A 72,089-nucleotide genomic window follows, 5' to 3' on the forward strand; every position below is an offset into this window, starting at 1 on the left:
TAAAATCCTGGGGCTGCAGTTTTACGGGGACTCCCATACTTTTGTGGATTTTACCTGCTGGAAATCCACCAGGTTCTCACAAGTGAAAGGCCAAATAAAAATGTTTTTATTTCTGGCAAAGAGAGTGGGAAAATAACCATTTTCAAATATAACCAGAGCACTCTCTATAGCAAAAGAGCAAGGGAAAAGACTTTTTTAGCAGCTTATTCAGCATTGGAGAAAGGAAATTACCTGATTCCAGTACCTCAAGCCTTCCTTTCTCACCTGAGCAGGGACAAGAGCTGGGAAACAGCTGTGAAGGACACAGGTGCCCACTAAGGAACTGAGACTTAATAACATAGGATTATAGAACACTTCTCTACCCACACCTTAACCACATCAACAGTGCTTCAGTTTAATAACAGTGGGCTACAGCTAAAGGAGCTGCAAGGCACATATTCTATTTAAGAAATGTTAAGGGAAACCCTAAGACAACATAGGAGGAAAAAACAAGAACACGAAGAGGAAACTGAAACCTCAGACAAGTACAGACAGCACCCATTTAAAAACAGCCCAACTCCTACCCACGTTAGCATAAAACCTCGCACTATTTACCTCAATTCCTATTATGCAGTACAACATGCCCAGCTGTCAACAAAAATTGCAAAAAATATCAAAGACAAGAAAAAACACAGTCTTAAGAGACTAAACAAACATTCAAACTGTCCTAGATATAGCACAGTGGTGTAATTATCAGACAGGGAATTTCAAATAAGTATGGTTAATATATTGAGGGCTCTAATTAAAAAGTAGACAACATGCAAGAACAGGATAGAAAAATACAAGCAGAAAGATGGAAACCCCAGGAAAGTATTTAAAAAAATACTAGACATCCAAAATACTGTAAGAGAAACGAAGAATGCTTTTGAGGGCCTCATTGGCAACCTAGACAAAGCCAAGGAAAGAATCAGAGAACTTCAAGAAATGTCAGTAGAAATTGTCTAAAATTTGAATGTTGAAATAGCCTTATATACCTAGAATAAATGTCATCACTGGCTGTGAAAATTCTTGTTTTATTTGATTTTCTAATATTGTGTTGACACTTTTGCATCTATATTCATGAGAGATATTGGTGTGTAATTTTCCTTTCCTGTAATGTCATTGCCTGGTTTTGGTTTTAAATTAATGTCGGCCTCATAGAATGAATTAGGAAGGATTCTTTCTGCTTCCATTTTCTGGAAGGAATTATAAAGAATTGCAATCATTTTTTTCTTAAAAGTTTTGTAAAATTGACCAACGAATCTATTCAGGCTTGCTGTTTTCTTTTTTGGAAATTTGTTAATTACTGACTCAATTTCTTTAATATAGACACATTTATTCTTTTTATTGATTTCTCCTTATGTGTGTTTGTTAGTTTGTGTCTTTCAAAGAGATGGTCCATTTCATTTAAGTAATTAAATTCGTGGACATAGAATTGTTTATAACATGCATTTAAAATCTCTTTGGTATCCATGGGGTTGGTACTACTGGATCTGCCTTCATTTCTGATATTGGTAATTTGTCTCCTCTCTCCTTTTTTCTTAATTAGTCTGGCTGTAGGTTTATCAGTGTTTTCTTTTCAAAGAACCAGCTTTTAGGTTAGTTGATTTTCTCTATTTTTTTGTCTCTAATTTTTATTATATCTTCTCTTCTCTTTGCTTTAGGCTTTAGGATCTTCTTTCTCTTGTTTCCTAATGTGGAAGCTCAGGTTTTTAAGTTTTGACTTTCCTTCTTTTCTAATATATGCATTTCATGTTATAAGTGTTCTTCTAAGCACTGCTTTCAGTGCTTTCCACAATTTTTGATGTTGTCTTTTCATTTCAATTTAGTTCAACATATTTTAAATTTTTCTTTAGACTTCCTCTTTGACCCACTTGTTTATAGCATATTGTTCAGTCTCCAAATATTTCAGGATTTCCAACTATCTTTTTATTATTGATTTACAGTTTAATTCCATTGTGGTCTGAGAACAACCTTTGTATGATTTATATACCTTAAACTTGTTCAAGTGTGTTTCATGGTCCAGAATGTAGTCAATGTTGGGGAATGTTCTCTGTGAACTTGAGAATAATGTGTATTCTATTGTTGTTGAGTGAAGTATTCTATACACGTCAAGCAAATCAAGTTGATTAAGGGTACTGTTCAGGTCAACTATGTTCTTACTGATTTTCTGCCTGCTTGATCTATCAATTACTAAAAGAAGAGTGTTGATGTCTATAACTATAATAGTGAGTTTGTCTTTTTCTCCGTAGAGTTTTATCAGTTTTTGCCTCACATATTTTGATGCACTGTTAGAAGGTACAAACATGCATGTGGTAGTTCATTATTCCATCACTATTTGTTGAAAAGTTGATGGAGAGATGTGTCAGTGACATTACCTCATGGCTGTCTGTTTTAATCACATCTTCTTCTGGTTACTGATTATGATTCTCTCTCTCTCTCTCTCTCTTTCTCCCTCCCTCTCATCCTCTCTCTGTCTCTTTTTCTTCCTTTCTCTCTCTCTCTCTCTCTCTCTCTCACACACACACACACACACACATTTATGTTGTCTGAGAGAAGGTTTGGATAGATATAGATATTGAACCTAGAAAGAATTAAGAGGAAAGATAGTGGATTGGTGAGAATTGCGACTGGTAATCACTTATGAACTGGAAAACGTGAAAAGTAGGTTTCAAGGGCACAAATTACCTCAAAATTTGAATTCCATAGCAGGTAAACATGGAACATCTAAACATATAAATCTGCTTATTTTCATTCAGGTAATAATGCGAGCAATGTCCATATGTTTCCACACATAAATATATATTCTTTTATCTATACACTGCTGGTAAAATGAATGTGCAGGCAACACATATGACTAGTCATCCACATACTGTGACCTTGTTTGAGGTCTATTAGAACACACACATACACACACACACACATATACATATCCTGGAACTTATTCTTAAAATATATCTGTAAATTGATACAGTATACTTCCATATGCTTTTATTACTGTTCCTAATAAGAAGGTATTTCTTTAAAGAGATACATGTGTAAAATCTTAAAGTTCAACGAGGGAGCATTATAAATAAACATGATGATAATGTGGCATGAAAGGTCCTTTAAGCCTATGATGACTCCATGGTATGGAAATTGGGGGGGATCATTATACACGTTTTGGCAAAGACATGGATATTGTATGTGAATGAACAAAGCAAAACCTGTTGGTTGAAAGCAGTCCAAGGAGACCAAGAATGTGATGGTATCCTCCCTTTTCCCATAATTGCAGTGTAAATTTGGTTACAGTTTATTTCTGCAGCCTCAGTGCAAGAGAAAGTTTTGGTCTCACTGTGGCTGCTGGCATAACTACTTCAAGCCTGACCTCCTCCACTGATTTACTGGGTTTGGTTTGTTATCATGGATTCAGGCTTCTGTGAAAGACTTTAAATCTGAGAAGTAAAAGGGATCATGACATTTGTAGCTCTTCACATATTAATCTTAACACATTAGAGCAGTCTGAGTTTCAACACGGACCTGAGAATTTTTTGAATGCCCTAGATCTACGTCTGACGAGTAAAGACACAGAGAAGAACTTCATTCATCTTCACATTGCTAACATTAGAAGCTAAAATACTGTAGTCATAGAGAGTTGCTGCTACTTGTAATAGTCTTTTTATAATGACCTAGCTACACATGTAAATGGTTATAAGCTTAGACTCTGGAGGCTGATTTAGCTGAAATTATTCCTTTTTCCTGGAAGTCTTCTGTGGAAGCCTTTGTCCCAGGGCATCCTGGATTTCCCACAACTCTTTCTACCTTATAGTACAAATGCACATCTACCTAACTGCATCTCTTCCTTGATGGAAGGGAAGACTCAAGGACAGGGATGTTATGTCTTATTTACCTTTGTATTCAACTCAACTAGTAGAGTGTCTGAATTATGGTGGCTAGTGAATAAATGTTGTTAAGTTAATGAATGGAAGGGTAAGTGGATGAATAAATAAGTGATGTGACGTTAATGTAGTTACAAAATTTTCAGAAATTTCATGCTATGGCAGGGAATAAAGATTTTATTAGTGGTGCACAAGATAACTTGCACCTTGTTCTCATTTTCATTTGCAAGAGACTTGTGCAACTATAAAAACTTGCATTCTGAAGAATGTTATTTGATTTCCCAAAACATTTTTGTGAATATCATTGCTGTTTGCTGCTGTATAACCAATCATGCCAAGACAGGATGACCTAAAACAGCTGCCATTTCACAATCACATGGGTCAGCATCTTGTGCTGGACTCAGCTGGCCTGCTCTGCTGCTCTCATCTGAGGTCATTCAAGCAGCCAAGTCACCCAGGACTTCACATAAGGCTGGATGTTCTAACATGGACTCATACACATGGGTAGCAGTTGGGGCTGGCTAGTGGCTGTACTACATGTTTATACTAAGCTAGCCAAGGCTTATTCATTTGGCAGGAGATGGATTTCAGCAGAAAGAGAGGACAATCCACAGTGTGTGAGTGCCTGTCAAATTTCTACTTGTGTCATGTTCATGAATGTCCTATTGGCCTAAGTCCTAGGACCAAGCCCAGAGTCAGTGTCAGAGGGGTATGAGCACAGGGAGATGTGATTCACTGTGGGGGCTTTGCTGCACATACCAGCACATGAAGTACCCTATATACATACCTTGATTTATTGTGCTTTGCAGACGGTACAATTTTTGCAAATTGAAGGTTTGTGGCAATCCTGCAAGGAGCAAGACTATTGGCGCCATTTTTCCAACAGCATTTGGAAATTTGGAAACTTCATATCTCTGTGTCACATTTTGGTAATTGTCACAATATTTCAAATGTTTTTATTATTTTTATATTTCTTATAATGATCTGTGATCAGTGATCTTTGACGTTACTACTATAATTGTTTGGGGGCACCACAAATTGCACCCATATAAGACGGTGAACTTTATTGATAAGTCCTGTGTGTGCTCTGATTGCTCCACTGACGGACCATTGCCCCATCTCTTTCCCTCTCCTTGTGCCTCCCTATTCTCTGAGACACAACAATATTGAAATTAGGTCAGTTAATAACCATAAAATGGGCTCTAAGTGTTCATGTGAGAGAAAGAGTCTCATGTCTCTCACTTTAAATCAAAAGTCAGAAGTCATTAAGCTTATTGAGGAAGGCACATCAAAAGCAGAGACAGGCTGAAAGCTAGGCCTCTTGCACCAAACAAGTTGCCAAGTTATGAATGCAAGGAAAATTTCATGAAGGAAGTTAAAAGTGTTACTCCAGTGAACTCGTGAATGATAAGAAAGCAAAACGGCCTTGTTGCTAAGATAAAGCAAATTTTAGTGGTCTGGATAGAAGACTGAACAAGCCACAACATTTCCTTAAGCCAAAACTTAATCCAGACCAAGGTCCTAACTCTCCTCAATTCTGTAAATGCTGAGAGAAGTGAAGTGGCTGCAGAAGACAAGTTGGAAGCTAGCAGAGGTTGGTTCATGAGGTTTAAGAAAAGAAGCTGTCTCCATAACATAAAAGTGCAAGGTGAAGCAGCCAGTTCTGATGTAGAAGCTACAGCAAGTTATCTAGAAGACCTAGCTAAGATAATTAATTAAGGGGCCTACACTAAACAACAGATTTTCAATGTAGATGAAATAACCTTATATTGGAATAAGGTGTCATCTAGGACTTCCATAGCTAGAGAAGAGAAGTTAATGTCTGACTTCAAAGCTTCAAAGGACAGGCTGACTCTCTTGTTAGGGGCTAATGCATCTAGTGACTTGAAGTTGAATCCAGTGCTTATTTTCATTCTGAAAATCCTAGGACCCTCAAGAATTATGCTATGTCTACTCTGCCTGTGCTCTCAAAATGGAACAACAAAGTCTGGATGACAGTACATCTGTTTAACATGGTTTACTGAATGTTTTAAGACCACTGTTGAAACCTGCTGCTCAGAAAAAAGATTCCTTTCAAAATAGTACTGCTCATTGACAATGCACCTGGTCACCCAAGAGCTCAGATGGAGATGTACAATGAGATTAATGTTTTCATGCCTGCTAACACAACATCTATTTGAAGCCCATAGATCAAGGAGTAATTTAAACTTTCAGGGCATATCATTTAAGAAATGTATTTAATAAGGATATAGCTGCCATTGTGATTCCTCTGACGAATCTGGGCAAAGGAAGCTGATAACCTTCTGGAAAAGATTCACTATTCTAGGTATCATTAAGCACATTCACAATTCATAGGAAGAGGTCAAAATATCAACATTAAAAGGACTTTGGAAGAAGTTGATGCCAACCTTCATGGATGATTTTGAGGGAGGAGTTCAAGACTTCAGTGGAGGATGTAACTTCAGACATGGTAAAAATAGCAAGACAAGTGGAATTATAAGTGAAGCCTGAAGATGTGACTAAATTGCTGCAATCTCATTATAAAACTTTCACAGATAGGAGTTGTTTCTTATGGATGAGAGCAAAAACTGGTTTCTTGAGATTAAATGTACTCCTGGTGAAGATGCTGTGAAGATCGTTGAAAAGACAACAAAGGATTTAGAATGTGACATAACCTTAGTTGATAAGGCAATGGCAGGGTTTGAGAGAATTGACTCCAATTTTAAAAGAAATTCTACTGTAGGTAAAATTCCATCAAACAGAGAGATCGTTCATGAAAGGAAACGTTAACAGATGCAGCAAACTTCATTCTTGTCTTATTTTATGAAATTGCCACAGCCACCCTAATCTTTAGCAACCACCACCGTGATCAGTCAGCAGCCATCAACAGTGAGGCAAGACCCTCCACCAGCAAAAAGATTATGACTTACTGAAGGCTCAGATGATGGTTGGCATTTCTTAGTAATAAACTATTTTTAATTAAGGTATGCACATTATTTTTTTAGACATAATGCTATTGCATACTTAATAGACTACAGTATATTGTAAACATAAGTTTTATATGCACTGGAATACCAAAAGGCTTGTCTGACTCACTTTATTGCAATATTCACTCTACTGTGGTGATCAGACCTGAACCCCCAGTATCTTTGCAGTATGCCTGTATTGCCAAATTGATTATCATATAACATAGCATAGTACGTAGCCTAGACCATATCTGACCATGAAATCACAGCTCATTCACAACAGGTTTAAGTCAGGAATAATAGCACCAGGAAACAAAGTGAAAATCACCTTTCAATTAGTCCCGTATACGTGTACTGGATTGGGACTTCTGGCAAACCATTATGAATCATATTTTCTACTGGGAATATAATTTGATGCCTAATTGGAATACTTTTCAATTCAGCTAGATTTTTTAAAGTACTTATGCAACATAACCTAATTGCCAGGCAATCCCTGGCTTATGTATATTTCATCAATTTGTTCATTTCTTATGTGTAGGCAACCCAAGATGCATAACTGCTGGACCTCCTCTAAATGTCTTCTCTCCCCTAAGGACTTCTATTCACGCCAGGAAGTCTTTCTCTTCCCACTCTTCCCACAGTTTGGTTTAGGTAAACCCCAGAAATTCTTCACATGTCAACTTTCCTTGGGAAATCACCCACCAAACAAGGGCAGTGTCTCCTCTTACTAACACTTACAGCATCCAGAGCCTTTCTTATAACACCACCATTTTAGCAATACTCAGCTTAATCAAGTGAGTATCCATTCCCCCTCTACTTCAAAGCATCCTGCTTGAACGTGAACCCATATTTTGCTCATATTGTATCCCCAGCATCTAAGTTACTTGCTAAATAAGTATTTATATATTGCATACATAAACTAATAATTCAGCTATATCATGGCTCTTTGAGTGCAAGTCTGTGAATCTTGGTATCCTCAGAGCCTAGCACAAGCAGTGCCTACCACAGGTGTTCAATAAACATTTATCAAACTAAATTTAACTAATTATGGATCTGACAGGCTTTTTGGTCTTCTGTAATAACCTAAATACCACATCCAACATTGTTCCTAGAGGGAAAATATGTTCTGAGTTTTAAAAGTCTCCTAGCAAATGAACTTTGGGAACTCAATCTGTTTGTAAATTAGTGAACTGCCTGCTATGCAAAAATACATATGATAATTGCTTGTCAAGTCAGTTTTTCAGATGTTCCATTTTATGACTGAATAATCTAGATTACTATGAATTGCTTCCTCTATAACCATGGAGGGAATATCAAACACATTTTAAGGCATAACCTGACAGTTGAAGAGAGTATTGAGTATAGGTTATTTTAGGAGAAAAATACCTTTATAATAGAATGACATTATTTAACAATATCTTGATTCTACACATGAAAGGTCATGATTTACAAACTGCCATATGGATATGAAAAAAAATTTAGTTTTGTAAAACTTAGTTTATCTTTACTCTTGCAGCCATAATCTGTCTAGAGAAGACCATTTATTTCATCCTATTGTGGTGCTTTTAGTCTAATACAGTGATTTCTCATCTAAATTCGCTTATTATTCTTAGTGATCTTGAATCACAGTTTAGTCTCTTTTGGAGTTAATCACAGTCTTTCAGAAATTCTTTGCCTTCTTTCTTCTCTTGTTCTTTATCCTTGGTAGGAGTTAAACTCCTGAGATGGAATATAGGGGATTATGTATTGTTCTAGTATCAGAGAAGCAGCATTGTTGAAGAGCGTTGACTTTCAGACTCCATCTTTGCTGGGTGTCATTGGCTATCATGGTCACTGGCTCTCCTCTGAGATGTGACAGCCTCATCTGGTTTCTATGCTGATGATCTTGGATCTTTTCTTTGTTTACTGAAAAACGTTCTTGTATTCCATAGCCTCCTCAGCCCAAACTTAGGTTTTGCCCTGTCCACTTGTCTTCTCAGGATTGCCACTACCCGATGTAGACCAGTAAATTTGTGACAGATTATTCACCATGCCGAAGTATGCAAAATCTATATGCAAAATACCAACTACTGCCCTTCTACAGATCTCAAGGCAAGAACGGAGCACCTTGTTTCATTGTCCTTCTTGGAGTTCAGAACAGGAAGCAGAATTAAAGTTTCATTGCTAAATTTTCCCTGACTTTTAAAATATCTGAGGTTTATGCTATCTTGTCCATATATGCTCATATACACAAACGTTTGCACTGCAGAGCCTGAAAATTTGGGTTTTGTGCCCCAAGAGTACTCACCCTACTCTTGTTGACTTCCAGTTTCTCTAAGTCCACACTACAAAAATAAATAAGTTAATTAAACAAAAGAGTAACTAATAAACCAATGTTTAAGATAACATGAAATGCTTAAACATCCTCATTTTATCAAAAAGTCTTGATATCAAAACTAGACAAAGACATTATAAGAAAATAAGTCTACAGACCAATATCCATCATGAACAAGGGTAGAGAAAGTAAAAATTTCAGTTTGCTAAAGTTCTCGTTCTCTAAGTTTTCTAATGAAATTCATTTATATATGATTCCAGCTATATATGAAATCAATAATATACCATAAATAAGTATGGTTTATGTAAGAAATGCAAGGATATCATTGTATTTGAAAATTAATCAATGTAATTCACCAAATGTACAGAATCACCTCAACAATGCTGAGAAACACATTGAACTATTCCACATCTATTCATGATAAAAAATTTCAGAAACTAGAACTGCAAGAGAATTCCTCAATCTAATAAACGCTAGCTATGAAAAGAAAATCTCCAGCTAATATCACTGAATATATTCTTCTTAAGATCTGGAACAAGGCAAGGATACTCACTCATCACTACTATTCTACAATTGAGTGGATAGCCTGCCAATTTCAAGTTGTCACAAAAAGGACATAAATGGCATGCAGTTCAGGAAATAAGAAATAAAATATTCTTTTTGTTTTTTTGAGGAAGATTAGCCCTGAGCTAACATCTGCTGCCAATCCTCCTCTTTTTGCTGAGGAAGACTGGCCCCGAGCTAACATCCATGCCCATCTTCCTCTACTTTATATGTGAGATGCCTACCACAGCAGGGCTTGCCAAGCAGTGCCATGTCCGCACCCGGGATGTGAACTGGCGAACCCCAGGCTGCTGAAGAGGAATGTGCGCACTTAACTGCTGTGCCACCGGGCCGGCCCTAAAATAATCTTTATTTGCAGACAACATGAGCAGATACATAGAAAATCCTAAGAAATCTACAAAAAGCTACTAAAGAATGCACATAACTACTGGAACTAATCAAATTTTTTAGAGTAACAAGATAAAAGGTCAAAAATAATAATCTATTGCCTTTCAAGCTACGAGTACCTAACAAATGGAAATTAAATTATTAAAACTATATAAAAATAACATTAAAATTGAAACATTTAATGATAAACTTGATCTTTGCCATAGACATATACAGTTGGTACTGTTTTGATGACTGGATACAAAGAAGGAAACTGAGATGTAAAACAGAAAGCCTTGTGCGATATTCCTACGTGTTAGGGATTTTTATTCACTCAATTTCCCACAGATAGTACATGAAGCGACTAGAAGTAAAAGCATGTAAAAGAAGATTTATTAATTAAATATAATGTTTAACATAAGCTTCCTTTTTTCTTAATTATAGACTCTGAAATTCTACCAATTAAAATGAAATAAACCTTAAGCAACCTGTGGTATATTTCACACTGAGTTTTAGCTTAATGTAGGATTTCCTTTGACTATGTACGTCAATACCAGCCTAATAAGACTAATTTTAAATTTCTGAGGAAGCTATCTCAACTTGGTTATTCTTGTTAGTATTTCTGGCAATAATGAGTGTGTGTGTTTTGTGTAAAATCTTGAAATATACATAGCTTCAGTTCTGTTATATGTACTCAGTGAATTCACTGCTTTAAGTATGTTTTAAAAAGTTATGAACACATCTTAATTTAATTTTTGAATTATAATAAAATTTTATTTTATATTTTGCCTTACAAAAGGCAGATTTTGTAATTATCATATTCTAAATTCGACCATTTGTTAAATTTTAGCCCCAAAATGATACAGCAAGAGATTACCAATACATTTTTTTGTGCATGTGAGCAAGATTGTCCCTAAGCTAACATCTGTACCAATCTTCCTCTATTTTGTATGTGGGATGCCTCCACAACATAGCTTGATGAGCAGTGTGTAGGTCTACACCCGGGATCTGAACCCACAAACACCACATGCCAAAGCAGAGTACACACTTAACCACTACACCACCAGGTTGGCCCCAACCAATATATTTTGCAGAAATTTTACATATTAACTGCACAGACTTGATATAAGATTGCTGGTAATGTAAAAGCACATCTGATAAGTAATAAAATTAAGTCATTATTAATAGGTACACTTGATTTGAGATGGAAAATGTTTTAATAGCTGTTAAATAGGTATAGTGTATAAAGATTTATATTATGAAAGGTGTTTAAATGATTTCAGGGATAAATATTACAACTAACATAATCAGGGACCTCCGATCTGTAATGCTTTTATTTTCTAAGATAACTTTATATAGTAGTAGAACTCTTAAAGGAATTTTCCTTTGTGGGTGAAAAAAATAGCTTGTAAGTAGATAAACAATAGAGGATATTCAATAAGAGATTGGAGTTGTCATCTTCCAAGTGAAAATCTGTTTTATACTTCAAAATATATCACTGTATACTGAGAGTCTATCACTTAATTCCTACATTGAGTTCATGCACTTTGGATATTTTAGGAAATGCACTTAAAAATACTTTCCAATTTTGATATGTTCTAGTAATGACAGAGATGTTTATGTAGATTTATAATAGTACTATAATTATATATTTGTATTTCTAAAATTATTTTAATGTTAGAGTTTAAAATCAGAGCATGCTATTTATCACGAGTTGAAGCAAAACAATTTAAGACTATTTATCAACATCTTCAGCTAGATATTTCCTACATTTCCCCTGCTTGTGCTCTGCCCTTTGCATTGTCTTGTTATTAGAGGATTGGAGACACGCACCTGGTTGTGTTGTTTTACACTTGCATTGTACAGTGGGAAAAAATGTGGGGTCCAAATCCCCTCTTACCAGCCTTTTGCCTCTTACTGGCTTTTTGTTTCAAGGCAATTTATTTAATTTCTAATCCAGAAATGTGTATGTTAACACCACTGGGAGGACAACTTTATTCAAATTTCTTCTGTTAAAATCTCTTGCAGTCTTGTCAGGCCTTATGCTCTCTCCTGAAAAATCTCTCTCTCTTCCATGGGCGCTGCATTACATTTGAGCCTTTGAGATTCATCTGAGTGCAGACTAATGTGGATGCACTGTTCCCAGTTCTCAGCTTCCTTACCTTCCCAGAAATATAGAATTTTACCAAAAAAAGAGGGAACAAAGATATTCCATTGCAGATAAAGATGACTGTAAAAATTGAAAACATACTTATTTTTAAAACACTGATGTTCACCTTTTTTTTTTCAGTACTGGGAGCTAGGCATAGGAATTCTTTGATAATCTGTGGAAACCTTTTTGGAAAAATTACACATACATACATAATGTTGCGTATAACGTCATGGACCTCCCACAGTCCTTGTCATAAATGTTGCAGAATCTTCAAATTGTCTTATAACCATAATCCATGACGTGGTTCCTGTTTTATTATGAAGGAGCAACTGAAGCTTCATTGGTCATCTGCTATCTACTTTTAGTTCTAAATTTACTAAATTTCCCCACTCTTTATGACCTCTTCTCATTCTCTGTGAGAAATGCAGAAACCAGTCACTTAGATAATTTACCTTTACAAGATAGATATGATATTTCCTGGGAATTTGTTCACATTTATTTCATAATTGATTTATTTTTTATTGAGGTCATAATAGTTTATAGCATTGTGAAATTTCAGTCGTACATTATTATTTGTGGATCACCATATATGTGTGCCCCTTTACTCCTTATGCCAATGCCCCAATCTGCTTCCCCTCTGGTAACCACTAATCTGTTGGCTTTATCCATGTATTTGTTTATCTTCCACATATGAGTAAAATCATATAGTGTTTGTCTTTCTCTGTCTGGCTTATTTCACTTAACGTAACACCCTTAAGATCCATCCCTGTTGTTGCAAATGGGACAATTTTGTCTTTTTTTAATGGCTGAGCAGTATTCCATTGTGTATATAACCACATATTCTTTATCCACTCATCAGCAGATGGGCACTTGGGTTGCTTCCACATCTTGGCTATTGTGAATAATACTCCAATGAGCATAGGGGTGCATAAGTCTCTTTGAATTGTTGATTTCAAGTTCTTTGGATAAATACCCAGTGGTGGGATAGCTGGGTTGTATGGTATTTCTATTTTAAATTTTTTCAGAAATCTCCATACTGTTTTCCATAGTGGCTGCACCAGTTGGCATTCCCACCAGCAGTGTATGAGGATTTCCTTTTCTCCACATCCTGTCCAATATTTGTTGTTTTTTATGTTAGTAATTATAGCCATTCTAATAGGTGTAAGTTGATATGTCATTGTAGTTTTGATTTGCATTTCCCTGATGATTAGTGATGTTGAACATCTTTTCATGTGCCTATTGGCCATCTGCATATCTTCTCTGGAAAAATGTCTGCTCATATCCGCTGCCAATTTTTTGATTGGATTGTTTGTTTTTTTGTTGCTGAGTTGTACAAATTCTTAATATATTTTGGAGATTAACCCCTTGTCAGATGTATGATTTGCAAATAATTTCTCCCAGTTGGTGGGTCATCTTTTCGTTTTGTTCCTGGTTTCCTTGGCCTTGTAGAAGCTCTGATGAATTCTCATTTGCTTATTTTTTCTTGTTTCCCTTGCCTGAGTAGACATGGTATTCAAAAAGATCCTTCTAAGACCAGTGTCAAAGAGTGTACTGTCTATATTTATTTTCTTCTAGTTTTATGGTTTCATATCTTACCTTCAAGTCTTTAATCCATTTTGAGTGAACTTTTGTGTATGGAGAAAGATGGTGGTCTACTTTCATTCATTTGCATGTGGCTGTCCAGTTTTCCCAACTCCATTTATTGAACAGATTTGCCTTTCTCTGTTGTATGTTCTGAGCTCCTTTGTTGAAGATTAACTCTCCATAGGTGTGTGGTTTCAGTTCTGGGATTTCAATTTTGTTCCATTGATCTGTGTGTCTGTTTTTGTACCAGTACTATGCTGCTTTGATTACTATAGCTTTGTAGCACATTTGAAGTCAGGGATTGTGATGCCTCCAGCTTTATTATTTTTTCTCAGGATTGCTTTAGCTATTTGGAGTCGTTTTTTGCACCATATGAATTTTAGAATTCTTTGTTCTACTTCCATGAAGAATGTCATTGGGATTCTAGTTGGAATTGCATTGAATCTGTAGATCGCTTTAGGTAGTATGGACATTTTAACTATGTTTATTCTTCCAATCCATGTGCATGGAATATCTTTCCATTTCTTTATGTCATCATCGATTTCTTTCAATAATGTCTTATAGTTTTCATTGTGTAGGTCTTTCACCTCCTTGGATAAATTTTTTCCTAGATATTTAATTCTCTTGTTGCAATTGTAAATGGGATTGTATTCTTGAGTTCTCTGTTAGTTCATCATTAGAGTATAGAAATGCAACTGAGTTTTGTAAGTTGATTTTGCACCCTGTAACTTTGCTGTAGTTGTTATTTCTAATGGTTTTCCAATGGATTCTTTAGGGTTTTCTATATATAAAATCATGTCATCTGCAAACAGTAAGTGAGAGTTTCACTTCTTCCTTGCCAATTTGGATACTCTTTATTTCTTTTTCTTGCCTAATTGCTCTGGCCAAAACCTACAGTATGATGTTGAATGGGAGTGGTGATAGTGGGCACCTTTGTGGTGTTTCTGTTCTCAAAGGGATGGCTTTCAGTTTTTCCCCATTGAGTAGGATGTGGGTTGTGGGTTTGTCATATATGGGCTTTATTATGCTGAAGTACTTTCCTTCTATATCCATTATATTGAGAGTTTTTATCATAAATGGATGTTGGATCTTGTCAAATGCTTTCTCTGCGTCTATTGAGATGGTCATTTGGTTTTTATTCCTCATTTTGTTAATGTGGTGTATCACATTGACTGATTTGTAGATGTTAAACTATCCCTGCCTCCCTGGTATAAATCTCACTTGATCATACATGGTATAAATCATATATGAATCTTTTGATGTATTGCTGTATTTAGTTTGCCAGTATTTTGTTGAGGATGTTTGTATCTATGTTCACCAGCAATGTTGTGGCCTGTAATTTTCCTTCTTTGTGTTGCCTTGTCTGACTTTGGGATCGGGGTGATGTTGGCCTCATAAAATGTATTAGGAAGTGTCTGTCTTCTTCGATTTTTTGGGATAGTTTCAGAAGGATAAGTACCAAATCTTCTTTGCATGTTTGGTATAATTCTCCAGAGAAGCCCTCTGGTCCTGGACTTTCACTTTGTGGGAGGTTTTTGGTTACTGTTTCAATCTCTATACTTGTGATTGGTCTATTCAGATTCTCTATTTCTTCTTGGTTCAGTTTCAGGAAGTTGTATAAGTCTAAGAATTTATCCATTTCTTCTAGATTGTGCAATTGTTGGCATATAGTTTTTCATAGTATCCTCTTATAATCCTTTGTATTTCTGTGGTAACCATTGTAATTTCTCCTCTTTCATTTTTCATTTTATTTATTTGAGCCTTCTCCATTTTTTTTTAGTGAGTCTGGCTGAGGGTTTGTCAATTTTGTTTATCTTCTCAAGGAAACAGCTCTTGCTTTCATTGATCCTTTCTACTGTTTTTTGGCTTCAAATTCATTTATTTCTGCTCTAATTTTGGATGTTTCCCTCCTTCTGCTGACCTTGGGATTTGTTTGTTCTTCATTTTCTAGTTCTGTTAGATGTAGTTTAAAATTGCTTATTCAAGATTTTTCTTGTTTTTTAAGATGGGGCCTGTATTGCTACGAATTTCCCTAGTAGGACTGCTTTTGCTACATCCCATATGAGTTGGTATGGTATATTTTCATTTGCATTTGTCTCCAGGTATTTTTTGATTTCTCCTATAATTTCTTCAATGATAAATTTTTTGTTCAGTTGCATGTTGTTTAGTCTCCACATGTTTGTTAGTTTCCCAGCTTTTTTATTGTAGTGGATTTCTAGTTTCATAGCATTATTCTTGGAAAACAACCTTGATATGATTTCAATCTTCTTAAATTTATTGAGGTTTGCCTTGTTTCCCAACATATGGGCTATCCTTGAGAATGTTACATGTGCACTGGAGAAGAATTTGTATTCGGCTAATGTTGGATGGAGTGTTCTATAGATATCTATTAAGTCCATCTGGTCTAGTTTTTCATTTAGTTCCACTATTTCCTTGTTGCTTTTCTGTCTGGATGATCTATCCATTGATGTAAGTGGGGTTTTAAGGTCCCCTACTATTATTGTTTTGCTATTAATACCTCCTTTTAGGTCAATTAATAGTTGCTTATGTACTATGGTGCTCCTGTGTTGGGTGCATAGATATTTATAATTGTTACGTCCTCCTGGTGGAGTGTCCATTTTATCATTATATACTGCTTCTCTTTCTCTCTCATTGCCTTTTTTATCTTGAAGTCTACTCTGTCTAAGTATGGCAACACTTGCTTTCTTTTGTTTGCCATTGGCTTGGAGTATCATCTTCCATCCCTTCATTCTGAGCCTGTGTTTGTCTTTCCAGCTGAGATGTGTTTCCTGGAGGTAGCATATTGTTGGTTCTTGTTTTTTTAATCCATCCAGCCACTCTGCATCTTTTGATTGGAGAATTCAATCGATTTACATTTAGAGTGATTGTTCATATATGAGGGTTTAATGCTGCCATTTTATCACTTGTTTTCCAGTTTTTCTGTATTTCTCTTGTTTCTCATCCCATATATTTCAGTCTGCCAATTCAGCTTGGTGTCTCTCTGTGATGGTTTTCTCATTTTTCATTTGTGTCTCTCTTCTGATTTTTTGTTTAGTGGTTACCACAAGGTTTGTATAAAAGATCTAATAGATGAGATAGTCCATTTTCTGATAGCCTCTTAGTTTCTTAGTCTAAGCAGTTTCCATCATTTTCCTCTTCCCCTTCTAAGTTATTGTTGTCACAACTTATTCTGTTTCGTGGTTAAAATGAAGTGATTTTACTTATTCTTGATGTTTTACTTCCCTTTATTTTCAATGTTATAATTAATTCTTTGCTAATCTGTTCTTATGGAGAGTTGCAAATTTCTGATTTTGCCTGCCTATTTATCTCCTTGCTCAAGGCTTCATTGACCCTTTCTTTTTTTTTTTTTCAGGTATTCAGGACTTCTTGATCATATTTCATGTGTATGGGGTTGGGGGTGTGTTATGGTATGAACTCTCTCGACATTTGTTTATCTGGAAAAGTTTTATTTCTCCATCATATCTGAAGGATATTTTCTCTGGATAGAGTATTCTTGGCTGAAGGGTTTGTCTTTCAGAATTTTGAATATATCAGTCTACTCTCTTCTTGCCTGTAAGTTTCCTGCTGAGAAATCTGCTGAAAGCCTGATAGAAATTCCTTTGGGGGTTATTTTATTCTGCCTTACTGTCTTTAATATTTTTTCTTTTTCATTGTTGTTTGCCAGTTTTACGAATATATGCCTTGGAGGAGGTCTTTTTACATTGATGTAATTAGGAGTTCTATTAACTTCTTTTACTTGTAATTCCAGTTTCTTCCCCAGGTATGGGAAGTTCTCAGCTATTATTTCTTTGAACAAGCTCTCTGCTCCTTTCTCCCCCTCTTCTTCTTCTGGAATACCTATAATCCTTATATTGCATTTCCTAATTGAGTTGGATATTTCCCTGAGAATTTCTTCATTTCTTTTTAATCTTAGTTCTCTATTCTCCTTGATCTGAAGTATTTCTGTATTTCTATCCTCTAAATTGCTAATTCTATCCTCCATAATATCAGCTCTGTTCTTTAAGGACTCCAGATTTTTCTTTATCTCATCCCTTGTTTTTCATCTCCAACATTTCTGATTGGTTTTTCTTTATAGTTTCAATCTCATTTGTGAAGCATTTCCTCTGTTCATTAATTCTATTCCTGATTTTGTTGAACTGTGTTTCTGAGTTCTCTTGAAACTCATTGAGGTTTTTTGTTTGTTTGTTTGTTTTTGGTGTTTTTTTGGTGAGGAAGATTCTCCCTGAGCTAACATCCATTGCCAAGCCTTCTCATTTTTGCTTGAGGAAGATTAGCCCTGAACTAACATCTTTGCCAATCTTCCCATATTTTTTGTATGTGAGATGCCTCCACAGCATGGCTGATGAGTGGAGTAGGTTTGCACCTATGATCTGGATCCATGAACCCAGGCTGCCAAATTGGAGCATGCAGAACTTTAACCACTCAGCCATGAGGCTGTCCCCTCACTGAATTTTTTTATGATAGCTATTTTGAATTCTCTGTCATTTACAAATTTCTGTGCCTTCAGGATTGATTTCTGGTTGTTTGTCTTTTTACTCCTAGTCTGGAGTATTAATATACCTCTTCATTCTATTTGATGGGGTGGATTTATGCCTTTGCATAATAATAGTATCTGGTCACAAATTCTACCTGCCACTATCGGGGAGGGGCAAGAACTGTGTATTCTGAGCCTTCTGCAATCCTTGTCAGCTTTGCCTGTCTAAGCCTGGGCCACTCCTTGAGACCAGAGTGGCCCTGTGGTCTCTCCTACCAAATGGGAAAGTGATCACACATAGGCTCATGGCTGCTGCCACCTGCTCCCACAGTCCTGCTGAGACACGTTCCCGCCTTAAGGGCTTCAGAGGCACTATGGGCATTTGTGGCAGCCAGGAACTCATTTGCCTGGGGACACAGATCTGATGCTGTTTCCTCCTAGGTTGCATCAGCTGTTTTGCTTGGTTGATGGGGCCTCCCCACTGGGTCTGAGCCTGGGCTACTCACTGTGGATCATGGTGGCACTGTGGGCTCTCCCACTAGACAGAAAACTGATCACACTGGGCTGAGAGCTGCCATCACCTATACCTGCAGTCACACCAAGGCATGCTCCCATCCATAAGGCCACAGCAGTGCTATGGGTGCTCTAGCCAGAACAGTTGCATGCATGCACAGGGCTGCTAGGGGGCCAGAGAGTGCTTACCTTTTTCCATCACCTCTCCACACATAGTCCATCCACCTTCAGAGGTATAGCTGTGCAGGTCTCTCAGGCATCCTGTTGTGCTGTGTGGGTTTCCTCCATTGATCAATGAATGTCCATTTAGTTGTAGTTCAAAAGGGGAGAGACAAAGGGAACAGCTCACTCTGCCATGTTGCTGACTTCACTCTCCATAAATTTTTTAAATAATTTAATAAAATTATGGTAAAAGTGCCTTTTCTATTGTCTGCTAGATCATAGGTCTTCAATCAATGTTAGTCACTATAGTCTTCATTGTGCTGTTTCTTCCTTATTATTGCTATTATTATTATTTGGATTGTTATGCTCAGCCAACAAAAGTCCTTAGACTTTTTCTAATTTTATTACATATTTACTTGAAAAGGTTACTATCAGTCTTTACTGTGACAGTTAAAATACATATGCCTTCATGATGCGTATTCTTACTTAAATATTTACGTTGCAAAAGATCCTGGAAATACAAGCCCATAGAGCTGGAAAAGAAAAGACTCAGCTTTCTCATCTCATCATCTGTACCATTTCTTTAGAAGCAAATTTCCTTAATTTAAGAACACCCTTGAGCCAGCCTTGGTGGCCTAGGGGTTAAATTTTGGCACACTCTGCTTTGGCAGCTGGGTTTGGTTTCCAGGCACAGAACCACACCAGTGGCTATCTGTCAGTAGTCATGCTGTGGCAGTGGCTCAAAGAGAAGAACTAGAGGGACCTACAACTAGAATATACAACTATGTACTGGGGCTTTGGGGAGGAAAAAAAAGAGGAAGAATGGTAACAGATGTTAGCTCAGGGCACATCTTTTTAAAAAAAAAAAATGCTTTAAGCTAAATGAGAAAATGTTTTGTATTTTTTTCTAACCCAAATAAACCATACTCTCTTTACTGTATATGTTCCTTTCTGATTTAATCATACAGCTATTTATACTCCTTGGAAAATATATATTGAATCTTCATGTATATTGAAGCTATTCTGAAAGCAAGCAAGATCATTTCAATGAACAAACTAAGCTGATAATAAAACATATCATCTTATCAAAATCACGCTGAATTTAAGATGCTGCTTTTCTTAATGTTTTATCCAGGAGAAATCAATTCTAGATTTCCAAGTAAAAAATAACTCACAGAAAATATGTGTATTTTGGAGGGAACAATACAAAGACAGTGGAGCAAACTTTTGGAAACACAAATTGTAAAAAAAACTAATGTAAATATGTTGAGGTAAATGCAAATTGTCAGATTTAGGGTGGGAAATACTTTAAATCTACAGACGTAGAAAAGCAGGGAGACATTTATAGCATGCTTATAAAAAATAATATATCTACCATTTCTGTGTAAAGATGCAAGTGTAATCAAGGACAACTACTTCGTGTAAATGGACACAAAATGTACTAGGGTTGTGATTCCTCCAGCATGGCTGCTCCTAATCCAGCTTGCTTATGGCTTGGAAGGCAACAGTTTTGATCACAATTTTCTCTAAATAACAACCTATCATTCTAATGCATCTGGATAGCTATCTCAGTTTAATACAAAATCACTTGAAAATATATGTTGGGCCTTATGGTTTTTACAGTAGCAAAATGCCAAGTACTTTCAAACAAGGCAAAGAAACACAGCTATTTATTTCTAACTATTGTTTTAACTGCTAGTAACTGCAGCATCAGGGTTCATTAAACAATAGCTGGTTTTCCATGAATTCAGAGAAAATAATTTGAAATATCTGTAATACTTTGTTTTGTTATATTGCATATTGGCTTCTACAAATAACTAAAAGAGACAAGGTAAAAATAAAGTCTAGGATAATGGTAAATAAAGCACTTTGTTTCACAGTTCACTTAGATGGTAGAAATTTATACTGGAATGCATTCCAGAAACTCATCAAAAATAAACGTATCCGAGCTTGGTAATTTCAATGTGGCATATTTTCATTTTAATAGATTTTTATTAAATTCATAAAAGTTAATGGAGTAGGGATTAAGTCATTATGAACTCTGTCCCAATAGTCTATTATTAATAACATCACAATAGTGATGCCATTGTTAAATATTTTCATTCTAAATGCCCTGTTTTAGTCAATTGTGGTTTTTTTATCTCAGATATCCTACTCCAACAATTCTTCCAGATGATAGAATTTCTTGTATTTAGTCCCCAAGTTTTCAGAAATTTAAAAACTTTGATGTTCATATTATGTATTATATGTTTAAAGTATGTAGTGTAAATAAAACAAAACACAAAATGTATGAGGCTTCGTTTTGTCCTTATAGGTTAGAAAGACATTACTCATCATTCCAGTAAGACTCTACTGTTACACAGAATTAGGAGATGGCAAAAATGATCTTTTCTTTAAAATGAGAACCTAAATTAATCTTTACAAATCTGTTTTGTCTAGTCTCTCTTCTTTAGAAGTCAGTAAAATAAAAATTTAATTTTAATTTAAGATAAAATTAAAAATTGTTTGTATTCAAGTGGTCCTCCAGTTTTCAGAACTACATCTTTTACTTATCAGCAACACATAGTCACTATTATTCCATCATGTTCTAGGATACACATGGATTGCTGATAGAGTTTTTCTTTCAATGAAGCATACCTGTTTGGTAGCTCATCTGTTCGGGTCCAATTTGCTGATGATGTAATCTGGTAAATTAATTTAAACTCTTTTATGACTCCTAGATTTTTTAGATTGAACTGTACCCTTGTGGAGATGATGCTTTCTGCTTAGGAAGCTTTAATTGAAAAGATAGGTCAAGGAGGGAAGTTTATTATTTGAAAGTAATTTGTGGTTGAGTTATGCACACCATCACTGCTACTTAAACCTAAACTATTGCATTTATTCGTTGATGAATGGAAGTTTTTGCTGAGTTTGATAGGAATAGCTACTTAAATGGTTAGAGACATGTAACTATATATATTTTTTAAAGTGAAATTTGACATAAGTGATATAACATCTAGAAGACACACTTTTGGAAGCCTAATGCAGTGGGGAGACCTGATTTGGATGACCACATATATTTTTTTCCACTCTAAGAACTCAAAGAACAAGCCCTGAGACAACTTACTTCACTCTAGAATTTGAGAGTTCAAGTCCTCTTGGAAAGATTCACTTTGTCCTTCTGGGCAGAGGCATTATAATAGCATCTTTTATTGTGGAATCACATAACACTTTGTGACATACCATTCATCAAATAATAAAATAGGAACTATATTTGCAGTATAATCTTAACAGTGCATATAGAGCTTTTGTGTTAGTCTACAGCATGTCCTGAAGCTAAATTTGATTACTGTTCCTCTAGCAAGATGTTTAAACTAAGTTGAATTATGCAGAGTTGTACTTATGGCTTAAATGGCACTCTCTTGTGTAATGTAAATAAAGTAGCCACTGTAGTGTACAACTATATGCATGTAAGAAGAGTAACATCAGATTATTTGATACCAAAGCTTTAATGTATCTTTTTCTGGGAAATCCCTGATGCACTTAAAAACATTTTCATTGTCATATCAATAATAAGTATTATCTAAACCAAGCTTGCAAATTTTAAACTAAGAATAAGGCCATGCCTTTTTAGTCCTTATACAGCTCAGATTTCTTCATCCCTTGACCCTTCAAGAAAGCATTTTTGATGAGAGAACAAATTAAAACTTGAATAAATGTATGCTGTAAATAAAATGCAGAAAGGACTCATTATGCTGAAAAGGTAGCGGATTAAAACATAAATAGGTTTAAAAAGAATGTATGTAAATCTACGACTAACAGATATATAACGAGTTCTTAATGGAAAGTAAGGAACAGTATGGGTGATCAGATAAAATGTAGAGACTGTCCTATGATCTATCCCTAGGATCTTATTCTGTACCAATCAGTTCTAACATTTCATACAACTTTTTTTCATAAGAAGGGTCATTAAAAAGGAATTGATCACTACACCATTAAGACAGAATTGAAATTGAAATCGTGGAAATCAGAACAAAATTCTTCAGCTTTCTACCCTCTTTTACCTCAATTAGGAAAAAAGGAAGCTGTCTAAATAATTAAGGTTAAAAACTGACAGATTATGTAAGGAATGTTGGAAAACATCCACAATCACAGTAAGAGATTTTAATAAATGTGAATGTCGGTTTAGATGAAATGGAAAAACAATTGAAAGAAATCCATTTTTTTATACATAGAAAATATATTCTACAATGTAGAAATTTAACTAACAATTAATCCGTAACTAAAATGTGTCTGTTGCAAAAATTCTAAATATTTGATGTAAAACTTCCCCAAGATCAGTAGCATTAGAGGCAATAAATCAGACCCAAAATGTTAAATCTATTTAGAAACTTTAAATATTTGTCAAAATAATTCACAAGTTGAAGAGACAAGCGTGGTGGCAATATGAGAGAATGATTTATGATCTTAATCACATTTATTTATAAAATAAAGTTTGTATATACATGGCTTTTCAAGAATTCAGGAAAAAAGCTAACAAATCACACCAAAAGTAAGCAGAATACAGAAAGTAAATATTACATTTAATATTAATTTTAAGATAAAAAGGAATTAAATATAACTTTTTTGGAAAAGACTAATAAAACAGAATTGAAAGTATCAGGCAAGATACATATAATTTTTTTCAGTTTAAAGCAGAATATGTTTTTAAAATTAATAAAACAAAGATCATTAAGTTTAAAAACATATTTAATTAGAGATAGGACATAATTTATTAAAAAATATATGTATATATACATAGAGAATTTTGGAGGGATCCAATAGCCACCTTTTATTTTGTATTTTCTCTCTACATTTTAGTTCAAGCTGGCGTTATTTTTGCTAAAATAATTTTCTCAAGAACTTTATGGTCTCTTGTATTTCATTAAAGTCCACTCCATTAGACCAAAGTCACACTCACAGATCCTTTCCCGATAATCCTCTCCCTATCTTTGGCTCCTGCTGAGATGGCTGAAGGACGATGCCCTTAATCTTTGTAGAGGTCCTGTGGGTGGTTTGAGAGGATCTGTGATGTGCAACCTTAATCTCTTGTAAGTGCCCTCTACATGACTGAGTACTCTAACTTTTTGATCTTTATGAGATTTGGGTAGAAGGTTGTAGAGTCACCCTCCCAGCTTTCTCTAAAGCAAATTTCCTTACAGTAAGTCTCTTAATTTTTGCATTCTTTGCCATTATATGGCAAAGCTGAGAATGTTCAAAAGCATCCAGTCCTTATTGCTTTTTACTTGACTCTCTCCTCTTACATATTCCTACAAGCAGCAAGAAGAAACAGTGACCACCTTCAGTACTTTTCCAGGAAATCTCTTTAGCTATATAACCAAGTTTACCACTTACAAGTTCTGCTTTCTAAATAGCTGCAGGGGACACGAGCACTAAGTATTCTGCCCTTTCATCACAAGCATCCTTCTCACTCCAGTTTTCAAGAACATGTTTGTCAGTTCCTTCTGAGCCTTTACTAACAGCATCTTTAATATTTAGATTTCTCCTAATAATCTGTTCAAGGGCAATTTAGGCTTTATTTATCATGCTCTTCAAAATTCTTCGAGTCTTCACACATTTACCCATTCTAATACCACTCCCACATTTGTAGATATTTTTTACAGAAGTACCCTACTTTAGGGTAACAACCCCTGAATTAGTTTTCTACTGCTGTGTAACACATTACCACAAACTTGGCAGCTTGAAACAATACATATTTATCGTCTCAAAGTTTTTGTGTGTCAGGAGTGAAGACATGGACTAATGAGGTTATTGGCTTCAGGATTTCACCAGGCTGCAATAAAGGTGGTAGCTGGGATGTGTTCTTAGCTGGAAGGTCAACTGAAGAAGCGTCCATTTTGAAGCTCACTTAGGTTGTTGACAGAATTTTTTCAGGTTATAGGAGTGAAACCTTCTGGTTTTAGGCTGGCTCTTGACCCCAGCTATTAGAAGCCATCGCAGTGTCCTGCTATGTGGTCCTTTCTTAGACAGTTAAAACCTGGCAGCTTGCTTCTTCAAGGACAGCAAAAGAGTGAGAGTGAGAATCCTCTAGAAGACAAAGTCTTGTATATGATATAACATCATCATGGGAGGGACATCCTATCCCCTTTGCTTTGTCATCTTCTATTGGTCAGAAACTAGTCACAGATCCCACCTACACTCAAAGGCAGGGTGCTACACAAAGGCATGAACACTGAGAGGGGTCATGGGATTACCTTAGAATCTGTCAGCCTCACAGCTCTAATATAGGTATATATTTTATCAATAGTATAGACAATATTATTCATATTACTATACAAATCCATATAGAGGGTCATATATTTTGAGTAGGTAGATTTTCAAGGATCTGGAGTAATACGTTAGAGTTTTCCAATATATTCAATTGTCATAATTTTGTTGTATTTTCTCAGGTTCTACTTTACATTTTAATACTATTCTATTATGTGTACATGGAATCATGAGAGCTATATTTTTATTATAGATTATAAATTTGATATTGTCTTCATATCATTTAATGCTTTTGTTGTTGAATTCAAACTTGTCTAATATTACTGACAGAAATCCTTTGCCTCTCCTTCCCTTTATTTCTCCTTCCTTTCTAGACATTGGTCTGAGATACTCAAACTCACTATGTGTTACGTTAGATACGAGGATATGAAATTTTAAAATCTTTGTCAAGTATTTCTAAAGCCTATGTCTTAGATCTATTATGATATAGAGAAAGAAGAATAAAAGTAGAAAGCATTAACAAAGAAAAAACATACATTAATACTACCAAAGCAGGAATTCTTATTTAACCTCTTGGTGCCATGTATTACATAAATATATTTTCTCAATATGTAACATCCTTTCATTTCTCTATTAAATATTTAGTTATGGTAAAGTGATCTTTAAATCTTAAATTGCTTAGTACTATTTTGTTGCAACGAACAAAAATCTTTTGATTTTTAAGCAAATAAAATGGGAAGAATAATAATAATAGTGGCTATCATGGAGCTCGAGGATAGTATTGCAGCTGGATCATGAAAACAAATGGAAATGGAAACTCGAAAGACATTAGAGAGTCAATCAAGAATGTTACTTCTTCTTAGTTTCCTTCTGAACTCATTTATCCTTTTAATTGAATGTTAGTTCAGTCTATACCCTGCTTCACATGGCATAATATGAACATTAAAAACACTCTAATGTTTTAGATCATAGCACATGTCATGACTAAAACTTTTGCTAAGATAAATTCCAAATTTCCAAAGAGAATCTGGTCAGTCTAGCCCATTTGTAGTGAAATCAACCGAGGCTAAAATTTTAGTCAATCTTGGTAATTTCTTTCCATTAAAATTATACATTTCATCCACTTTAAAAAATCTGTACCTTATTCATAAAACTATTTTAATATCTGTATATTCTTTTCTTGTCTCAAATATCATTGAAAAAAGTTTTTTTCTCCCTTTCTTCTTTAGGACAGCTTGTCAAAGGTTTTTTTGAGCTGAGAAAGAGAAAAACAGCCCCTGACAGGAACGATGAGTTTGCCAAGTATGATCAGTGAGGCCCTGCTATTGACATGAGCTAGTGTACCACTCACAGCCAGGTCTAGGTGCTCTCCTGTTAAGCATAAAAAATTTCATAGAACACAGACATCAGAAAAGGCCACTCTGTGACTACAGTGGATCAAGACGGAGACAGCAACTCCATAATTATGTCTGAACACAAACGAAACATGAACATTGTCCAAGACACAAAATGATCAAACATACCTTTTTCCTGGTGAAGATGAGTGACTGCTGGCTCTTCACCAATTACAGCTTTAGCTTTGCTCTTATTTGCCCTTCTAATAACTAAAATTTGTTAAAATAACAGATTATAGAATTTCTCCAACTTTCTCACAGCTGCCAATCTAGTGTAAAGCCCCACTTCCACAAATGCCTTCTCCTCACCCCAGAAAATCACCTACAGCATTCTAAATCCTTTTGTAAGTCTTTTAAAGAACCCCCTTACCAAGATGTCCTGAGTGAGCATTTTTGCTTGATTCAATAACTAATAAACATAGCAATTACAGGTGTGTTTCTGGTGACCTTTGGCTGGAGGCTATTTAGGGAACTTGCTCCTTAGCTAAATATTTCTTCTAATAAAAAGTCCATGAGGGGCTGGCCCAGTGGCACAGTGATTAAGTGTGCACATTCCGCTTCTCAGTGGCCCAGGGTTCGCCTGTTTGGATCACTGGTGCAGACATGGCACCACTTGGTACACCATGCTGTGGTAGGCGTCCCACGTATAAAGTAGAGGAAGATGGTCGTGGATGTTAGCTCCGGGCCAGTCTTCCTCAGCAAAAAGAGGAAGATTGGCAGTAGTTAGCTCAGGGCTAATCTTCCTCAAAAAAAAAAGAAAATCCATGAGATGACAGAAAAGGCAGATTGAGCAGTAGATTAAATTGGAATTAAAATGGCCTGTTCCCATTTCTGAGTTCCCTTTGTTTCCTTTTCTTTTTCATTTATTTTTCCTTTTCTTCCTCCCTTCCTTCTCTCTTTTCCCCCTTCCTTCCTTCCTTTCCTCCTTCCTTCCTTCTTGCTTGTTTTTCTCTAATTTTTTGTTTTTGAGCCTCTCCCACCTGGTTGGGGGATCTGCTTTTTTTTAATCAATTTTATTGAGACGTATAATGTGCATAAAATAAACTACATTCATTTAAATTGTAGAGTTCAATGAGTTTTTATGATGTATACATATATAAAACCATCACCACAATAAAGATACAGAACACTTTCACAATTCCCAAAAGATTCTTTGTGCCACTTTATACTTTACCCACACCTGGTCCCAGGCAACAACCACTCTGCTTTTTGTCACTAGATATTAGTGTGCATTTTCTAGCGTTTACTATGTCTTCAATCTTTTGTTCCTTGCTCCCTTCATTTAGCATAATGACTCTGAGATTCATTCATGCCGAGGTGCTTTTTAAAGAGGATGTGTACTTTTATATTCTTTTAAGCCATGTATGAGAGTATCATTTCCTCTGTATCTTCATCAGCACTGTGTTAAAAGCTAAATTGAGGCATTAAAAATTTTGAGACTTTATTTGAGCAAAGATCTATCCATACGGGGCAGGACCAAACTGGAAGTGGTTAGGAGGCCTCCTGCCACAGGAGCCACTGGCAAGATTTATACAGAGAAAATACAGAAACAAAGAAAGGTGTATTTGATTGGCTATAACATAAAGCCGAGTTGCCTATTTGTGATTGGCTGTCCCATGTGTTTTGATTTTGCAACCTTGAGGCATTTATAGCCTTAGATTTTGGTTTGCTTACCTAGGCTGCCACAGCATGCGAGCCACTTGAGTCTAATGGCCTCCTAGTTTAATTAATTTAACACTTGACATTGTCTATTTTTATATATTTAGCTATTCTAATAAATGTGTATCTCATTGTGATTTTAAGTTATATTTCCCTAATGGTGAAGGATGTTGAGTATCTTTTTATATGCCAATGGCATTATTTTATCCTCTTTTTTGAAATCCTTGTTCAAATCCTTTGCTAACATATTATTGAGTTTTTTTTCTTCTTATCATTGAGGTAAAAGAATCAGTTATTATTTAGTTACAAGTCCTTTTTCAGATATACGTATTGTGAATAATTTCCCCCATTTTGTGGCTTGCCTCTTCCTTTATTTCATTTTGTCTTTCAAAAAGCAAGTAGTTTTAATTTGATAAAGTCCAATTTATCATTTTTTTCTCTTTGTTTGTATCTTTTTTGTAACATCTGAAAAATCTTTGCCTAACTCACAATTGCAAAGATCTTTCCATTTCTTCTAAGTAGAAAAATTTGCACATAAAATCATCAACATATTTCTTTTCATTCTTCCAATGTCTTTCATTTGTGATAAGGATAATTTGTAGTCTTCCTCTTTCTTTTACAATCAATCTAGCCAATCAATCTTGCCCATTTGTTGATATTTTCAAAGAACCAAACTTTGGCTTTATTAAAAGTCAAAGATTAGAAATAACCTTAAATTAGAAATAACTATCCTCAGCAATAGAATTGTATGCATAAGTTAATTGTATCATATTCATTAGATGGAATACTGTTTAGCAATGAGACTGAAGAAACTACTGCCACTTGCAACATGCATAAATTTTACAAATTTAAGTGTCTCTATACGTCAGTTTCTCTTCTAGGCACTAAGGAATTTTCAGTAAACAAAACTAGCAAAGATATTGACCATCAAGAGGTTTGTGCTACAGTGTGATTAGATAAAAATAAACAATAAATACAAGAGATAAGTGACATAAACTGGAAGGTAGTTAGTGCTAAGGAACAAAAGCAACGTGTAGTGAAATAAAAGGGATCAGTAGTGCAGTAGTGGGTGATAATTTAAAATCAGGTGACTAGGAAAGGATTCATTGAGAAGGTGACATTAAAACGACTACTTGAAGTACGTGAGGGCCTTAGTCTATTAAATATCTGGGGGAAGTGTGATCCAGACACAGAAACAGCCAGTGCAGAGACCAAAAGTTGGGAGAAATTCAATGAACATCTAGGAAACAAGTTTGTGAAGAGAAAATGAGCAAGAAAAAATGATAGAAAATGAATTTAGAGGTAATATGGATAGATAGATGGATAGAAAAACAGATGGAGACAATCATTCTCAGCTACATTATTATAGTCTGATTTTTTTTCTGTATATGTGTTTACTTCTGTAAGAAGCTAAAAACATACTCACAAATTCATATAACCCCAGGCAAAATATGAAACATGTAACAAGAGTAGTTTAACAAAGCAGCAATATTTTATGGAAAGCCAGCACATTAGACTGGGTTCATCAAGTGAGAATTCATAAATAAGGATATCTAAGCACCGCTTTAATAAGTAGGAAGTCTTTAACTAATGGAAATGGAGAAGGCAGTTGTGAGTGGAGGTTGGCTACCCAGCAAAGGTGTAAAATGTGGGCAAGTTCAGGACATAGTTAGCCAATGAGCTTGTAGGTTCTCGTGTCTAGAATGGAGAATAAGGGTGAGAATAAGGGTGGCTATTGGAAGAAAAACATGAAAAAAGTTTTGAGGTTACTGAGTGCTTGGTAAATGATGCATACTTTTTATATGGTCATCTTAGCAACCCTAAGATATGGGGAGCATTATGATCTCCCACTACATAAAATGAGACATGCCAGACCTACACAAGATGTGGTGATACGAGGATTAGCCCCTTCTGTTTCTAACTGCAGAGACAGCCTTCTTAGCAATTGGGGTGTGCTTTCTTAAATAGTGGAACTATAAGCTCAAATTGAATTCCCAATTTCGAACAATATCAATGTTATGCACAGTCTATTATTATTGGGGAAACAGATGTGACAAGAATTAATTTTATGGCTATTTTGATGCCTAGCTCAAAGTAAAAAACTAATATATCCCCTAGGTTTACACCTTTTCACTTGCACAAATCATCTACGTGGGAATCCAGTTGTTTTAAAATTGGACTAGGTCATATGCCAGCAAAAGATACATTTCCATGTCACTGTTGTCTCATGGAGTGGATATCATGAGCAAATGATCAGAAGTTACTCAGTTGGGCTGACAAGAGGCAGAAACATTATTTTAAGAAAATTCTGAAAACATCAGATCGCACTTATAATGAAGTCATGTGAACGTCAGAATAGAAAAATATATTGCATCTAGTTACTGAAGGGAAATGCACATTTCGTAATAGCTACCAGTTAAAATGCTCTAACAGGAAAAAAACGTCCAAACCTATGTGACTGCATGCAAATGAAAACAAAATGTTAGTAAACATTGCTTGTTTATATTTTTGGAAGTAAAAATGTCAAACATAAAGAGAAGCAAACAGCAAAGATAAAGTTCAACTTTCCGATAAACTATCCCTAGTTTTCCAAATCAAACACAAACCACATTTCAGGACGAATTGTTTGCAGGTAACCAATTTTTATAGTTAACTCTGGTTAAGTGTGGCTGTGTGAGCAAACCTGATGAAGTCAAATAAACTTTAAAGAGGCAACCTACTTGCTGTCACTTTACTCAAAGAGAGCCTTAACTCCGGAGTTTCCGGAAGTTGTCACTTCACTAATTGCAACTGTAGTTGCTGTTGCGTAGCTAATGGATGTAAAATTGAACCCATTTTTCATATCTACAGAGCTCTTAGTATGCCGATTCCTGTATGTTGGGTACGTTTAGATAAGGGACTTAAAATCTAGCAGAAAGAGGGGGAAAGGCCTACTGCAGAATTACACAGAAATAATTGTATTTTTCTTTTATCCTAAATATATATATATTTACCCTAAATATGTATATATATTTAATCCTCAAGTTTATGTATTGCATTATGCTCAAGTTATGTCTTCTTTTATATGATGAACAATTCTTATGTTATTAAGATAATTGGACTTCCAACCTTATCCGTTCAGTTTTGGATAATTTGTTTGATGTCAGGATATTCAACTCAAATTATTTTGATGATTATCTATCCCGGGAATTGTCAGATAGGACTAATTTTTGACTTCTGAATCCCTGGACCATGACTTATAGAACAATATAATCCTACAAAAATCGTATTGCTGTGGACTAAAATTGGTTAGAAACGTGAATCTGGAGAATCTCCAAAGAAGATCCAGCTGCTTCAACAGTGCTTCTTATTGTCACTGACAAGAGAAAATGTTCCCCTTAAAGGCACAACACACAGATTTCCAGTACTCCGATTCTTATGTGATTACAAGACATTGAGCGTTTCATAAAATATTCTTCCTGTGACTTTCCACAGCCGTGACAGACTAAATACAAATTCCCTGTGTTGTTCGTCAAGGGCCCATAAGCATCATTTCATTTTTCTTTGCATAATCACATTATTCCCTCAACTCATAAATCTGTGTGTGGTGATTACAGTTCTTGCCCATCAATCCACACTCCTTTTTCCCACATACAGTATTTATTGAGTGGATCAAGGGAACAATCCTTCAAATGAAAATGGGATTGGCTAGTCACAATTAGGTCATTAATACATCAGTAAACTTACTGTTCTTCCAAACAATGAGAAAATAAATTTTTAAAGAGATTTACATTAATGTAGACCTGTGAATGAGCAACTGTGGTGTAATTTCTCAAAACCTGTGTGACTTTGACACTTAAAATTTACAGAATATTTTAAGGTCCACATTTTTGTAATTGTCATAGAAATCACTTATGAGAGCAAATGTCTTTCTGACTATTGACAGCTTCTAAGATTTTTCTCTCAGTTTTAATAAAACTATTAACACTTTTTGGGAATTAAAGTACTTATTGTAATATACTAAGTAGAATATCAACTATAATTGGAATACCGTCAAATTTCATTATGGAAGCAATAATCTGACACAAAATCTTCTTTACAGATTACATAAGGACATTTATTTATAAAATAGCTAAACAAAATGTGATCTGAAAATCATAAATTTTAGTAAACCATTGTTTTGGGAGAAACACATTTTTTTGTCTGGGGGGAGATTAGACCTGAGCTAACATCTGCCAATCCTCCTGTTTTTGCTGAGGAAGACCGGCCCTGAGCTAACATCCATACCCATCTTCCTCCATTTTATGTGGGATGCCTGCCAAAGCGTGGCTTGACAAGCAGTGTATATGTCCACACCCAGGATCCAAATCGGCAAACTCTGGGGCACCAAAGCGGAACATGTGAACTTAATCACTGTGCCACCAGGCTGGCCCCTAGGAGAAACACATTTTTGAGAAATTTTGAAAACACAGAAATATAATTTTATAGATAAATTTACACAAGCAGAGCTTTTATAAAATCATTAAAGGACCTTTTGTCCCTTAAGTTGCAAACACAAACTGTACTGATTTTATTATTTGCCATACATTTAGAATTGATCAATTTTAGGAGATAAGTAAAATTAAGTTTTAGTCAATATAGAAAGTTAAAGGCACATTATTGCTAAGAACAGAATTCAAATGGGTGTGCATAACCAAACAGAAGTGAATACCTCTAACAAACTAGACTGCTGTTTTGTGCATCTCTGCTCTGAATGGTTTTGAAAGAGGACACAGTGGCTGAAATAATGTAATACCATACATGAGGAATATCAAGTTTAACTTGTGGTTTTGTGCATTAACCTGAGGAGGGCAAATATCAGTCAATAAAACTTTTACATGGCACAGAGGTGTAAACATAAAAAAATAAAATATATAGTTTTTACATGGCACAGAGGTGTAAACATAAAAAAATAAAATATATAGTTAGAGATATTTAATTTACAGAATTATTTGATACAAAGACAGTTTATGTAATATTAGTCACTAAAATACTATAAATTACTTGGGGCCGGCCCAGTGGCACAGTGGTTAAGTTCACACATTCCACTTCAGCGGCCCGGGGTTCTCTGGTTTGGATCCCAGGTGCAGACCTATGCACCACTTGTCAAGCCATGCTGTGACAGGCGTCCCACATATAAAGTAGAGGAAGATGGGCACGGGTGTTAGCTCAGGGCCAGTCTTCCTCAGCAAAAAGAGGGGGATTGGTGGCAGATGTTAGCTCAGGGCTAATCTTCCTCAAAAAATAAATAAATAAAATAAAGTATTATAAATTGCTAATGAATGAAATTTATCCAAACCAATATTTATTTGATTTAAAATGTGTTAGAATTAGAAAAAGACAATTTTAATTTTTTTTTACTCTTCATTCTGATTGGCCAGTTATTAGTCTGATCTTAATCAGTTAATATATACATATATAATCTGTATGTGTACACATACACACACCTATATTTACTATACAATAAAAAAATACATTAAAGTAAATAGTTAATTGGAATACCAACAACTTACATTAGTATCATAATTATAGGTGCCTATACCATACCAACCTATACCATAATTATAAGTAAACTGTTGAACTCCAAAAGCTTCTGATATTGAGGGCATTGCCATAGGACTGTTTAGTACATGGTTTGGGGTTTTAGGTGTTGTGATGGTTGATTTTATGTGTCAAATTGGCTATAAAATGCTGCTCCACTGTTTGGTCAGCATCTATCTAGCTGATGCTGTGAAGGTATTTTGTAGATGTGATTCACATTTGACTTTAAGTAAAGGAGACGACCTGCAACAACCTGGGCAACTTCATCCAATTGGTTGAAGACCTCAGGAGCAAATCTGAGGTTTTTCAGAGAGGGAATTCTACCTTAAAACTGTAACATAGATATCTTTTCCTGAGTTTCCAGCCTGATGTCCTGACCGGTAGATTTTGGACTCAAGACTCCACTTCAAATCTTACCATCATTTCCAGCCAGTCACTCTACACTGTGGATTTAGGACTTGCCAGGCCCCACAATCACACAAACCAATGCCTTAAAACCTCTCCCTCTCTCTCTCTCCATATTTATCATACATTATATATATATATATAAAATAATGTATATCATATATAAAATAGATGATAGTTGATAGACAGATAATATTATAATCTTCATCTATAGTTTTTATTTATGTTTGTCTTTAGAACCTTGACCGATACAGCATGCTGTGGCTTACCACTTACCATCTATATAAACCTGGGACATTTATTTGACATCTCTGAGTCTCTGGTTCTTCCTCTTTAAAATGAGTATATCTTTCATTTTTCTTTTTAATTTATTGGGTAATAACACTTCACACGAGATCTATTCTCTTAACAGATTTTTTGGTGTTATCTACAGGCATAATTTTGCACAGTAGACCTCTAGAACTTACTCATCTTCCATAACCAAAATTTTATACCTGTTGATTAGCTAATCTCCATTTCCCCCCCTCCCAGCCCCTGAAAACCTCAATTCTACTCTTTGCTTCCATGAGTTTGACTATTTTAGATGTCTCATGTAAGTTGAATCATGCAGTGTTTGTCCTTCTGTAACTGGCTTATTTCACTTAGCATGATGTCTTTCAGGTTCATGTATGTTGTCACATATGGCAGGATTTCCTTATCTTTTACTGCTGAGTAATATTCCATCGTATGTCTATAATAATACTTGTAAGTTTGTAATAGAAGGTCAATCACGTAATGTCTAAAAACAGCTCTTAGGAGTAGCTGTCACTCATAGGTGCTCTTGAAAAGATAGCTGCTATATTTTTTCCTATTTAAGCAATTAAGTCTGAAGAGAGAAACTAAAAAAGATCAGCCTTTGTAAAATTACCTGTTATCCTACAACTATAAATATCATTGAGGTGTTAATTTTCTGATAAAGTGAGCAAAACTTGAAAGTGATCAATGGCAATGATGAAATACATTTAAACGTTAGACGTAACAGGCATGGAGAAAGAGGAGCAGCATCTCAAACACGTGGCCATGGCAGTCCCCGGCTCTCGGAAGACTTGAGGGAGGTAGGAGAGAGTGGGTTTCTTTTTTCCTTTTAGTAACTGTAGGTTACGGGTGTACTTTCCAGTTCTCTCTTGCCATCGTCTTTCTCTACCTCATTCCTCAGTCTTCTATTGTGTTTCCCCAGCCTCAGCTGTGTCACAGACTTATGATCCCTGAGTAGAAGGCACAGTCCCTCTTCAGTGTAGTGGAAGTTGGTAACAAGGACAGTGATCCTGTGCAGTTTCCTACAGAGCTCCTCACTCTTCATTGGGATTAGTCATATTGGATTTGTAAGGTGCTTTAAGCTCTCAGAGGCTGTTAGGTAGATAGCAGGTGATATTTAAGTCCTGTATTGCTTTTATTTTTGGTGAGAAGACTGTCCCTGAGATAACACCTGTTCCAATCTTCCTCTATTTTATATGTGGCACATTGCCACAGTATGGCTTGATGAGGCCATGTGTGTATGTTCACACCCAGGATCTGAACCAGGGCTGCTGAAGTGGAGCACGTTGAACTTAACCACTATGTCACCCAACTGGCCCCAGTCTTTATTGTTTTTTGTTTTTTAATGAATTTATTTATTTTGAGGAAGATTAGCCCTGAGCTAATTGCTTCCAACCCTCCTTTTTCTGCTGAGGAAGATTGGCCCTGAGGTAACATCCATGCCCATCTTCCTCCACTTTATATGTGGGATGCCTGCCACAGCATGGCTTGACACGCACTGTGTAAGTCCACGCCTGGGATCTGAACTTGTGAACCCTTGGCCACTGAAGTGAAACATGAGAGCTTACCAGCTGTGCCATGAGGCTGGCCCCGAGTCTGTATTGTTTTTGAGAGATCTTTTGCCCTATAGCATCTGCCTCCTCCCAATTGCACTAAGAGGCCCATGACTTCTGCTCCTTTTCAGTACTTAAATTTTTACTACATTAGAAGGCTAAGAAACCGACACACGAAACATGAGCAGCAGTGGTATACAACGATAAACTTTTAAAACAAACAAAAACCAGCAAGCAAACAACAAAAACCTCTTGGATTTGTGGTTAATCATGAGTCCAGGATAAACCCACCATGAGAAGAAAGTCAGACCAGCTCGTGTCACTGTCACCTGTGGTAAAGCAGCAGCTTGACCTCATCATTGGAGTGGGTTTGGGCCAGTTGACTTTGCCACTTCACTCTGTGGGATGGATAGGCCAGTGTATCTTGGAGGTCTTCATGTTCTTCACCAATTAAAGGGAGAAATAAACGCCACGAATGTTTGTGAGGATCACGTAGTGCAATATATGTGAATGTACTTTGTTTATAGCATTTTGCAAGATACAAAATACCTGAAAAGTACGAAGATATGTTTATTTTCTCATCAAAACATTGTTTATTTAGGGATCATATCTTCTAAGACACTTAAAATGTCCAGGAAAAAGAGCATTTTATTTTTTTAAAAAAATCAACATTCAATCTTGTTTATGCATCTTTTGTTATTTGATTTCAATCTTCTGCTTATAAATATTAAACATATTATTATGTGCTTACCTATCATATCCCCTTCTCCATAATGCCAGTACCACATCATCAGATCTTTTTCAAAACAGTATTGCTTGAATTCTGGTCCAAGTTGCATGCTATTCAGGAAAACATCTAAAAGATGATGGAGTAGAAATAATTTCTCTACTAGTTAATTACATGTGTTTTAACTAGAAAGTTTGATCAACAATGTAAATAATCAAATAACCCATTTAAAATCTTTTTCATCAAATAGTATCATATGTTATAACAGTGTGCTCTTAAAACTTTTAAATATGTCCCTGTCTCTCTCCATAAAAATCAGTCCCCAAACAAGGGCTTCTGAAACTTTTTCTGAAAAGCTGTCAATATAATAAAAGACAGAAGAGCATTAAAAATACATTGGAGTAAAAATATCTCTGAAATGAGGATGTCATTTCTTCTCTAATCATCTATTGCCATTAAATTGGAACATTGGTTGGATTTCAAATATAATAAGAGGTCTCTTAAATTCAGCTGTCATATTATGTTACCCTATGTGATTTTATGAGATGTTGTGTTAGCAAAGAATGGGAAAGCACTGAATATAATTCAGAGTAGTATAAACTAGGTAACGTGACTTGACAACTGAAATTTAAAAGGGAAAGTACTTACACTAGTTTCATATCAGACATCCCCATCAAGTTATAAATCTAGCAGAGAAGTTTAGCGTGAAGGTCGGTAAGAATATATTGCCAGGAAATGTGTGGATCAAATTTCAGGAAAGACTCAAATTGTGTTGAGTACTTTTAAGATACTTCTTTGTTTCTGGAAATTAATGCCTTTGTTTAAGTGTTACAATGTGAAATGTAGCAAGAAAAAAAAAGCAAGTTCAATTTTAACAACACTATCACTAAACAATTTGAAATCAAATTCATGCTTTTACACATTTCTTTCTAGGAAGAAAGTGAAATAAGACCTCTGGCTTTGAATAATAGACATTTACATGGCAAAAACCATCTCTAAATGAAGACCCTTTTTAAAGTCATGATATTATTTTATTTAAATCATCAATATTCTGGGCATGGCTTACTTTATGAAGAGAAGATTCATTCTTTGCTGAAACATAATTGCATTATCAGATATTAAGAAGAAACCATAAACCACAAAATGGAAATTAGCCCTCCAATGGCCATTTTATACTCTGAAGATGATTTTATTTTAACATTTTTGTTGTCAACCACAGCAGTAGCATGCTAAGATGGGAAACCCAAATTTCAACATCACTCCAACCTGAATAAAATTTAAATATATGAACACTAAATTGAATAATCAATAATAGATTTTTAGTAAGATGACCACCTCTTTGGCAGTAAATGGCATATAGGCAAATCCATCTAAGCAAGTTCCATCTTCATTAGTGTCACAGCTTTGCAGGGTCTTTTAGAAGCAAGAAGATATTTTCATGTTTTCCATTGCTCCGTTGTTTTTCAGCCTCCATTAAAAATTTGCAACGACACTATCCCTTTCTCTTCATTGCCTATTCAGATTTGTAAATGGAATTTATTGCAAGCAATGTCATTTTACAGATTAAATTAATATTATTATAAAGAGCTTTAAAACTCAAAGATATTTATGAGTCATGCTGAGAAAGGGTCTGTACTCAGTTATCATGATTAACAATAAGTTCCTCAAGTTTTCACAAATGAAATTGCCGCCATGTGCATATTTGAGTACAAAATAGATAACTATAATTCTAAAAGCAGAACAGAAGAAGCACTGTGCCACTGATGCATCAGTTGGAATTAGCATGTTATTGGTGGATTGAGAGAAGTTTTGGTTTCAAAGTTGGTTGATCCTTCCATAAGCAGATTTGAAAGTATTACAAGCTAAGTGTAGTAGTAACTGAGCATATATATTTGTGGTAGATCTTTACAATAATATTTCCCAAACAATTTCACCTCTCTGCAACATGATGTCGCTAGTTGCTGTTTCTGCCTTCAACAGGTGGAGTCCTTTTGTCTATTCTCCTGTGTATAGACCGGCCACATCACCTGCATTGGCAGAAAGGTTGCGGCTCTTCTAGTCTTCATCTGAATGCTTGAGTACGCATGAGCCCAGGTGAGACAAGCCGAAGAATCACCCAACCAATCTACACAATCATGAAAACTCATAAATCACTTTTGTTTAAGCTGCACTGTTTTGGAGGGATTTGTTTCACAAGAATAAACGAATTAAACAATATCAAAACTAATGTGAAAATTGAAAGATAATCAGATATTTCACCAAACTTTCAAAGATGTTTTGTTTCTATTATTTATATGGGAAATATAATACTCATAACTCAAGAACTCACAACAACTTGGAATTTACCTTTTGCTAGTTATGGGGGTTGGAGAAGCAAAAAGAAAAAGGTCTAAAATGCAAACCATTATTTTCATTAGAGTAATGTCTTGAGTAACTGGAAGTTTCAATCAAACCATTAAAAGGAAAATGACACCAAAGTAAGCTAATATTAAGAATTTGTTTGAGTTTGCAGGATAATGGTTCTCAAATATGGGAAGTTTTAAAAACCTGATGCCTGATTTCCACTCAAGAGGCTCTGATTTTATTGATCTGTGTAGGCCTGTGTATCACAATCTTTACTCAGGTGAAGAACACAGTGTAAATTTCTCCCCCATATGTGTTTACAGAAATTTTAAATATATATACATATATATATATACATGTTATATATATAATTTCTTAATATTTTATTAGTAGTAAATATATAATTTTTTATATATACATATTTTTAAAAAATATATACGTGTGTATACATATATAAAAGAATATACAATCATGTGTCACTTAACTAAAGGGATATGTTCTGATTCGTTGTTACATGATTTCATCATTGTGCAAACATCGTAGAGTGTACGTTCACAAACCTAGATGGTATAGCCGACTACACACCTAGACTATATGGTACTAATCTTATGGGACCACTGTCATATATGTAGTCTGTCGTTGACCGAAACATCATTATGTGGTGAGTGACTGTACACATATATACATATATATGAAAGAAATGATGCATTTCCCATTAATAAAATATTATATATAATATGTATAAAATGTGCATATATATACACATAAAATTAATAGTAATAATGATGACCTTGCAGTGTTACTAAATCTTAAAACCTGAAATAATCTTCTTTGTCTTATTTTGTAAAGAAGATACTGTGTTAATATTTTTTAGAAATATTTGCAACAAAAGAGGTTGAGAAATGTTGGGAATGTCTCTAGCTAGAGACCGAGGAATAAAACTGTCGTCTACATCACTCTTATTTACTTAGACTCACTGTTACTCTCACAGATTTACTAGGCTGGATTTCTGAAACAACTGAAGTGAAACAACTGATGTGATGATCTGAAATACAGGATGTGTTTTGCATTTTTTCAAATATGGTCAAGATTCTTGAAATTCACATAGTACTATTATTCCAAATAATCCAATTACAATTCCTAAAATATCTCAGTAAGAAAAATACTTATCAAGTTTAGAGATGATGATATAAACACAAAAGTTACCATCCTAGAAGTAGATGGCATTGCACTATAAATACTCTAGCCCTTGATCTTTTTACCTAATTGTGGTTTACTTCCAGACTATATAAATTTCACGACAATTCTCTCCCTCGCTCTCTCGTAATAATGGGCCTTTTTACTAGGTTTCATTAAAGGTTGTGCTAAGTAGATATAGCTGAGTTTATATGGATTAATTTAAAACATACATATATATATAAAACTATATGCATGATAATTAAATAGAAAATTATTTTCTCTTTATTTTAAGATTTAAATTTTCACTGGAACTTTGTACAAAATTAATTCAAGTGATATAGTCCCCTCTTCCTATTCTATAAATGTTCGAAATTAATTTCCTCTCCAAAGATATTACACTTAATTTTTCCTAATTTGAAAATCCTCACTATTCAAATTATCCCAAAGAAAGATGGTCAATAAATGCAAATCAACATAAGTATCCAGATATTTCCTAATGCCCTTCTACTCCTTTTGATTTTCACTGCAAAATTTTGTAAGCATTGCATGCATTTCCTTATTGTTTTTATATCTATTATGATGAAAATGTCCATTATTTTGTCTATTGATTCCAGATATCAATATTAACATGATGATTGACTAAACTTTGAAATTTATCAAGATTTTCTCCCAGAAGCCATACACAGCTCCCAGAATTATAGCTCTGTTGCTCAAATGCAGTTGAATAGAACAGTTTTGATGTACTATTTCCATGGTAATACATTTTGGTATTCTGATGCTGTTTTCTCCATAGAAAGACTTTTTGGTCACTAAGTTGCAGGGATTGTGGCTGACAAACTGTATTTTACATCAAGACAGAGGGGCCTTTATTCCAATTAACTGGATGACCTTGAGCAACCACTTCTGGCACCCAAATATGATGTCCTCTGTGAATAAGCGGAGAAGAAAAATATCTGCTATCAAACACTGCAAATGGACTTTGTGAGAAGGCACACATTCACATTTGGAAGGACACATGTCTAGTGCCCTTCTGGGTCCTAATGACAGACAAACGACTTCCTATTCAGAGAACAAATGAATAAGTGCCGCTGTACTCTCTCCTAGAGAAGCGCTATTCGAGTACTGCCATGACTCCAAGGAAAGAGAAGTTAGACACATTCTGTACCTTGGCATGTAATTATATACATTATAATATCATTACAACATATATGTACATATGTATACATAATGGAATAATGTTATTATAATAATGACAAAGAAAAACTAGCATATATCATATTTTATCTTGTGTAATAATAATAGGAAACACACATAATTATATGTCAGGCGTGGTCTAAATGCTCTTACTCATTAAGTCACTTAGTCCTCACAACAACCCTTATTTGGAACATTGGACATGGTGGAAAAAGTATGAAAATAAAAAAAATAAGGTGCAAAGAAATTAATAGCTTGTGTCAGATCCCCCAGCTAATATCTGCAATGTGTCTCAGAGCTGGAATTTAAACACAGTAAGTCTTGCTCCCAGAATCTATGCTTTAAAATGCTATACGAATCAGATTTTTTTCACAGTAATACTGCAATTCAGATTCTACTCGGATAATATATCTTGGGAACTTGGAAGAGATATTTACACATAGTTCTTATTCCATCACAGCAGAATAAATTGATCAGAATATAGTCTTTTTAACTAAATCCACTTGTAGTTATCTTATAAAAATATATAGGCTTAACATTGAGATTTTGCTACTAGTTTAACTTTGAAGAAAGCAATAAACTTATTTCTTATACATGCAAAGTATAGAAAATATTTCTGAATATTTCATTTAAAATAATATCCCAATATAAAGTCCATGTATATACCTTGTCTAGTTACACTAGGACTTTCATAGATGAAGGTGACCTTTCATGTCTGTTGCATTAATCAATTCTCTCCTGCAAGTTGAGAGGATAAAACTGCCTTTAACAAATAGGAGCAAGCAGTGCGTGTTGGTAAGAAAAATCAACCAGGTTAGTAGGTTTGAGGGGAGTGGGCATATATAAGACATATTCTAATAGTTGAAATAACTGATGATAATGTGACAAAGAAAGGAAAGGTGGGACACTGAGAGCCTGCTGCAGGAAAGGTGAGTACAGGTAGAGGAGGATGGAGTAGCCTAAATCCCTAAATTGGTAACAGCCAGGTAAGCACAAGTGTCTAAAATTGCAGAGGCCTGAATTTTTCTCTCTGGCTTCTAAATAGATGTGTGGTGTCCTTTTGCCCTTATTTGAAAATAAAGGTTTGGGAGAAGGAACAAGCCATGAGAGAAAAAGTTAGTAAAACAAAAACTAGATAGTCTGTGAACCTTCTAAGCGGCTGGGAAGACAAGAGGGGGACATGTCAAGAGAATATGTGTGTGAGTAACCATCCAATGGAGGGTCAGTTGTAAAGCTGAGGTGACTTTTTTTTTTCTGAATGAGCCCAAAATGTATTTACAACCATATAGTAAATAAATTTCTTGGGAGTAAGTGAAAGCTTACACCTAAGATCTGGAGTTAACTGATTTTATATCTGGAGACATCATAGAAGGGAAAATGCTCATTCATTCTGAAAAAGTAAAATTTGTTGTTTTTTTATTGAGATATATACATATAACATTATATTAGTTTCAGGTGTACAACGTGATGATTTAATATGCGTAATGGAAAAGTAAATTTTAAATGAGTCAACTTTGTTTATATTTTTTAAAAAGGAATATTTGCCTAAAGAGGCATTGCAATTATATTATCATTTCTAATAAAGTTATTATGCAGGTTTGGAGTTTGGATTTGAGAATATAAAATAAAACCTCAAAGTAATTAATCTTACTACGATACATTTTTTTGATATAACGATATTGATGACAACCTCTGTTCTCAGGCCAGCTCCAGTTCTCAACGTAGGGAAGCTCACATTTTTAACTCGTGGGAAGGGAAGTAAAGGGGTAGTTGAAGGGGATGACGAGTGCCGGCGGGGAAAGAACTCACAACCCGACCTCAGGAACAGAGGGGAGGAGAGGTGGACCCTGTGGCTCTAGAGTTTTCCTCCCCAAATATCTCCTGCTTAGGCCTAGAAATATAGACAATTAACTGGAGGACTCCTGGAACAACTGGCACCATTCTATAAGCTGCAATAAGCCCCAGACCCGAAGTCGCCTCTGTTCATATTTAAATTGAAGCTGACAATCGCCACCAGGTGGAGCCACACTGCAGTTGGGCCTTCGGTGGATTTGAACCTCACCCACACGCATAGGCTCTCTCAAGTGTCGCACAGGATCACCCTAATAATTATACTAATTTCTCTATAATGTGACACCCATTTTGGATCATTGGATTGTCAGACTGCTCTTAGTGTGGAGTTTTACTGTAAATGCCAAAAAAAAACAAAGCCTGGGGTTCCATCCATTTTGCTGCCTGCCTCGTCCATATCATTTAGAGACAAACGGTTTTTAGTGAATCTAGGAAACTACATAGGCTCCCAACAAACTCTGGAATCACCTGAGGACTTGCCCTTCCAGCAAAAATGGATTCAGTTACCTGGGCCAACAATCCTCTCTCAGAGGAAAAATTAAAAACAAAAGAAAAACAAAACTGCCTCCTCCCCCCGCATTTTTAGAAAAATACTAAGGAGATAAGATAGTCAAAATATAGAAGAAAATAAGAAACTAGAGAACATTTGCTGACCCTTAAGAAACAGTAAGGAGGAGTTCTGCTTTCTGTATCAAAAACTGACTTCCAAACAAACCAGCATCTCACAGATCGCAAATGTAAAGTCTGGGTAAAATACGGGGATCTAGAAGGTAAAGAAAAGCAGGTTGATTTAGACCCACAAGCTAAGGGAAGCTGCTGGCCTGGGTGAGTCTCCTATTCTGAGGACTTTATACTAAACCAACCCCAGTGGTCCAGCGGTTAAGATTTTGTGCTCTCACTACAGCGGCTCCTGTTGTGGCCACCCGTCTGTCAGTTGTCACACTGAGGCAGCTTTCTGTTGCTGTGATGCTGAAAGCTATGCCACCGGTATTTCAAATACCAGCAGGGTCACCCATGGTGGACAGGTTTCAGCAGAGCCTCCAGACTAAGACAGACTAGGAAGAACGACCTGGCCACCCATGAAAACCCTGTGGAGAGCAGCAGAGCAATGTCTGATACAGAGCCGGAGGGTGAGAGGATGGCGCAAAAAAGACCAGGCAGGGCTCCCCTCTGCTGTACCCAGGGTTGCTCAGAGTTGACTCCAGGGCACTAAGAACAAATACTGAGGACAGCTCCAGTGGTGCACAAAACTCCAATGGAGTACCTTTCATTGTTCTGGCTGGAAAAACAGGGAAAGAGCTGTGGCAGCCAGGATGGAATTTCACAAAGGAGGGTGTGAGATCCAAAAAGACAGAAAGGAGAGTTTCTGCGGATAAATCCTGTTTATGTTTCTGGCTCACCTCTGAAACGTGGATTAATGGGGCAGACTGAATACAGTCTGCACTAAGATTTAATATATGGCAAGGAAAGTGAAGATTTGATATGCTGTCCCCTTAGGCAAGGCAGAGATTTTGGTTTGAGTCTACCTAGGTTAGTTTCCTCCTAAAGAAAAAACACTAACACTCTTCAAAAGACTAGAACAGTATCCAAAGTCTGACTAACAAAACCTTAATGATGTCCAGGATAGTATGGACAACGGCAAGCAGTTGAACTTGAAAATTTAGACAAATGGACACACACCTAGGAGAATATTACTTACCAGATAACAAGAATGATTTTGATTCTATAGTAGTTATGATATTGACATAAGGATAGAAACAGAGCAATGAAAGAGGAAAGCCCAGAAACACATCCTGGTGTACATGGATGCTTGATTTATAACAAAGGTGTAACTATAAAGAAGGAGGGAAACATATGGAAAAAAATGAAATTGAACACCCACCTCACACAAAAATCATCTTGAGGTGGATATAGGCCTAAGTGTGAAATGCAAAGCTATTAACTTTTTGAGGAAAAAATATTTTTTATAGAAAAATATCTTCTTACTTTAGATAGGGAAAATTTCTTTTAATCAAGAGAAAAAGCACTAAGCAATAAAGATTAATAAATTCGACCTTATGAAAATTAAGAATTTTTGTTCCTCGAAAGATATCATAAAATAAAAATCTAGAGGGGCAAGCCCCATGGCTGAGTACTTAAAGTTCCATGTACTCTTCTTCAGCAGCCTGGGGTTCACAGGTTCAGATCCCAGGTGCAGACCTACTCCACTCATTAGCCATGCTGTGGAGGAGTCCCACATACAAAATAGAGGAAGATTGGCACAGATGCCAGCTCAGGGCTAGCCTTCCTCAAGCACAAAGAGGAGGATTGGCAACAGATGTTAGCTCAGGGCAAATCTTCCTCAAAGTAATAATAATAATAGCAATAGAAATGCCAATTAAAACCACAACGAGAGTCATCCACTGCATACCTACCGGATTGGCAAACATTTTAAAATTTGGCATTACCAAGTGCTTGCTGATGATATGAAGCAATTGGATTTTCCAATCACTGTTGTTGGAAAAAAAAATTCATCCAACTGCTTTTGAAAATGTTATATCATATACAGTATGTTTGAGGAAACTGCAAATCTACTTGATCATACACTAGAGAAGTAGCTGGAACCTTTTTTTTTAAATAGCCCCAAAATAGAAACAACATAATTTTCAGTCAAAGTAGAATAGAAAACAAAGCACGGCCTGTTAATCACTGGAATACTATACAGCAGTTCTACTTAAAATGTGGTCCACTAGCTGGAACTGGTTCAGGAAATGCTTGATATTTGTCTGAGAGGAGATAAGGAATTTGTACCAGAATAAAGAAATCAACTACTTCGCTAAACACACTAGTTTTTCTTTGTTTGTTTTAGCAAGATTTTCTCAATGAAGACGCAGTACATTGATTTACATTCTTGTGTGTTCATTTACATTCATTGTGGACTGATCACTTGAGAACAAACTACTTTGAGTGGCACACACATACAGCTAGGAAAATGCACATAATCTAGATCTACACATGATAGCGTAATCCTAAAATTGCATGTTTAACAAAGAAATGAAACACCAGAAGTTCAAATAATAAGTCTCCATGTATCTAAAGATCTAAACAGAAAAACTAATCTATATTACTAAGCATATTTAAACTATAAAGAAAGAAGATGAGGAAATATTTACCATAAAAGTCAGAATGTTGGCTCTCCCTAAGGGGGTGTATTGTGTGTGTGATCGTGGAAGAACTAATCAGGGATCTCAGGGGTGCTGCACGTGTTCCACTGATGGATTTGGTTGGTGGTGACATGGGTGTATATTTCATGATTACTTTTAACACCCTAAATGCGTCCTTTATGCAACTTCATATGTGTGAGCTATATCTCATATTAGACAACATAAGAATAAAGAAAACTTCTGTGTGTAATGTCTAAACGGGAAAAGTGTTTCAGGTAAAAGAAAAAGGGATAACTGAAATGAAAAGGAAAAGATTTGTCCTTTGTCCAGAGAAAAATGACTTACCTGAATTGAACAGAGCAATGATAAATATATATATGGGCAGTCACAATGGGCCTGGTTGAAGACTCCAGAATGAAAGGAAATTTGAGACTATTGCATATTGCCCTAGAACTGCTGAAAGTAGTAAGGTGGCTACGAGATAAAAGTAAGACAATAGAAGGAAGACACATAAAGGAATAAGAACATTCCTACATGGCTATATTGGCCAGTCTTTCGGAGTCATGGGAAAAAAGTCTTAGCTGGATAACTAAAAGTGATGGAAGACAAAGAAAGGGAGGAAAGAAGTGAGGAAGGAAGGAAGGAAATAAAACGGTGATGATGATGATAAAATCAATGACGACAATAGCAGTGATTCTGAAGAAATGGAGATCAAATGAGTTCATACCAGAAAAGTATGACTTCTCATATATCTACCATAATTGATGGTAAATTGCTAAAACAACATTGTATTGTTGGTGGAAATGTAATAGCTAATAAGGCAATTAAACTTTCAAAACCAATGGCATTAACATAAAAAGCATAAAGAATGAAGTTCAAAACCAAAGAACTATTTGAAAGACAGATTATTAAATTAAAAAGTCAACAGAAGCAGATGTTCAGCATTTGACATATAAACATGAGTGCATTGTGGGCTTCCTATAAAGCAGCACTTGGTGTTGCTAGAACTGAGAAAAACGTAAACAATTGCAAAGACATTAGTGAAACACTGCATCAAATGTGTTTGCTTGGATATGTTCGGTGACAGCCGCAAAGAAGTTAACTTAAGTACCACTTTTCAGTGACATGCCATATCTGAACAGATTCACATGCTGAGGACTAGGTAGAACAAATAATGCTAGCAAAGCGTTTTTCACTATAGTTTGATGGATGCACAAATATTGCTGAAAGGGCGTTCCTTTGATAAATGGGCAATTTAAGTTTGATGATTTTAGGATAGAAGATTTCTCATTAATTGTTAGTTATTTTTTAACAAACGCAACTACCTCTGCACTCTATCAAACTATGACTTCTTGCATTACAGACAAATGCAGCGTGAAGGTTCAATTTGGGGTACAAGTATACTCTAATGGTGCAGCTGCAACGGCAGGAAGACATTCTGGAGTAGTTATTCTAATTAAGGAACTTCTACCAGAACGCAAAGCAGCACAATGCTTCCTGCATCCAAGATGTTAGGTTAAAAAGAAGAAAGTCGTTTGACTAAACAAGGATGCTTAGTGATGTAGTAAAATTAAAAATTATGTAAAGGCTAATGGGTTAAATTTGTTATTATTCTTCATTAAGTGATAAAGTGATTATAAATAATTCTTGCAGGCTGAGCTACCAAGTTTATTGAAGTTAAAGAGTGTTTCAAGAATGCTTGCACCAAGCAAAGATCCTGTGATGTTTTTGTCAAGTAAGAAACCAGTTTGATTCCAACTGTGAACCAGATGTAAACAAAACAGCTGTATTGGTTTGTCTGATATATTTGTCATTTTTAATAATCTTATTGCTTATGCAAAAATGAAAAGCAGCTTTTTTTCAATGGTAAAAAAAGTCAAAGAACAAAAACAAAAGTTAGAAGTAGGAGGCTTTCAATAGACTGTAACATGTTCCAAAATTTAACTCTTTTTAAAGAGGTAGATGATGATTTTCCTACTATGAATCTGCCAAATTCATCATGGAACACCATATAAATTTTGTAGAATAGTTTTTATTTTTTCCATCCAAAAAAGATCTGTTCATAGGAAATTCATGGATCCAGAATCCATTTATTTCATTAAACAATAATATAAACTAAATTATAACTCTACAACATAAATTATTAAAATTGCTGCTGATGAAGTACTGAAGACACTTTTTGAGCACACAACATAACTTGCTTCATGTTTAATAAACATGAAAAATGAATAGCCTTTGCTTGCTGAAATTGCTTTAAAATCTCTTCTTGGAAGAGAGCTTCTAGAAAGGCAAACTCAGTAAGACTGGTTTCTCGACTTGAGTACTACTAAAACAGAACAGAAACACTTTAGCTGTGCGTTATCCACTGTGAGTACCCTTCCATCAATCTGACCTATTTTAGAGAAGTTAACAAGCAAGAGGTGAACTCATTTTTACATTAAAAACTTCAAATATTGGTGGAGGCAGTGTTCATTCAGTTTATCTACTAGCATCTAAAATGGGGTAATCACTATTTTATTCTCAAGCGTTTTCTTTAGTTATGAGAGGGGACTAACTGGTGTGGAATTGTAATTCTCAATATTATTACCTATCTGTACATTTAATAAACAATGTATATGTTTTTATAGTTTCTTTATTTTTCTATGCTACATCTGTTCTGATTATATTTATTAAAATTCATTTTATTGCTGTTGAACCAAAAAACTTTTTAAAGAAGGAATTAAAGTGTTTTTTAAAATGTTATTCTAGACGGCTGGAGTAATTAGTAGTTTGGAAATTTATAAAAGTGAAATATTTGAATCAATATCATTTAAATTAAAACAGTGAAAGATGCCAGCATAAGCAATCAATGTGATGAAATACAGGTTAAACAAGAATAAAGATCCTGTGTAATGATGACTTCAAGTGCAAGAAAGAAGATCGAGGAAGATTGGCTTTACAGTCAGAGATTGGAAAGCGACTTTGAAAGAGAATTTAAGTCATTATTTCCTACTGGAGAAGCAGTAAGACAGCTGCTTGGTCCATTTGAGATAAGGAACTGGACACAATGAGCTTAAGTTCGTCTCTCTCTTCTCACTTTGAATCTGAGATGTGTAATCTTGTTTGCTCCTAGCCATCCCATAATCTGGAGACAAAGATTCTGTCCTTGCAGAGTGAGGTCTCAGTTTTACAGAGTAGCCTATGAAGGTATGATTCATAAGGTACATTCTTCCTCCTCGGTCAGGACAAAAGCTGATATTTTGGTCTTTGATATTTGTTTGGCTCCTTTGACCAACTAATTTTGCACAGAATTTTGGCAAGTGGCATTTGTTTTTGTCAAGTTCCAATGCTACTAAGAGAGGCAATTTTGCAAGTTCTAATCTGAAAATTGAGGGAGGGATTACCTCTTTCATCAAGATAACAATTCATTGTCTTGTATAGATTTATCATAGTCTTCTCTTCCTCTTCATCTCTCTCTCTTATCTATCTATCTATCTATCTACCTATCTAGCATCTATCTACATCTATCTATTATCAAGCTAATATTATAGTCATTGGGCTGGTATCCATGCACCAAGAGTTATGGCATACACACTTTTGATAACACTCTCATTCATATTTTTTTTTTTCCTTTTTCTCCCCAAAGCCCCCAAGTACATAGTTGTATATTCTTTGTTGTGGGTCCTTCTAGTTGTGGGATGTGGGACGCTGCCTCAGCGTGCTTTGATGAGCAGTGCCATGTCGGCGCCCAGGATTCGAACCAACGAAACACTGGGCCGCCTGCAGCACAGCGTGCAAACTTAACCACTCGGCCACAGGGCCAGCCCCTCTCATTCATATTTTATTATCAGAAGTAATACCATATTTTGCAGTTCATCCTGTTGTGAAATACAATATGCCTGTTACCCTGATCTCCAAAATTTTCTTGTGTCTCATGGAAAATTATTCTGCACTTACCAGTTACCACAGGGATGGTAACAAGAGGGGAAAATCATGCCATCTTCCCAGTTACTTCAACACAGACTTTTAAGACTTTTCGTACTCTTTTAAATACGACTTTTCATACTCTGCTCCATTCACAAGAGTTCTTGTCAACTTGCATTATGTGTGACTAAGACAAAGACTTAAAGACATTCCCTCTGGTTAAATAAGAAAACCTAACAGTTTTCCAGAGTATGCAGGATTAATCACACATAGTAATGACGCAAAGTGATAACACACTTATTATAAAAGCATGTACGTACCATTAAACAAACAGTGGTGGAAACTTCTAAGAAGGAGGAAAATAAATGTTAATTGGTGATGATAAGGAGGAAGGAAAAGATACCCAGAAATAAAAATTCTCATTTTCACTGGTGAAATATTTCGGTCTAAGGATTTCAAAGTTCTGGTTCTTCTGTGTTTGTGCTTGCCCCTCTTGTCGATGAATCATCTGCAGGGAAACACTTGGCCCTGACAGTCTGCTGTTACCTGGCACATAGAGCAGATTACTGAGCACCTTGTCTTTCATCTTCAATTTTATGCTTTTAAACACTTCTTGATGCCAAAGGAGTCAAGTGAGACTGCAATCCGGAGGAGAAATTTTTAACACAACAAAATGGATTTAGATAAACAGACCATCTTAATAGTGTGCTTCTCAGCCATAAAAAAAGATTAAATCTTGCTATTTGCAACAAAACAGATGGACCTTGAAGGTATTATGCTAAGCGAATTAAGTCACCGAAAAAGACAAATACCATATGATGTCACTCATATGTGAAAGACAAAACAACAACAACAAATGAATACAGAGAACAGATTGATGGTTACCAGTTGGGGAGGGGGATGGGGAGAGGGCGAAAGGGGTAAAGGGGGACATTTGTACAGTGATGGATGGAGACTAGACTTTTGGTGACCACAGTGTAGTCTGTACAGAAGTTGAAATACAATGATGTACACCTGAAGTTTATAAGACGTTATAAACTGATGTGACCTCAATAAAAAATATGTATATATTTTATGTATGTATATACATACACACACACACTATATATATATATATAGTGTGTGTGTGTGTGTTTGTGTTTGCTTCTGTTTCCAAAAGCTACTTCCACCAGAAAGTACAATGGGTGAGAGATTTCTCTGGTGAACCTACATGTTATGCTAAAGGAGGCACCATTCTTAAATTTGGCTGCTAGTTTAAAGCACCAAAACCAAATCAATGGAGCAAAGAAACTTTCGGTTTTCACCAATTCTTTTTCTCTGAAATGAGTCTCATGGTCATTTTATCGTTTATATTGTTCTTCATATTCAAAAAATGATGGTCTGTGTATTCCTTTTGGATCCCCAAGTTTTCTTTGAGTGCTGGTAAGTTCACCTCCTCGTTCCTCCCACCCAAAAAGTAAATATATTTATACATTACTGGTGTCCATCATGGTCTCTTGCATGTTTCTCCAGATGATAGGTGGGTGGATGTAGCTGGAAGTGTTCACTCTCTGAGATTCTCTGGCATTTCTACTAGTAAGAGGGATATAGGTGGAAGGCGTAATGATGTATTATTAATCCTGTTGACTTGGGAGGCAATCCTGTGTCCCTGAGTGCACTCAGGATCTTCAGCTTCACCATTCCCTGAGAAAGGATTTCTCCATGAGTACATACAAACACGTTCTCTGAGAGCTCCAATATTTTGAGAAAAAAAAACAATTGCCTGTAATAATCATGCCATTCAACACCATAGTTGATACTTACTCCATTACATTTAAACTTTTAGAATACACTGAGAGCTCTGAGCTGAGAACCAAGAACTTTCGGTTATAATCCCAGCTCTACTGCTAAGTAGCTGTAAGGCTTGGGGCATGCTAATTATCCACTCTAAGTTTCAGTCTCCCTCCTCGTAAATTGATGAAGACATGCAGATAATGCATGTAAGTGACTCAAGGGAGATGCATGACAAAAGGGTCTGGCAATTTTGATAACTGTTGGGACCAACTCCAGCTTAAGGGTGTGCAAATTCGTTTTTTTAAAAAAATAACAGTCTGTTAGCTAAACAACACACATTTGGTTTGGATTTAGCTTGGGAGGTCTTAGTTTGTGACTTGTGCTTTTTAAGAAGCTTTTTAGGCCCTTTCCAATGCAAGCTCCTTTGATTCTACAGAAGTCCTCTACGCTGATATTCACACCAATTTAGTGGTATGAAACCAAAAGCAGACACCCCTTATAGAAGAAAAGTAACAGAGACCAGAAGAGTTATTTGTGTTGTTTTCTTTTGGCTGTAAGATCTGAATAAAACTTATGTTTTTCCAAACTTTACAGTAGGTAATATGAACAGGAACCATCAACATGGAATTTTCCAATTAGCAGTACACACAGTAGGCCATTGAAAGAGTGCCACCATGTTGGTTAGTGAACCTCAGTATCCACTGCCCTTTTTCTGTATTGACTTTTCACTTTCAGTCTACTTTCTGGATCTATGTGTGGGGATCATTAAATGCATAAGAGGCTCAGAAAGCTATATTTTAGCTTCTTGTCAAATGTTTACATGTCATGGGTAGGGTCCTGCAGAGGAGTTGTGATTAGTTGCCAAGGAATATCAAGAATCAAATGCAATTGTTAGTATTTAAAGTTTTTTCTGTTTATTTTTGCAAATGCAGAGGATAAACACTGTCAGTTCAAAGTAAACTCCAGAGTATATATAATTTTCAAAGATGGTAGTCCTCTAAAGTTTTGCATTGTTCAAAACACATAGCATAGTGCTAGGTTTTCAGCCAGCTCTTTGGAGTTAATAGTGCCATGTGTGAAGAATCAAGCAACTGCCTTGCCCTCTGGCCACTTTGGAACTAATTAGAACTTCCATTAAAGAGCTTCAAATCTAATGGAGACTTACAAGTGAAGAAAATAAACCCAAACAGAACAAATGCAATCACAGCTGTGAAGGAAACAAATTCTGAGTTTCATATTTGGAATAAAAAGGAAAACACAAACAAGTTGAATTTGAGAGAGAACAATGAAAGCACAGTATAGGGAACACAAACTACTGTTCTGCAAGATGCTGTTTTAAGTGATGTTCAGAAAATTTTGATTGGAAGCAACTATTTGTCTCAGTCACTTGAGAACTGTTTACTAACATTGCCCTCCCTGCCAAATATTTTTCCCTCATTCCCACCAATGTAATTAGGAAGCTAATTCCGTCTAATGATGATTCCCAGTTGTTAACAAACACTACTTTCTCTATGGATTTGTTAATAATCTTCCACTGTCTACCTCTAAGACAAAGGTAGGAGCATGGAATCCTCTGTTTATCCTTGAAATGTGTTTTCTTTATTACAGATGACATTAGTGTTCACTCTATGGTTGTTACCTTATTCATTCCCTCCCTTCTGCCTCCTTCTCTTCCTTCCTCTACTTCCCTATTCATTCTCCTTTTTCTTTATCATTATTTAGACACACTTTCTTGCCGGGGGAGTTGAGTATTTTTGAGGTCTTCAAAAAATACAATGATAAGCACTATCCATTCTGTTAGTAAACTACAATCTTAGGGGATCCTGGGACAGAAAAAGTGAAAAAATAATAAGAAAAATAAATAGGAATAATAGAATATCCTCTGGATTTCATGGAGATTTCGGAGGTGGATTTGTATAGCACAGTAGATAGAGCACTGGACTAAGAGTTAACAAATATGGGGTCTAGTCCTTGTTCTGCAAGTAATTAGCTATAACGTTGAAAAATTGATTTTTCTTACCCTAAAGGTGAAAGAAAGAAAGCAATACAAAATGTGGTAAGTGCTGTCAACATTTGCTATAGGAATACAAAGTGAGGTTTTATTGTTGCTCCTGGGATAGGGGAGAGTTCATGGAGAAAATGGCATTTGAACTGGGCCTTGAAGATTATGATGAATTCTAGTAATCAGAAAAGAGAAGAAAGAGGAGAAGAAGAGAGGCATTTCAAATTGAGTCCACAATATCAGCAAAGGAAAATAAAAGCTATTATTCAGTAATGCAGAAGGGTCTAGTTCAACAAAGGCATAGAATGTTCTCCTCAAACTAATATTTACTATGATAATTCCCATTGGCCTCTCAAGTGATGCTAAATTTTCTTGGAAATTTAAAAGTTCAGTGAAATGCATGTAATGTCACAAGTGCAGAATGAAGTTTGTTTTCTGTACAAACTTCAGTAGTTCTTAATAATATTTGTATTTTTAAGGGTTGTCAGGTTCTGCAAAGTTTATGCTTTCAACCGACATTTAGTGAATAGGGTTCAATTTCTTTTAAATGAAATAGTTTCGTGTCATCTCTATATTATTGTTAGATTTGTTAAATTTTTTTTCTTATTATAGTAGTCCCCCTTTATCCACAGGGGATATATTCCAATACCTCCAGTGGATGCCTTAAAACCATGGATAGTACCAAACCCTATACATACTATGCTTTTTCCTGTACATACATTTCTATGATAAAGTTTAGTTTATAAATTTTGCACAATAAGAGATTAACAACAAATGATGAAATAGAACAATAACAATATACTGTAATAAAAGTTACGTGAATGTGGGTACTCTGTCTCTCAAAATATCTTGTTGTACTGTATTCACGCTTCTTCTTCTTGTGATAGGAGATGACACAATGCCTACATGACGAGATGAAGTGAGGTGAATGAGGTAGGCATTGTGACGTAGTCTTTCTTTTCAGACAGCGGTTGAATGTGGTAAATGAAACCATGGAAAGCAAAACCACAGATAAGGCATGCCTATCATATTTTGCTATTTTGCATCATCAATTAAGCAAAATGAATCAATGATTCAAAATGGTAAATTGAGATCTAAAAGTGGGGAAAAAATAGTAAATAGAAGAAAGCATATCACGAATAGGACACTGGCATCAGCAAACAATAGAAATCTAGTAGGTACTAAAACAACTAACTCTGTAAGTATGATGAATTGCTCAAAAACCTGGAATGGAAAAGTAAGGTTGGGATTGTGATGATATGTATTGGAAAAATGAGATTTTATTGGACCATCAGCCCACCAGTCTCTAACACTTACTGTCTTGTGTGCTATGAAACTTGGACAGGAAGCCTTCCATGCATTCACTTTTCATTTGTTTGTTTGTTTGTTTGCTTGTTTAACAGCACAGGGATCTCTCATAAATGAGCAATAAGTTAAAGACAAAATTATTCTAGGAAAGAAGACAGAATGAGACATTGGCAAAATTTTCTCGGTCACATGGCCCTTTTGGCGGGTAATGTATCATTTCAATGGAATATAGTATGAAAGAACAATTATTATCATGGTTGTGTCCAATCAAACACCTTGCTTTACAGCTGGAGGAAAAAACTGAGGTTCAGTGTATGAAAGCATGCAGGGGACATGTAAGCCTGAGCAAGACAGTCTCTGTCTTGTTCACCACTAAAAGTTATGCTGTAGGAAAACGAACATTTGGTTTATAATACGTCAGTTTTCTTAGTTGTCACATGGATTTCAAAAAGTGCTTTGGGATTAGGACTCATGGACCGCTGAAGTATATGACAAGAAAGGGCTTGTTAAGTAAATAAACGTTTGCACATGAATGATGATTCCTACATCATTTTATTTGCAGAGATCAGCTGCCATCTAACAATATACCTGAAACTCTTGATTCCATGTTGAATAGAATTTTGAAAACTGAGACTATGTACAGTCTTGTAGTTCTGTACAACGGCACAATCGTCTACAATTATACACACTTTTTGGGCAGGAGTATCTTTATTTTTCAGGCTGAAGTATACTATTTTGAGGGGAAAGTTATGCATTAGGAATGAAATGAAAATATGTCCTTTCAAGGCACTGAAAATGGCAGAAAAACTACCTACTATGATTGCAAGAAGAAAGCTCCAATAGATATAATGAATATCTTGAATAGCATGAAGTTATTGTTTTCTTGACCCAGTATGGTTTTTAACTTGAGGATTAGCTATCAGTATTCCTTAGGATTATGATGCAAGTTTCAATCACTGGGTTTTTTATCTGTACCATCACTTAATGATACTCTTTACCTGCTGGGAAAAATAAATTAGTTATATATTATTGAAAATGTGACCACAGAAAATGAAGAGATGCTGTCCAGTACTGAATGGAACTAAATAGTATATTGAGTTCATTCTTTACTATCTTTCTCTAGTCTGTACTGCTCTAAAAGGTTGTCCATTTACTAAATGTTTTGTAGTATTTTTTCAACTTGAAAAACATACAGCCAAGAGGATACAAGTTCTCTCAATATAGGTATTTTCATATCAATTACATGTTAATTGTGATTTTTATCAGTGTTGTGTTCCATCACCAAATCTTGAAAGTGTGAATGATATGCCACTTGATTTACTATTTATTACTTCATTGAAAATAGCCTTTGGTGAGAACGCTATGTGTTATCCACATGCCCATCTTCTTATCATTTTCCCCATTCTCACTTTGATCCAGCCTCAATTGTCTCATTAATGTTCTTTTCGTATGTGTGTGAGGAAGATTCACCATGAGCTAACATCTATTGCCAATCCTCCTTTTTTTCTGAGGAAGATTAGCCCTGAGCTAACATTTGTGCCAATCTTCCTCTACTTTATACGTTGGATGCCTCCACAGCATGGCCAACAAGTGGAGTAGGTCTGCACCTAGGGTCCAAACCTGCAAACTCCAGGCTGGCCAAGTGGAGCTCACAGAACTTTAACCACTTGATCACAGAGCTGGCCTCCTCCTTAATGTTTTTTGGACCTGTCAACCCTAAGCCTTTACTCTGGTTGTTCCTTTTGCTTGGAACATTCTTTCTCCAGATAGCCATTTGCCTAAATCTCTTACCTCCTTCAAGGCTGTGTTTATATCTCACCTTCTCAAAGAAGACTGCCTTGAAATTCCCATCTCATTGTCTCACTATCCCTCTTACTCTGTTCTATCATTTTATAGTGCTTATCACTTTCTTGTGTACTAGATAATCTACATACCAGTTATATAGATCATTTATTGCCTGTCTTCCCCTTTTAGCATATCAGTTCATCAAAGATTGGGAATTTTGTCTGCTATATTCTGTGGACCTGATGTATTCAAGTATCTAGAATGTTTCTAAGAAATAATAGGTGTTCAATAAATGTTTTTGTTGACTTAACTGATTAGTTACTGAAGAATTATAGTTATGAGTTAAAGCTGCTTTGTTGAGTAAAAACACTAAGTGATAAAAGAAACCAACTGGATGTGGACAAGGACAAATGGCCCGGCTGTCAACAGGCCAGATGTAGATAGCTTTGTGAAAGACTGAAAGCCAAATAATCCCACTCCTGATATTTAATAATTAATACTATTTATAATAAGACTATGATATAACATCATGCTTTACTTTGATAAGTTTACATCATAATAAACTCTTTTTTAATTTGGATAAAATTGGTGGGGGTTTTTTGCCAAACATCCATTAAATCGTTTACATATGCTAAATTGTTGAGAAACCGTAGCATATTGTATATAAGAAAAAGCCCTAAGAGATGATGCTAGAGACTAAAGTTTAGACCAGATTGTAGACAGAAATGCTTTCAAATACTCAGTAAGAATTAATGAGAACCAGTATCAGAGATAACACCAAGGAGATGACTGATGAGAAAAGGGTTATAGATATTTCCCAAGTACCAGTTTAATTGGGGCTTTGAGATGTCATCCTGTACAATTTTGAATAAATATGTGATCCTTTACACTTCTTTTTCCTTTATCATATGTATATTCTGGAGTTATCCAAAGATAATATGGATGGGCACTACCAGATAAAATGGAAAATATTAGCAATAAAAGACTATATATATTAATAGATAAAAAAGCAATAAAAATATAGATTTAGATATACATACAATCATTGTATTTTTATGGAACTCAGAATCTGGCAATATTTTACAGGAACAAACTAAGCAGAAGCCTACTGCTAAAAGACACAGTTGACTTAACCCCAGTCTACTCATACTAACCTATCAACTCGGATTCATTTGTTAGATAACTATACCTTGCAAAAGACAAACAACCATTGTGAAGCACTGGCACATGAGGCATGTCCTAAGAGGGGAGGTAAACATGGTGTGGGGTCTCAAGACATGTGGAAGAAACAACTAGGAACTCAAGGAGATAACCATAGAGTACGCCCTGCGAATAAAAGATCTGAGAGGCTTAGAAAAACATAGGGAACCTGAACCTCTGTTCTAAGAAGACCAGGCCTAAGTGAGTGTCGTGCCAGGGTTGAAGGCCCCAAAGTGAAAGCTTAAATTAGTGAGGAAAACTGTGAAATGAGCTATGCCTGTTCTGAGAGTCATGGCACTACGAAAATGCAAAGAAACAGGGTTGGTTTGCATTCCCTGACTTCTGGATCTTCTCCATCTCAATTCATTGTTCTTTCCCAAGTTTACTACTCTCTTGTTTCTGTCCTTTAAAGAGGAGTGAAAATAATGACCCTGCTAGTACAATGTGAATAGATTGATGATAAAGAAATAGGGCTAGTGTTGTTGGCAAATACGGAAACTTATGCAACATATATAACTTGTATCTGGATAGCAGGGCTGCCGATCTGAAAGTTTGGGTATAGATAACAGTTTATTTGCATGACTGTTGACTGACATAACAAGTCCTTATGTTACCTTAAAGAATGATTGATTTTTTTTAAATGGGGTAAGAAATAAACAATTACACATTCCTGCTATGTGCTTGGCACTGTCCTGTTCCCTTTGGAAGGCTATCTTATTTCATCCTCTCAACAAACATGTGTGGGAAATTTTATTAAAACCGATTACAGATGAGGCAACCGAGTCTCAGAGAGGTTAAGTCACTTTCCTAAAGGATATAAAAGCTTTAGAAAATTATGCTGTAACGCTAATTCCTTCAATTTTTTCCCCTGAAACTCTGTGTTAAAGAACATAAAGCCACTTAAACATTTTGCTTGACTTATGTTGTATGGATCCAGGAATTTCTCAAAAATCCACAAAAGGAGAATTTTCTTCTCATCTTTCATTTTTTGTTGTATGTATCACTTTCTTGGGCAGGCCTTCCCTGGTCATCAAGACTGGATTAGCCAATGGGTTTTGCACTCTCATAGTACCTGTACTTTTCCTTTGTAGGATGTACCACTTTAGTAATTACGCAAGTAAGTGTGTACTGCTTAGTTATCTACCTTCTCTCGCCACACAGCTTCATGACATCAGGGACTGTGCCTGTTTTATTAATTTATCTCCAGCATTTGCAGGAAGCCAATTATGCTTTAAAGAAGGAGGGAAAGAAGGAAAGGAAAAAGGAAGGGAGGAAAGGAGGAAAGAAGGTAGGAAGGAAAAAAGGAGGGAAGGAAGAGTGGGAGGGAGGGAAAGGAAGAAGCCTCTGTTAAAAACATCAGGACCATATTCTAGTCTAATCAACCAAGATAACTAGATTATCTGAGGAACTGGCAAGTTCTCTTGTCTTCAGCAAATTTAAGTGCCATGCAGTAACTTCTCTCCTTGGGCAGTGCAGTGTTTCATCAGAGTTCGAGATCTTCATAACTGATTCTTACACTCTACAGAGACAAGATTAGCCTGTATGGTATATGAATATAATTTACTCAAATATTCTGTTTATTTTTTCCCAAAGTTTCCTATAAATTCTGATTTTGGTTTCTGAGTAGGATGTCAGAAAGGAAAGAAGAGAAAACACAATGAAAATTGAATTCTGTGTGTGCGTGGTATGTGTCTGTGTGTAGATGATTGTGTCTTACTTCTCATTTCCACTATATTGTATAGAATAGTAGTTAAAAGATGCAGAACCTAGAGTCAAACTACCTGGGTTCAAATTATAGCACCATTATTTACAAGCTATATTCTCTTGGGAAAGTTATTTAAGCTCTCCCTGTCTCAGTTTTCTTTAACTTTTTCAGTTAAACTGAAATATTACTCACCTCCAAATAACATAAGTGTTGCTGTCTGTTAAGTCCATAGACCACTGTCTGGAATACTATAGATACTCGATAAGCCCTGACTATTATAGTGACTATTTTAAAGAAAAAACAAAAATAGAATATGTGCTGATTTGGAGAAATCCAGAGCAGCTTAGCTCTAAAGAGTATAAAAATACTCTGATGTCATCTTCCACTATATAGGTAAAAATATTTAACTCTAAATTGAATTATAGTGTGGAATGCATAGACAAAGTAGGATTAGGAATAAAAATACATCTCAATATGTTAGAAACGCTTTTTTTCCCCTTTCCTTTCCTTCTTTCAAAACTCGTTCCAAAACTGCAAGAAGAACAAGAAAGAGAAATGAAAATGTAAATTTGTCTAAGTGAGGGGACAATCTTTAACCATTTAACTCAAATATCTCATGACAGAGCTGAAAACAGTAAATGACTTTGCAGAGTGGGAGAAAGTCAAATCTAAGAGCTGCAAAGAGAGGTCCACATGGGACGATTTTCTCAGCTGCAGATCCCTAGAAAGTCTTTGGAATTAGTGGGGGGGAATTAGTCTGAATCTGAAAACTGAAACAGAATGAACTCAGGAAAAGTATCACTTAGGCTAAATTTCTCCCATTGAATTATCTTAGCACCAACATTGAAAATCAACTGAGCATCTATGTATAAAATCTATATTCTGTTTCATTAACCTATATGTCTATGTCAATACCACACTCTCTTGGTTATTGTAGCTTTATGTCTTGAAATCAAGTAGTCTAATTCCTCCAATTTTGTTCTTTTTTTCAAAATTATGTTGCCTATTCTAGATTCTTTGCCTTTTAGAATCATCTTGTTAATTTCTACCAAAAGAAGAAAACTGATGAGAAATGAAAGGGATCATGTTGACTGTATAAATTACATCTATAGATTAATTAAATCTATAGATCACTTACATCTTAATAATGATGATTCTTCTGCTCTATAAACATAGCATCTTTCTCTGTTTAGCTTTTATTTAATTTCTTCCAGCATTTTTACATAATTTTCAGAATATAGATCTTATAATTTGTTAACTTTACCCCCAAGTATTGAATATTTTTCATGGTATTGAAGACAGTACTTTTAATTTCAATTTCAAATTTATTATTATTAGTATATAGAAATATAATAAATTTTTAAATTGAACTTGAATGAATGCTGAATTTTTTCAAATGCCTTTTCTCTACCTATTGAGATAATTATATACTTCCTTTTTTCATTTTAATCTGTTAATAAAATGAAATCAGTTATTTGATTTTTGAATTTTAAATCTATCTTAGATTCCTGAGATAAACCCACACATTTTAAATTTTACGTTGTTGGTTATTGGCTTTCATTGTATTTTTTAAAATAGTGCTTACTTTTGTTTTGTCACTCAGTTAAGTTCTTAGAGTAAGTTGGATCCTTTGGAGGCTTGATTTTAAGTTTCTAGGGAAAGCCCAGGGAAGCCTTTGATCTATGACCAATTTTGCCCCACTACTAAGGTGATATTCTGAGGATTCTAATTGTCTCATTTATTACAAGATTTTGGTATGCTGGTTTGCGGGATCATTACCTGTTCTTCAAGAAGTGTCTGTCTCCTCCATTCTGGTGGTTCTTTCCTGTAGATTCTTCTCACACAGGAACAGATCAGTACTCAGTTAGAGATACACGGGGACCCTTCAGTAGAACATGATGATTTGAGAAGTTCAGTAGCTTTGATTAAGACAAAGTAGCAGAAAGAATCAGACAAGAAGTATCTCACATTTGGAAAGGAGGTACATAAAATACCCTTTGATGTTATTTTTAAATATATTTTATTTTTTAAAATAAAAATATATTTAACATCCAGGTATAGTTTTCTGGTTATTCTCCAAAGGCCGTGGTACCATATAAAGACTAAGAATCAACTAGCATTTGAAATGATTATCGATAATGTACTTTTCCTTCATCAGCAACCTAAGCAAACATCTACTTCCAAGCTAATTATTTAGATTTCATTTTTGTTCGTTAACTATTATGCTAGAATATCTTGACGTGATTGTGCTAAAAACTGCTTTTTGTATATGAATAAATAATTTTTCTCACTATATTTAATAAAAAGAAAATTTTCTCATTCCCAGTAGGAGATATGAAATAACTCAGTGAGCTACAGGAATTTCTCAACATATGCTAAATAATTCCGATAATGAAAGTTGATATTTTTTGAGCTCTTACTATGTGCCAAGAACTTTACACACATTATTATGTTGTGATGGAAAGAATCTTGGATTTGATGCAAAGTGCTTGGTTTTATTTCTCAGCTCTGTCAATTTCTATGTGTCAATGGGAAAACTCACACAAGTTTTCCAAGGCTTTGTTTACTTATCTATAAAGTGAAGGGAATGACACCCAGAGAATCTGACCCAAAACAAGATGTGAAAACCCTTCCAAAACCATATAATACGATATTATCTTTGAAGAGAGGCCATTGTGACATTTGCATATTCACTTTGATATTCACATTATAAACTGATATTTTTCTTTATTTCATAACATATACTCCATAACATGGATTTCATTATACATGTCTTTATTTGCATATGTGTATATATGTGTATTTGTGTGTGAGTGTATATATACACACACAAACACCTATACATACACACACACACATATATACATACCACATGTGTATACACACACACATACACATACACATATATAATTTCTTAACATGTTTTCAACTAGTTTTTTAGAATAGAAAGCAATGGCCAGTCTCTTCTCAAAGATTGACCTATATGTAAACTCCTCTTTTCATATATAGACGTTCTTGCACGTTATATTATCCGTAATGGTCCCAGAATTTACTAAATCAATAAATAGGAGAGCAGATTTCACTTTAATGTGACACAGTCATAACAGGTCCTTTTTTCACTTACCATTTTCGTCTTGTTCCAGTCTTCAAAATTCATACTGAAAAAACAGTGTTTATCTGAATTAAAAAGAATGCACAGTTTTTCAACTGTTTCTTGAGTCCAGCAGTAGCCTGACAGTCTCTTGCGTTGCTCAAAAAATTACTTTAAATTTCAAGATCAACTCCCATGAGTTTAATTTTATCAAAGAATAGATGTCTTGTCAAGTACAGTCCCAACCAACATAATCAGTAGCTTTCAAAGTATGCTTGACATTGAGAAGGACCGAAAAACAACATAGGAGTCAGAGAAACAGACATCGATGGCCTGTCAAATTTTTTGTAGACATCATGCTATTATCAAGGCACATCAGGATAAAATAAAATGACCTGGCTGACCACAGGCTTACAAATGTCTTGGGAAGGAAAGAAAAACGGTGAATCAAAAGGTAGCTTTGTTGCATGTCCCCCCAGGCCTTCTTATTGACAGGAATGACAATGGTCCCAAGATGCACCATTATCTATGACCAGCAAGCAGACATCAAATGCTCCTGAGCTGTATCTGTCAGAATAGAAAATTCTGCTCAAAACAGACAGGGCTTGTTACATTTTGTTCAGCTAAGGTTTGTCAAAAGCCAGGGTCACTTGTGTGTGCCCTGCCCTGAAGCGGAAATGTAAAGAGAGAGAAGTACATGATTCCAAGATGTTTCTTCTGCAAGGAGACTTTCAGGCTGCTTGACCAAAATGTTTTGAAAGTCAAGTCATGACTCAAAGGAAGTAGAAAACAAAGTTAATAGTCTGTCATTTAACTACTTAGGAATGAGGCTCACATGCTAAAGAGGCAGAGTTTACAATGATTCCTACATTTAGAGAATTTTTGTGCTAAGTGTGATTTGTTATTTCAAACTCAAAAGGGAACATACTACTGTTACTGAAATCAGAGAGAACAAGTTAATGTGTTCTGGCCAAGCATTTTATGCCTCGGCATTATGGAGCTTATTACAGACTGAAATATTTACACTGGTAAGAGATTCTTCTAATTTGCTTCTTTTTGACTAAAGAGAGATTTTATACACAAATGTCCAGCCTCTGACACTTAAGTAAACTCACTAACTTGCAGGAACATCTGTTAACCACTCGTAAGAAAAGGCAAGTTGAGGGTATTTCTTTAATTGACTCATTAAAAAAATTAACACAAATGTTTTTCCTCTTTTAATAAATTTGAGGGTGAAAATGTAGCCATCACAAAGTCTATGAGCAAAGGGATTTTTTTCCTCTCCTCGCTTCCATTATCAGTTTCTTCCCTTCTTTCCTCAACTCATTTCCCTCTTGTCTACTTTTTATTGTTTTACTTCTCAATTAATAGTTTAGCAATTTTCCTAGGTCCAGAAATAAGTTCAATTTTGATCAAACTTGTTAAAAGCGGTCTTCTTGAAAAATGCTATCTTGTGTTTTAATTCCTATGCTTATGCCAATTTTTTAAAAACGGGATTTGCAAACTGATGGCCATGATTATTTTATTTTATCCACATGATCTTTTCTAAAATCTGATTTGTTTGCCATCTTTAAAAATTGGGAGATTTCACATAACAACTTTAATTTGCAGATTACTGGAAAAAGAGAGGTGGGGTACTTTGGCAGTGCTGAACTTGAATTTCTGCATAGCAATAGTCTTCTACAATGCAAGGGGTGAGAAACATGGCTAGAGAGGACCTTGCTCTCCAGCGCATCACAATTTCACCAGGTTTACTTCTCTCACTTAGCCATAAAAATTTGAGTTGCAAGTTCTCCTCAAATTCAATTAACAAATTAACTGATCAACTCTTTTCCATATTCTATGACTGTTCAATTCTAGTTAGAAACCTACAGGTCAGAATGTAATTATCTACTTTTTTAATGTGAAAATTATATCTCCATCACTAGACTGTGAGCTTTGCCAGGAGGGAGGCCATATTTTAGACATTGTTTGCTGTTAATATTCATGCAATAGTGCTCAGTAGAGAGTGAGCATTCAATGAATGCTTGTGACAGGATGGAAAGAAGGAAGGAAAGAAAACAGTTCAAATAAAAAATTCGTATTTCATTCTTTTCCATCTCCAACAGTACCAGTCATGCTGTATGTACTTTAACAAATACTCTTGTTCAACTGGTTAAACAGGAGAGAATATGAGCCTTAGAATTCTATACTACCCAGCTAATATTATAATGAAGCTCACATGACAGCCTATTAGTATTTGTCTAGTTAATTTTAGAGGAGCTTCAAGATAATGATTGATGACATATTTTTCTTGATAATACCTTATTTCCAATAATGTTGTGCAAGGTCATCTGTCTGCCTTAACTATTTCTCAACTATAAAGCTAGAAATACTATCCCCACTCTAATCATTAAGGTAGGGAAAAGTTTCTGTGGTGAAATGACAATTCTTCATGACTCAGAATATCTTTTTTTCTTTGAGGAAAAAAAGACCTAACATCTGCTGCCAATCCTCCTCTTTCTGCTGAGCAAGATTGGCCCTGAGCTGACATTAGTGCCCATCTTCCTCTGTTTTATATGTGGGATGCCTGCCACAGCATGGCTTGCCAAGTGGTGTGCAGGTCCACGCCAGGGATCAGAAGCGAACTTAACTGCTATGCTACTGGGTGGGCCCCATGACTCAGAATATCTTTTAATTATTGATGGCTCTAAAATTTTCTCCATACAACATTCCACTCCTCTGCATTAACTAGATGGAAAAGATACTGTATTTGGACTCAATAGCCCTTGGGTTCAAGTTCTACTTATGTCATTTATTAGTACTACAGTCAACTGTCACTTAACCCTGATATGCCTTAATCTTTCCATCAGTAAAGTGGAGTCAAAGACATTTTCCTCACCAACATTTCAATATTGTAAAAACTCAATTGAAAGTGCTATATAAAATGTAAATATTTCATGTTTTTAAGAAATCTATAGGCATATCTTAATTAAGGAACATATAACTTGAGAACAAATTTCTGCCTTTACAATAAAACATAATTTGATATTTTCTATTTATTACTCAACATGATAAAGACAATTGATTTAACCGATCAGTTAATCTGATGGCCAATTTGACTGAATTAACCAACTAATTCTGGAGCAGAGCCAAACAGTTGATCAGTTCTTCCTAGCCAAGAAATGCAAAGTATCAAAAATTGTGTTTTAGGATTACCTAGGGCAATTTACTCATTGATTTCTTTCTGATTCAGAGATTTCTAATACTAGAGTAAAGTTGTTGTGTCCCTGATAACGTGTAAAATTTCCTACGGGAATAACAGAAATTCCAATTATACGATAGTGACCTTGTCCATTAATCTCTGTAATTATTTCTCTCACTCTACCCTGACACACCTCTGAAATTCCTGTTCATCTCTTAAGGTAGATCAAATGACCAACTCTATGAAGCTTCTTTGGAATTTTCTAGATTGAGTTGAACACTCTATTCACAGTATTCTATTCGTTGTTACAGCCTTCTATCTGTTATACTCTAATTATCTGTCTATGTGGCTACCTCTAATTAATTTGTGAGGACCTTGAACATCGAGATTGTGTGGTCTTCATGCTGAAACCAAAAACATCTAGCATGGCATCTTGACTTTGCAAGTGTTCAGTAAACATTTGTTTAAAGAAGAATGTAACAGTTGCACTACTATCAACATATAAAATAAATTTCTAAACAATAAGAGGAAAAAGAATATATGAAGAGAGCTAATATATTGGGGCTTTAATTGAGGTGTTTTCCCTTCTTCTCATTCACTGTCCTCTTGAAGCATCTTTTGGTCCACTGTTCTTCCTTCTAGTTTAGAGATAGCCAATTTTTGTATGCTCTTTCCTTAAAGGAAGGTAGACATACTCTTGAAGGAAGAATTGTCATGAAAGCCATGGCTTTTGATGGTCCTTGATAAAGAAAAATCTTTACTGAAACTTCCTGACAGATGAGTAAAACTGAAGGCATGTGACTGAGGGTGTGAATTACAAAACATAAGCTACGTAATAGGGCAGAATATATGACAATTAAAAAATTACTTACCTTTCCAAAGAGAAAGAAGATTTTGACCAACCTGAAGGAAGCACAGCATTGTAGGGAATACGGCTGTAATTTAGGCATTTTTGAGTTCCTGAGAGGTCATCACATCATCAGAAGAGAGATTAAACAAAGCTAAAAGAACCAAGGAAGTTTAGAGGTTTATCACAAGCTGAAGTAGCCTTGGTTTAATTTTCAAGTGGGACTCTGAAGTGTTGGCAAACAACAAGAGGTCAAGAGCTGGGATTTGAACAATATTATAAATGTAGACTGACAGAGCAGAGGCTATGGAACAACTGAGGCTATCGTTGATGTTTACCAACACGGGATGACAGCTAAAATCAAGTGGGACCACCACCATGAAGCTGAAGCCAGTGTGGCCAGAAAAAGTCATGCAAAGCCATGGCCCTTTGCTCAATTCGTAAGTAAGTAAGTAAGCATCTAGAAATTTAAAATATCCCTAGGAAGAAGGGAGGAAGAAGATAGGAGAGAGGAAAAATATTGGATTGATTGAATTTAAAATGTGAATACGCTAAACCTAATGGCAGCAGTGATTTTGTAATCTTGAATTAAAAAATGGAAACATTTCACCTGGTAATTGAAATGGTAATGTCAAGATAAATTTGGTTATATTAAAAAACTTATACTTATTTTTATACTCAAGTGTGTACTATTGCGACAACACTATTCAAAATGGCTCCAAATACTTCTGTCTATATCAGGAGTTTAAAAGTTTTTATCGTGTCTTTTAGAATGACAGCAATAGACACATGGTAGGAAAAAAAGTAGTTTTTACTAATTTGGATAATCCATCCTACATTATTCTCATAAGATTTGATTAATAGTTTATGCTACATTTTGTCATTATTCATGATTACAATGTTATAATAATGACTATTGATATGTTATGCTTTCATTTTAAATGTTTTATGGGAAACGAAGACTGGGTTTCCATTAAGCAAACAGCTATCCTTTCATTCTTTTTGTATTTGGTTTATTTAAAAATTTAAAAATAACCTGAGTCTAAGCTTAGACTCAATCACTTACAAACTGTGCCTTGAGCAACTTGATTAAGAGATCCGAACTGGCTAGCTTCTGTAGTTTATGTGATGGGGCGAAATCCATTTGTCTTAGCTTTCCAAAAGGATCACTGGATGGTTCAAAATCATTAATATACGGGAAAATATATTGAAAACAAAAGAGTTCTGCAATGCCATTTATTATTTATCAATATTTTATAAAATATTTCTAAACATTTTCAAAGGTACTATTTTGTTTTTCATTAAAACAGAGTACTTAATCATTCATGAAATAAGATCACCTAACTATATAAGGTGGTCTGTTCTCTTATAACACCTAATTTTATCTTCATGATTGACAAGACACGTCAATGTGCAGTGTACAGAACTGAAATAATAGATTATTGAAAATATGTGTTAGTTTACCTCTTACACAGTTTCAAAGGACATAAATTAGACATACGTGATTTAAGAACTACTTTAAAGATAAATTTTAACATTCGCTACTCTCTTAATCCTTAAAAACACAAACAAAAAAACCCAGACTTTTTTATTGGATAACTAGGATTAGGAAACCACCAGAATCAAAAACTGACTTCTGAAATCTCAGTGAATTCAAATAGGTCAAAGCCAGGCTTTAAGAAACCCTAGAGTAAGCTACAGAAACACACGTGCACTGAGAGTCAGTAGTAGTTGCTTCAGTTTACCCCAGTTTGCCTGTTTCAACTCAGTCTATGAGATGGCAAGAGCTAAAATTTTCATAGATACTAGAAGAGTTTATCTTAGAACTGTCACAAATGTAAAACAGCCAGCAAAATTGCAGTAACATTTTGGGGCCAGCCTGGTGGCACCGTGGTTAAGTTTGCACGGTCTGCTTCGGCGGCCCAGGGTTTGCCGGTTTGGATCTCGGATGCGGAACTATGCATCGTTTATCAAGCCATGCTGTGGCAGGCATCCCACATGTAAAATAGAGGAAGATGGGCCCGGATGTTAGCTCAGGGCCCATCTTCCTCAGCAAAAAGAGAAGAATTGGCAGCAGATGTTAGCTCAGGGCTAATCTTCCTCAAAAAAAAAAATCTCAGTAACATTTTCACGGAGAAATTTGAACTGAGACTTCAGCCACTATCATTGTGTATTCAGAAGAGTAACTTTTTTCTGTCTTCTGTTCCCAAACACTCTCAATAAGCCAAAAGAAAACACCTGCTGTTGTAAAAATTAGTTTGAATGCTAGAAAGGTGAATCCAAGTGGATTTGTTATCCTTTGTTATATATAGAGCTTACAAACTTATAGAAGGATGCCTATGAGAAACTGACGAAGTTGCAAGCTTAGCAAATGGGTTAAGGGAAGAAGTTGGGCTGTATGAAATGTCATGCACTGACTGCTCTGTACACTTAATCACTGTGCCTATATTTCTATGTCTACAGTATAAGCCTAGTTTAACCAAACTAGAACGAGGAAATGATGATCCTCATGTCAGCTGCCACCAGCCAGAAGTGCCTTAAGGAATAAAGAATTTACTTTTTACTGCTGAGAAAAGAAAATAAATGTGGAATAAGGATCACTATAAACCACTTTAACTGTGGTCCCTTACCTTACTTTTGCCAAGATATATGAAGTCATTTATTTCTTATTCCTACTATTTGGTTTGAATTTTACCCATTGAGTAGGTTGTTGAAATTCAATGACTATAAACATTGTTCTGAAGGAAGAGAACTTACTTAAAGTGCAAATTAAAAGAGTTTCTTGAGTTTTAGAGTTAAACTGCAAGATGTTATTAATCTTCCAATGGAGTAGGTTTTAGTAGAAGGCACTAATGAAATTTTTCATACTGTAATTCATCCTTTTTTTCCATTAAAATAGAAGGTATTCTAAAGCTATGATTACAAACATCCCATGATCCTTTTAGTCAATTTGAAAAAAAAGGATTAAAAAGATTATTGACTCCCAGGACACTGTATTTCTGGTATTTGATATATAATTATAAATGAGACAGTAGGAGATGATATAAACTAGACAAATTTGATCTCATAAAACTTATCTTAAAATAGGTAATACAAATTCTTGCTTTTATAATGGATTCTCCAATTCATTTATTTTGCAAATATTTATTAAGTGCCTATTATATGCCAGAGAATATTTTGGAACTTTGTTTTGCAGGAAAATTGCATTAGCCTGGGTTCTGTCCAGAAACTAGAACCTGAGACAAGGGCTTGAGTGCAGGCAGTTTATTTTAGAAAGAGATGCCAAGGAAGGAGGTAAAGTGAATACAAGATTGCATTACCAAGAAGTTACCATCATGGGCAACTGTAGTTTGATGATGCAGTGGACGCTTTGAGATGCTGTGTCAAATATGATTTAGAAGGTTCGTGGAATGAAAGCAGGAGCATCTATTCACTAGCAGCCATTCCGTATTGGTCAACTGTTGCCCTCTCAGGTGTTAACTCTCTCACAATTTAGATTTGCCCAGGCATCAGAATACCCAAGTGGGTTTCCACACCACTCTGTCAGGAAGCCCAGGGCAGGAAGTAATATTTAACCAATGTTGTTGAGGAAGCGCTATCAGGGATCAGGGCCCTGTAGATAATTGCAATAAGAGGAAGGGAATATGGTAGTATTCTTTGATGGCATAAGCTTTAAAACTTTGTTTTAAGCAAAAGGGGAGAAACAATGGTCAAAAGTGGCAATAAGCATCAAAGAAAACACCTAACTCACCACTAGGCCCAGGAGTATGATGTATTTGGGAGAGAAATATGAAGCCAGGGAGTCTCTCTCTGTACCTAGAATGGTGAAGGCTAGAGAGGAAGTAGTGTTTCTATAGCTGGATTGAATAAATATGGGTAGTATGAAAGTGATCTATTAAAGCATGAGCAAAACATTGAGAATGCATTCACCTTTATACTTCTTACAGCTCAGAAGAATTTCTCAGAAATATCTGTCAATGAATGGCTTTGTTCATTCGTTTGTATACTCACTTAGCAAACCCTGGTAGAGGGGTTACTTTGTTCCAGATACTGTTCAAAGCACTTTGAAAATGTTAACCAGTTAATTTTCATAACAATCCTAGGAGGTAGAAACTGTCACTATCTTCACTTTAAAGATGAGAAAACTGAGGCACAGAGGGGTTAAGTAAATTGTTCAAGGTTATATTTCAATGGTAATGAAAATATTTCTTAATCTCAGATTTGGGTAAAGGAATTAGATGAGAAGGTAAGGGTTCATCAGGGTTTACCCCCAAAGCATTAACTAGTCAGTCATTGTAATAATTAATTAATGATGAAAATCAACTACTTGTAAAAGTAACCATTTTAAAATTAATTGATTTGAATCAACAATTCAAGCAAAATTATTCATGCTAAATGGTCAGAATAAGGCCCGAAAGACTGATGCGATTCTGCAGCTTGAAAGAAAGCATTTATTGAGCACCAGGCTTCCTCAGACACCTCTCATCATTGTACACAAAAAAGTGAGAGAGGATGCCTGAGTCGCAGTGGCTCATGGTCTCCTGGAATGCCATGTCAACCGAGGAGGGATGGACAGGGAGGCAAAGGAAGTGATGAGAGCCCAGAGGGTAAGATTCCCCCCAGGGAGACGCGCCAGGGGCTCACGCTAGAGAGACATTTGGACTCTCCTGAGAAGAGGACTAGATTGCCAGGCTGGTAGTAGGACAATCCAGGCAAAGAGAATCCAAGAGTC

Source organism: Equus quagga, chromosome 4, assembly GCF_021613505.1.
Source record: "Equus quagga isolate Etosha38 chromosome 4, UCLA_HA_Equagga_1.0, whole genome shotgun sequence".
Lineage (NCBI taxonomy): Eukaryota > Metazoa > Chordata > Mammalia > Perissodactyla > Equidae > Equus > Equus quagga.